At 47.2% G+C, this 70957-nt stretch overlaps 2 protein-coding genes and 2 long non-coding RNA genes across 7 annotated transcripts in view; 3 read left to right on the forward strand and 1 right to left on the reverse strand.

Moving 5' to 3' along the window:
* The first annotated feature begins 4880 nt into the window (after nucleotides 1–4880).
* On the forward strand, nucleotides 4881–6776 carry LOC140508200 (uncharacterized). Its single transcript, XR_011968332.1, has 2 exons — nucleotides 4881–5206; nucleotides 5879–6776. It is a non-coding gene; the product is annotated as an uncharacterized lncRNA (long non-coding RNA).
* Nucleotides 6777–15068: 8292 nt separating this feature from the next.
* Nucleotides 15069–32636, forward strand: LOC140508148 (uncharacterized). Of its 3 annotated transcripts, XM_072615915.1 has the most exons (7): nucleotides 15162–15209; nucleotides 15656–15725; nucleotides 19304–19398; nucleotides 21352–21458; nucleotides 23638–23770; nucleotides 26408–26506; nucleotides 27454–32636. In XM_072615915.1, the coding sequence occupies exons 4-7, from the start codon at nucleotides 21384–21386 to the stop codon at nucleotides 29262–29264; spliced, it is 2118 nt and encodes a 705-aa protein (XP_072472016.1). In that variant the 5' UTR covers nucleotides 15162–15209; nucleotides 15656–15725; nucleotides 19304–19398; nucleotides 21352–21383; the 3' UTR covers nucleotides 29265–32636. The 3 variants fall into 3 exon arrangements, with proteins under 3 accessions (XP_072472013.1, XP_072472014.1, XP_072472016.1); XM_072615912.1 differs by lacking the exon at nucleotides 21352–21458 and having other exon boundaries at nucleotides 15069–15209; XM_072615913.1 differs by lacking the exon at nucleotides 21352–21458 and having other exon boundaries at nucleotides 15069–15209; nucleotides 26411–26506.
* Nucleotides 32637–49725: 17089 nt separating this feature from the next.
* Nucleotides 49726–53632, forward strand: LOC140508192 (uncharacterized). 2 transcript variants are annotated; one of them, XR_011968324.1, is made up of 4 exons: nucleotides 49726–50081; nucleotides 50609–50677; nucleotides 52226–52332; nucleotides 53376–53632. It is a non-coding gene; the product is annotated as an uncharacterized lncRNA (long non-coding RNA). The 2 variants fall into 2 exon arrangements; XR_011968323.1 differs by lacking the exon at nucleotides 49726–50081 and having other exon boundaries at nucleotides 50099–50677.
* Nucleotides 53633–60420: 6788 nt separating this feature from the next.
* Nucleotides 60421–70957, reverse strand: part of LOC140508153 (uncharacterized) — a 17107-nt gene continuing 6570 nt past the window's right edge. The window contains 2 exon segments of the mRNA XM_072615922.1: nucleotides 60421–62658; nucleotides 62660–64185. Of these exon segments, the coding sequence (XP_072472023.1) occupies nucleotides 62578–62658; nucleotides 62660–64185 (1607 nt within the window). The 3' untranslated portion in view covers nucleotides 60421–62577.

Consider the following 70957-nt stretch of genomic DNA (forward strand, 5'->3'; position numbering starts at 1 on the left):
GGGACAGCCAGAAAAGAGATGGAGAGTCCTGTGTATGGAACAGCAAAGAGGGAGAGTTAGGACATAAAGTATGAGAAGAATGAAGAGGTAGAAGAGGATTAGGTTATGAAGGGTTTTGAAAACCAAGCAAAGGATTTTGTATTAGATCCTGGAGGCAATAGGGAGTCAATGGGGTTTATACATGGGGTGATGTGATCAGACTTGCACTTTGGAAAAATCATTTTTGTGGCTTATGGAGAATGAATTGGAATATTGTGAAGGATAGAACAGAAGTGGCTTATGGAAGAAGAAATTCAAAAAGAACGAGACAGAGCCCCTGGACACCTTCAGTGAGCTTTACCCCATTCTGGACGAACCCTTTTCTCTAAGAATCCAGGTTGATTCCTTCAGAAGAAGCCCATAGCCTAGTAGTAGGCCATGGGGAGAGGCCACAGACAATGACGATCCAATGATTTCAAGGCTATTTCTGGGCACCTCCTTGTTTTGTAGTCACGCCAACACAATCAAAGTCCCTGGAACTCTAGGTTCCCTAGCCAATAGCTGACCAAAGTGTTCATGGCAGTTTCCTGCAGACACTGCCCAGGAAGATGAAGGCCTCATCTCTGGCAATGAGGAAAGGAACCAGATGACCCTAATGCTGAAGTCTCAACTCAGTTGGTAAGGTAAGAAATCAGACTGACTTCTTCTTCTGTGACAGGGGGGAACCAGGACAGACCAGTCTATCTTTCCTTTTCTGCCTGCTGACCCTGTTGCTGAAGTCTCAGGTCAGCTGGTAAGGTAAGGAACCAGGCTGCATGGTATGCAACAGGAGGGATTCAGATCAGAGCTTCCCCTGCTCCTCTCCACAGGCTCTGGTTACCCTTTCTCCTCACTTCTGTCTCTGAGAATCCCCAGTTTCTCCTAAGCTCAGCCAGAGGACTGTCATGATCCCCCCTCCAGATGCTATTGCCTTTGACCTATCCAATTAGCTTTTATCTACCTGTGTAATTTAGGTTTCTCCAGTGTAATGTAAGCCACTTGCAAGCCAATGTAAGCAACTTGTGTGGTTGAGCCAGGATGGTTCCAGCACTTTTCTGTCCTCCTCCCTTCTCCCTAACTTCCTTGTTACTATTGAGAACACCATCATCATCTCAGTCTCCCAATCTAGGAGTCACCCTTGACGCCCTACTCTCTCACCCTCTGTGATAGGGTGTCACCTCTACAGCATCTCTGGAATGTGTCCCCTTCTCTCCTCTGACCCTGTCTCCATCCTAGTCCAGGCCCTCATCATGGCATGGCATGCCTTGATTACTTCAGTAGCCTGCTGGTGAATCTGCTGGCCTCAACTCTCTCCTCACTCCACTTCATCCGCCATTCAGCCACCAAAGTGATCTTCCTAGAGAAGGTCCAACTATGTCATCACCACCACCCCTACTCAATAAATTCCAGGGGCTCCCTGGCACCTTCAGAATCCTGTTTGGCTCCTAAAGTTCTTCATAGCATGACCCTTTCCTCTCTGTCAAGTCTTCTTACACCTTACTCCTCTCTACATCTTCTATGATCCCGTAATGCTTCTCTTCTCATTCTTCTTTCAACAAGACCCTCCATCACTTCACATCAGACCTTCTCACTACCTGGCATTCTCTCCCTCCTCATCTTCCCTCCTGGCTTCCCTGACTTTCTTCAAATTCAGCTAAAACCCCACCTTCAGCCAAAATCTTTCCATCCTCCCTTCACACCATTGCCTTCCCTCTGACTTTATCTCCAAGTCACCCTGACTATGTCTTGTGTGTGCACTGTTGATTGCAGGTTGTTTCCCTCTTTAGAGTGTAAGCTCCTTGAGGGGATGGAAAGTTTTTACTTTCCTTTGCATCCCACCACTTAGCACACAGTAAGTATTTAATCAATGATAAATGCTTATTCACTGACTGACTCTGAAGGGTCACAAAGAGCTTAAGTGCCACCAGACCGGTTCCCAGCTCCTGCTTCTGGCTGCAAGCACTGCTGTCAGTGGGAATGGCTCAGCTCCAGCCTAACTGGGTGGAAAAAACCCTGGCTCCAGCCTCTTCTGGAAGAAGAGCTCCCATCAGACCTGAGCTCTGCTCTTCAACCCCTTGGGCAGGGAAAACTTAGCTCTGCCCTGACAAGGAGGAAAGGCACCAAGATTCACTGGGTCAGAAGAGATAGAGATGAGATCTGCCACCAGTGAGACTTGCAGCCCTGCAGGCTAAGGACATTGCTCCTGAGGAAAAGGCACAGATCTGTTCTGTTGCTCAAGAAGGGAGCCAAGCTCCATCAGTTGCAGCAGGAGAGATTCAAGGCCTGACAACCCTATTTCCTCTCTTCACCCCCTAGCCCTGAGCTCTGGATGATGTCCCTGATGCTGAAGTCTCAACTCCGTTGGTAAGGTAGGAAACCAGACCGACTTCATCTTCTGCAATAGGAAGGATTCAGGACAGACCAATCTATCTTTCCTTTTCTGGCTGCTGACCCTGGTGCTGAAGTCTCAGATCAGCTGGTAAGGTAAGGAACCAGATAGATTTCATCTTCTGCAACAGGAGGGTTTCAATGCAGACCTTCCCCTTTTTCCTTCTCCACAGATAATGGGAAAGGGAAAGAAGGCTGGGAAAGGCTCCACTGTTGTCTGAAGGGACTTCCTCAGTAGGTGGCATGCAGGGATGCTAGTCCCATTTCCCCTCAGGCTGCATACACTGTTTTGGGCGGATCGATGGATGGAACTCAACTGGACTCTGAAGGGGGAAAGGAGCAGACCCAGTTGCAGTAGGAGGAGGGAAAAGCAGACTCCCCCATCTCTTCCCTCAGACCCCCAAGAACATTTGTTTGAGGAGGAGGACACATAAAGATTCTCATTCCAGGGTTAGGGATCCAGCCTCTGTTCCTCCTGACACATAACACTCTATCTCTGTTCCCCAGAATTGGAATGCTCTACCTCTTCACCTTCACCTGCTGGCTTCCTTCAAGGTTCAGAACAAACCCTAGTATCTCAGAGAAGTCAATCCCCCCCAACTCCCACCAGGTGTACTCTCCTTGAAATCTCTCAGGCTCCCAGTCTAGGAGTCATCCTGGACTTCTCACTCTCTCTCACCGCCCATATTCAATATGGTGCCAAGGATTGTTGATTTCACCTCTGCAACATCTCTCAAATATGCCCCTCAACCTCCTCAGACACTGCTCCACCTTGGTGTAGAGGCATCAGCTTGTACTTGGATTATCTCAACAGCCTGCTGGGGAAGGATGGGAGATATCTTCCTGCCTCAAGTCTCTCCTCACTCCAGCCCATCCTCCAGTCACCAAAGTGATTTTTCATATCTTCCCAACCCACCTCTACTCAATAAACTCCAATGGCTCTGTATTGCTCCAAGTGGCATTCAGATTTCTTCATAGCCTAACCCCCGCCTTCCTTTCCAAGTCTTCTTATATCTCATTCCCACACGTTTGATCCAGGGCCACCAGCTTTCTGGCTGCTTCTCAAACAAAACAATCCATCTCTTGGCTCTGGACATTTTCTCTTTCTGTTCCTCAGGCCTGCAATGCTCTCTCTGCTCTGCTCTGACTACTGACCTCCCTGACTTCCTGTAAGTCCCAACAAAAATCTCACCTTCTAAGGAAGCTTTCTCCAAGCCCTCTTAATTCTAGTGCCTTCCTGATGTTAATTCTTTCCTAATGGAAAGAATCTATATGTACAGAAATATTTATATAAGCTTTTCTGTGGTGGCAAAATTGGAAATCAAGGGGATACTAGTCGGTTATGGTATATGATTGTAATGGAGGACTGATGTACTTTAAGAAATGATGAGCTAAAGGTTTCAGGAAAACCTAGGAAGACTTACATCAACTGGTGCAGAGTGAAGCGAACAGAACCAGGAGAACGTTGTACCCAGTGACAGCAACGCTGTAGTTATTATGATCAGCTGTGAAAGACTCAGCGCTCTGGTTATGACAGTTGTTCGAGACAATTCCGAAAGACCCTTGGTGAAAACTGCTGTCTCCGGGCAGAGAGGGAAGTGATGATCTCTGAGAGCAGATTGAAGCATGCTTTTCTCTGTTAACTTTTCTTTCTTCTTCCTTCCCTTCTCCCCCTCCCACGCCCCCACCCCCGCACGGTGGCCAATGTTTGCCTTGACAATATATATATAATGGGTACGGTATTTCTCGCTTTCTCACTGGGCAAGGGAAAAGGTGGAGGGAGAAAATTTGAAACTGAATACAAGAATTAGAAAGAAAGAATTTGCCTCCCACTTATCCCATCCACAGGCTGCTTTGTTGGTTGTGTTTGCCCGCTGTGTCTCCCCTTGGATTGTAAGTTCGCTGGGGACGGTGACTGTCTCTGGTCCCTGCCTGTCTCCTCCGTGCCCAGCACCGGGCACGCAGTAGGTGCGCCATCAGTACCTATGGACAGTGCTTTCCCCTAGAGCTACCTTCCGTCTGCTCCTTGTGCATTCCGCAGAGACCTAATTAACCAGGCGTCATCCCTGCCTTAGAATTCGAGCTTTCCACAGCCCTTACTACGTGCTGACGGACTGACTGACTGACTGATAGGCAGCCCCAACTGGGCCCTGAAGGCCGGGAAAGGTCCAGGTGTCGGCCCCTGCGGCAGGTAGAGATGCCGCGGTAGGCCTGGAAGGCCACGAAAGGCAGCCCGAGCCGGGCGGGGCGCAGCCACAGCCACCCGCTTTCGCTTAGGGATTGTCCTGACAGCCGCCGCACGCACCCCGGGACTACATTTCCCATAGTGCACTGAGCTCAAACTCCAGTTCCCAGAATGCCAATGATCCTTTAAGCCCCGCTGGGGAGGCGGATCCCCATCGCTGACGTCTCTGGAAGTGGTAGTTTATAGCGTCGACAGAGTTACGCAGACGTAGTTTTCCAAGAGAACGTCGAACTCCCTCTCCTCCCCCCAGAGCAGCTTTGGGAGCCCAATGAATTCTGGGAATGGTAGTTTAGCCGCCCTCAGCAGGCAGGCGCAATGCCATGAGCAGGAAGCTGTGGAGAGCCTCAGATTTCGAAGAAAGGTGGTGCCCCGCTTTGCGGAGAGGCGTGGCTGGAGAACGTCTGGAGATGAGCCGGGCCAGCCCCCCTCCTCCCTGGTCCCTGAAGCCGCCCCGCCCCCAGGGGGGGCCTTGAAACCACCTTATGTTAATATAATTAGATGACGTAATGACGTGTCACCCGGGCTTCTGCGGACTGGAACCAGGCGGGACCAGAGGTTGGTGCGCGCGCACAGACTGACAGACAGACACACACACACAGACACACACACACACACACACACACGCAGAGAGACACACAGACAGACAGACACACAGACGCACACACACAGACACACACACACATAGACACCACACACACATACCACGTGAACACACACCACACACACACAGACACCACACACACACACCACACACACACACCACACACACAGATACACACACACCACACACACACCCCACATACACACCACACACACCACACACACAATACACACATGCACACACACCACACACCACATACACACACAGACACACACAGAGATACCACACAGACACACCACATACACACAGACACCACACACACATAGACACCACACACACATACACATACCTCATACACACACACAGACACCACACACACATCACACGCACACACACACCACACACACACGCACCACACACACACACACCCCATACACACCACACACACACCACACACACACACACATACACACACACACCACACATGCACACACGCACACACACACCCCATACACACACAGACACCACACACACACACCACATACACACACACAGACACACACACACACACACACACACACACAGAGTCCGGCCCCCAGATTCATTGGTCTATTTCCCTAGCACAGACGCTGTCCAACAAGCCTCACTTCCTGATGGTACCGAGTACGCCCAGACCCTGCTCTGCAGGCGAAGTGGAGCTTGAGACCCCCGGGAGCGCCCTCCAGACCCAGGAAGGAGCAGCCTGGCCAGGGCTGTTGAAAATCGTTGAGCAGTCAACAAAACGACCTTGGTCTCACGTCTTTCAATGAACCTGGCAGGGTTCTGACACCTGTGGAGGAGACATTTTCAGAGCTTTTAAGGCGGCTCTCTGTCCTACCAGATCTACTTTCTTTTTATTTTCTTTTTGTGGTTATTCAGCACTTAGTCACAGAGGGGTCTTGGTACTGCTGTTGGAGAAAATGGCCCTACAGAAAACAGTCAGGAAAAGGAGCTAGGTTAGACAAAATATGCCCAGAAAAGGTCCGAGCTAGGGGCAACATTTGGAGGGAGTGCAGGAAATGTTTCTCCAGGCATCTGAAAGATGGAAACACGAAAGGGATGAAAAAATTTCAGACCTTACTATTACCAAAAGTAACATTTGTTTACTTTTGCATCTTTAAAAAAGTTTGGAGAATCATCGCTCTATGCATCAAGGTCCTCTTTCTGAAAGAACGAGAAGGAAACAGGCAAGCGCTGGCAAGCATTGCTCTATGCGACGATGCAAATCAGACCTCCAAAAGACTTGCTTTCATTTGTAGTAAATGCCACCTTCACCTCTCTGTCCCAGTGCTCTCATCCCTGGCAAGATCATATTGGATCCTGACTGTTATCCAGTGCATTAGCTCTCCCTCCCAGCTCTGTGTCATCGGAACGTCTGAAGAAGCTCTGATCTATGCCTTTGGTCACCTTTTTATCTTCTGAGTCTTCTTTCCTCCTCTAATTGGTACAAAATTATTTAATTAGTAAAAAGGATTTCAGGTTTTTTGGAATGTCCCCGTTCCTTATCTAGCCTGACAGGGAGTTCCCTTTAACTGAATACTAGCTATATTCCCAGGATACATGTTTTATCTGTCTCCTGCTATACATTTTCCTTAACAAGTTTACTGTTTCTTTATTGTGGCTTATTGGTTTTAGCTAATGGAATTGATAAGAAAATGGCTTTCTCACTGGAAGCAGTCATGGGATTCATTGTGGCTTTTTGACTTTAGCTTGTTGAATTGGTAAGAAAATTCACGAGACACCAGGAAACTCATCATCCTTTCAGACTGCCTCAGCTGTGATGGCCACACTTCCTCTGTAGCCTCCTTACCCTCTGCCCCTCTGACTGGAGGCCTGGAAGGTGGAGCAAAGGACTCTGCCCAGAACCTTTAAAGAAGGCTCCAAGGCCAGCATCATCACCCACCAGCTGCACTCCCTGGACTTGGCTTTGCCATGGCCCCATCCTGGGTGCCTTCCCACTTCCCATCACCCCAATCATTCCCTGGCTTCCTTTCCTCATTGCATTGTAAGATCCCTGAGGGAAGGGCCCCAGGGCTTACTCAGCTCAGAGACTGGCACTTACCAGGTGCTTAGTAAATGTTTCCCGATTGACTCCAGTTCCCTTTTAGCTGTGCTCCTTGACTCTCCAGATTTGGCCTCAGATGCCTTCTCACCCTCAACGATCCCTCAGCACCCGAACCCTTCTCAACCTGGAACATCCCTCTGCCATGTTGGCTTCCTTTTGGGTTGGCCCAGGTCCAGTCTAGGCCCATCCAGTCTTCTCTCCTCCCTTTTCAACTCCATCATTAGAATGTATGCCCTTGAGGACAGGAGCTGCCTTTCTTTTCTCTTGCATTTGTATCCTAGCGTTTAGCCCAGAGCTTGGAGCATGGCACTAGGAGTTGTTCAGTCATTTAGTTGTGTTTGGCTTTTCCTGACCCTGGTGGACCATAGTGTCTGTGGGGTTTTCTTGGCAAGGATACTGGAGTGGTTTGCATTTCCACATGCAGTGGAATAACAAAGGACTACGTGGGGAAGGGGGCTGAAACCTGTGTCCTCCAGGCCACATGTGGACCTCTAGGTCCTCAAGGACAGCCCTTTGAATTCAAACTTCACAGAACAAATCCCTTTTATAAAAGAATTTGTTCTGCAAAATTTGAAGTCAGGCAAAGGGCCACCCTTGAGGACCTAGAGGGCCACATGTGGCCTGGAGGGCACAGGGTCCCCACCTCTGATACTAGGACCAGTATGTGGACGTCAGGAAGGTGACAACAGTGGACTGGAGAGTGGGAGTAGAACTGCCTGCTTCTTTTGTTGCTTCCATTCTGTTTGCAAAGGACACTAATCTTTGGGGGAAAAAGGGTAGAAGAAAACTAACCAATAAGGAGAAAAGAAATAGTAAGAAGGCATCAGGCAGCCCTGGCCCCAGGGGACCACAACCTTGGAGACCAAGGATTTGGTGTAGGGTAAAGTTGGCTGTTGGCCCTTGTTCTCAAAGAAGATCAAAATGACATCCCTTTGTCGGGGTCAAGGTGAAGTGTGATCCACTGTGGCTGATCAGCACTTGGAAGGTTCTACCATTGGTCGGGCACAAAGAGTCTGTGTGAACATTTGGAATGGTGACGGTCTAAATCTGTGCATCTCATGTTTCTTTTGAGCAACTTCAATTCTCTTTGTTTATAGAGCACAGCATCCTTTCTGATGAGGGCACGCCATGCTGAGTGGTCCTGTGCCAGTGTCTCCCACGTCTCACAATCAATTCCAAAGTTCTTGAGAGACCTCAACAGTACCCTTGTATCACTTCTTCTGACCACCATGTGATTGCTTGCCCTGTGTGAGTTCTCCATAAAAGTCTTTTGGGCAAGGGTACATTTGGCACTTGAACAACTTGGCCATCCGACCAGAGGGGTGCTCTCTGCAGTAGAGTTTGATTGCTTGGCAGTTTACTTTGAGAAAGGACCCCAGTGTCCAGTACCTATACAATCTTCCTTAGACAATTCAAATGGAAGCAATTCAGTTTCCTGGCATGGTGCTGGTAGACAGTCCATGTTTCACAGGCATACAACAATGAGATTAGCACAACAGCTCTGTAGACCTTCAATTTGGCAGTCAGTCTAATACTTCTTCTCCCCCATACTTTCCTTTAGAGCCTCCCAAATGCTGAGCTAGCTCTGGCAATAAGTGCATCAGTCTTGTCATCTATGCGGACATCCCTGGAAAGCATACCACCAAGATAAGTGGACTTATCCACAGTAGTAAAACTGTCTCCATTTTCTGTAACCGATGATTCCATGTGCAGATGGTGTGGTGCTGGCTGGTGGAGAACATCTAGTTTCTTGGTGTCCATTGTTAGGGCAAAATTAGCACCTGCCCAGAGAATGGATCCATATTTTGTTGCATGTCAGCTCAGAGGTTCCACTGAGTTCACAGTCATCTGCTAACAAAAAGCCATGCACCAGCACCCTCTCCACTTTGGTGTTGCTATGTAGAATTTCTAAGACAACAATCCATAAAATGAAAGGGGCAGCTAGATAGCTCAGTGGATAGAGTGCTTGGCCTAGAGTCAGGAAACCCTGAATTCAAACCTGGCCTTCCTCAGACAGTGACTAGTTCTGTGACCCTGGGCAAGTCACTTAACCTTGTTTGCCTCGTTTCCTTGTCTATAAAATGAGCTGGAAGAGGAAATGGGGCCATTGCTAAGAAAACCTCCAACAGGGGTCACAAAGAGTCAGTACTGGAGAAAGAGCAAAGGGAAAATTCCCAATTTTCCCAAAAGGGAAGATAATAGTGTAGAACTATTATTTTTAGTGATGATAATAATGATTTAATTTATACATGTTATATGTATTATATTTTATATATTGTTAATACATCATACAAATTATAATTTAATAAGAATTAACTATGCAATTGTAGGCCAGTTAGTTGGATTTCAGTTCTTGGCAAAATTAAAGAGACGATGATCACAAGTAGCCAACGTGACTTTAATAAAGGCCATGCCAGCCTAAGGGAGTTGGTCTTTGATGATGCTCAGAAAATACAGGGTAGATGCCCTACATAATGGGTCAACATTTTTCCTTCATTGAATTAGATGGGGAGCCTGGGCATTGGCAGAGCAAAAGATTGTGTGTGCCCTTGGTGGTCCTTTAAAGACAGCTGAAATGTTTAAGCATCCAGGAAAAAAAAAACCATTCAAATACCAAGCAATCCAATTAGGATCATACAAGATCTGGCATATTCTACTAAAAACATGAGATCTTCCAAAAAGCCTTACAGCCAAGAAAGAGCTCCCTTGAGTACTACAGAAGAGAAAAAAGTATCTTTAATAGAAGAACCAGAAGGTCCTTTAATGAAAGGACCAGAGCTTAGTCAGAATTTTGAACTATAAAAATGAGATTCCAGAGAAACTAATTTTTTTTTATTTGTGGAACAGTTGTTAGTTCCATTACACAAGGAGAGACATGTCATTCCTCCTCTAAAGATATCCTTTTTGGGGCAATTTTATTTCTCCCAGAGACGTGCGGCTGCTAGTACCATTCTGACTCCAGTGATGTCCACAGGAAGCTCTTCTAGAGTTCAGCTCTAGGGAAGAACACTTCCTTGAAATAAATTTTTCTTTCAGCATAGCCAGTTCTGAACTTTGAAAAGCAAGTAAACCATCTGAACTGGAAACAGAATGTGAAACTATCAGGTTTTCAAGCATTCCAAGCCAGCACAGTGGTATAACAAGAGTAAAACTGCAGCAGGATGTTGAAAACAACAGAGCCATCTGCTGGCGTCATCAGGGAGGACGCTGATGGAATCTTTGCCACACCACAGTCCTAGGTAGCATGGTATATTGCTGATCATTCATCCATGACACCGAATGTACACTCATGCCTGGCTGCTATGAGATGACAATTCTTACACACATCGTCATAGGTAACTATCTCTTCTCCATCTTCCTCTTTCATGGATTTGTTTGCAATTAGCTTAAAATCCCATTTATGGCACATTGCCACAGCCTGTGTGGTTCAGCAAAAAACACCTGCCATTCTCCAGGCAGGTGTTTCGGGTTTTCCTTCTCCACACAGTCCCCACACAACACAGTACTAGCAGCACCCCTCGGTCATGGCCCAAAGGTAAAATTTTTTAAAGCAACTTGAAGAAACCCTGTGATAATACAATGCTAGCATTCTAATAGGGACAGAAGAAACAACATTTCTTGAACACCTTAATGTCTTCAAAAACATTGAGGAAATTAAGAAAAATGAAGGCTCTGGGGATATATTCGTTCTGTTTTAAGGGAAAAGAGAGGAGAAGGTAAAAGAATACACTAATGTAGAGAGAAAAAGGAAGGGAGTAGAATTTGCTGCTTTTCATAATTGGGGTGAGTGAGATTATAAAAACAAAGAAAAGGAGTGAAGGGCAAGGACAGCCATGAACCTCACTCCTCTGAAATGGACAAAGGGACTACTGAATATACACATGATTTAGACTAGAAATACATTCAAGTGAACACGAAACAAGCAGGGACTGAGGGGGACGGATGGTAAAAGGCTCGATAATACTGAGGAGGAAATAGTTTTAACAAAACAAACTTTCTGTTCCTGAAGAAGGAAGGAAAAGGAAAACGAAATGAACTAGGACTCTAAGGAACTGGTCACCAACTATGGGAGGTCTGAATAAATTACGGTGCAGAATACAATGGAATATTGTGCCAAGGAGCTGTCTCTTGATACAAATACCTAAAAAACAGGTCTTTGAAACATTTTTCAAAATGCAGAACAGAAGAAAGTTCCGAAGGAAGCACAATGAGCTGTACCATTTTGAAAGCAATGTGAATTTTTTTTTATTTTAAAAATTGTGAAATTATTTTTTTTTAAAAAAAAGCAAGTGATATTAAATGAACATTCACAGGTTTCTACACAATCCTTTTGGCATTCCACTGTGTATATGGAAATGATCTTTATTTCCGTATTTAATTTCAAAATCTAAAAATAATGCTTTTGAAAAAAGATTACAGAGGAGTTGTAGAGCCGGACCCAGTGAAGGCCCTGTCCAAAGGGTTTGGCCAGACACTTATTTCCAGGAGAATTTCATATGTGGGTGAGCTGAACCAAGGCCCAATGAAAAGCAGACTGAAGCTCCATCCCACTGGTGAATAAGAAATGCTGTCTCATTAGGACCAATCAGCTTCCCCACTCTCCACCCTCAAGTGCTCTACCATCAAAGGAGGTTTCAAGGAGTCTTTTGCAGCACCTTCCCATCAAATATTCCAGTATCTGTGATCTCATTGATTCTAGAATTCTCCAGATTCCAATCCATCCAAGCCTCCCTCGCCTGTGGGATTTTTCTCTCTGTCCTCCCATGTGGGGGTTGGGAGCGTATTCAGTGTCCTGGGGCCTTCCTCCCTGTCTGCTGATATTGTGAGGTGCCATCTTCTGCATGAAGCCTTGCCTAGTGCCCGCAGCAACTAGGACCAGCCCCACCCCCTTAGTGCTGAGTAGGCTTGGGACATATGATGTATATACAGGTGCACTGCCTGTTTAGAATGTCATGAGGACAGGGCACCTCCCTGCTTTGATATCCTCAACCCCAAGTAGTGTGCTTGGCATACAGTCGCTGCTTATTAAGGGCTTATTGATCAGTTGATTCGATATCTGTGCTTTCTCTCTCTCTCTCTCTCTCTTTCTTCTGGCTACTTCTTCCACAGCCTGTCTAGCACCCAACTGTGACAACCTTGAGCCCTAATCACATGAGCTCTGCCACTGTGCCTGTGCGAGGCATGTCAATCTACTCAGGAGCTCCCCAATCCCCTCTCCCTGTCACCATGGCCCTAGGATTCCCCGACTAGAGCACAGGCTGCTTGAGTGTGCAGGCATTCCAAGTCACATCTGATTCTTCATGACCCCATTTGGGACTCCTTTTGCAAAGACATCTCCTTCTCCAACTCCTTTTACAGATGAAGGAACTGAGGCAAACAGGATGAAGTGGCTTGCCCAAGGTCACACAGCTAGGAAGTGTCTGAGGCTGGATTTGAACTGGATTTCCTGACTTCAGGCCTGGGTTCTGCGCACTATGGTGCCCCCAGCCGCCCTTGTTTGTATCCTTAGTGCTTGGCACAAAGTAAGCTGTTAATACAAGCTTTTTCATTCATCCACATCTGTTATTTCCTTACCAGGGCCTCACATTCATTTTTGTACCCCAGGAAGCCAGGGCCGTTTGGGGAGCATCACCCCCACACCCCTCAATCAACAGCTTCTAGGACGTCTCCCACTTGGTCCAATGACTGATTGATTTCGCGTAGGGCTGGCCCCTGATGATGGTATTTTTATGGAGGAGCCCAGGCGCCCAGGCAGGAAGCTGACCCCTCCATAGGGGGACCTTCCCGATGCTCCCAAGAAGGCATGATTTCCACTGGCTCCTCTCTGTGCTGAGCCTGAGCTCATCATCCCCTAGCTCCATATGTATTGGTGGGAGAGGGCATCACATACCTGGGTGGGGGAAGGTGCATGGACGGTCGGACGGACAGACACAGACACACACGCACCCCCTCCCCAGGAATCTGCCCTTTTCACATCTGGTCATCCTTCAGAGAGTGTCTGCAAGAACAGAGCTCTCCTAACCAAATTAAAGGGTTATTTTAGAGTCTAAACGACACCCACTTAAAGAGGGGAGCTGGCGGCTTCCTCGCGTCCGTACACGCCAAGAGTCCCCGGGAAGTAAAGAGAGAGCGGCCGCTGGCTGGAACGCGGTCTGGGGGCGGTGCGGGGAGCCCCAGGCCAGGAGGCGCCCCCGGAGGCGGGCTCTCGGGGAGCCCCAGGCCAGGAGGCGCCCCCGGAGGCGGGTCCTCGGGGAGCCCCAGGCCAGGAGGCGCCCCCGGAGGCGGGTCCTCGGGGAGCCCCAGGCCAGGAGGCGCCCCCGGAGGCGGGTTCTCGGGGAGCCCCAGGCCAGGAGGCGGGTTCTCGGGGAGCCCCAGGCCAGGAGGCGCCCCCGGAGGTGGGTTCTCGGGGAGCCCCAGGCCAGGAGGTGGGTTCTCGGGGAGCCCCAGGCCAGGAGGTGGGTTCTCGGGGAGCCCCAGGCCAGGAGGCGCCCCCGGAGGCGGGTTCTCGGGGAGCCCCAGGCCAGGAGGCGCCCCCGGAGGCGGGCTCTCGGGAGAGGGGTTCGGGGCAAGTTGTTCCGCGAAACCACTGAAAGTCCGCGGGGAAAGTGGGGAATCCCCAGGGGAGCGGGGGCATTTACGGAACTAGTCCGGGCCTCGGGCTGGGTCTGGGAACGGGACAAGGTCCGGGTGAGGAAGGAGGGAAACTGGAGTGCCCAGGATCCCACCTCCTGCCCTGGGGGAGCCGTCCAGCCTCTTCCCAGCTCAGCCTGCGCCCCTCTGGGGGTGCCAAGGAGGCAACGACCACCACGGGAGGGGGAGGGAAGACGCCTACTCCGTGCCAAGGACTGTGCTACTGAGCCCACCCCTGCCCCGGACCTCCACCACGCCGAGAGGGCAGTGCCGTGGTCATCCCCGCTTCAGGGGTGAGGAAAGGGGCCGGACCGAGGGGCAGTGACCCGTCCAAGGTCACACACCCGCGCTCGGCTCTGTCCGGCTGCCCCCTCCCATCCCCCCGATCCCACAAGCCACGAAGCCCCCCCGCCCCCCGCCCGGAGGCTCCCCGCTCTGGCAGTGCCAACCTAGCCAAGGAGGGGGCAGGTGCCAGTCAGAACCAGGGCGACCCCACCCCCACGCCGGGCACCCTTCCGCCCCAGGCTCTGCGCCCCCCCTCTCCCGCTCTCCCCCAACCCAAAGGGGGGGCCCTGCCCCGTCCGGGGGCCGGCCCGGGGCATGGGGGGGTCCCACAGCACCCACCCCCCACCAGGGCCTTCCCCCCGGGCACCGTCCGAGCACAGCATGGGGTCCTGGGCAGCCCAAGGCGGCGCGGGCAGGAGGGGGGTGGGGAGGCCTCGGGCCGCAGCAGCCGCGAACTGCACCATGGGAAGGGGCTCCGAAGCCTGCTGCCCCCACCCCCCTCATTGACTGACAGCTCAGAGCCCGCAGCTGGGCCCTCAGGGAGCACCCCTTCCTCCAAGGGTGGGGGGCGGAGGAAGGGGCTGGACTTTGCCCAGCCCTCCCCTCCCCAGCGACCCAGAGGAGGGGCCGCAGTCCCAGGGTGGGGACGCCGGCCAGCCCAGTCTCCCCCTAGCGGCAGACCACCTTACGGCCTCGCTGGAGGCCGGCCGAGCCCGGCTGCGCAGGCGCCTTGCGGTCCCTGCTGAATCGACTACATTTCCCAGAAGGCTCCTGCCCGAACCGCCCGCCGCGCCTCCGACGGCCCGGCCCCAATGCCTTCTGGGATTCGTAGTTCGGCCGTGAAACCGGGCCGGCGCCTGCGCAGCGTGTCCTGTGGGCCCGTTGGGCTTTTTCTTCTCGGTGTGGCGGCCGTGTCTCCCACTTCGTCCGCTGAGGCGGTGAGTCGGAAGGGAGGAGCGGGGAGGGGGGAGTGGGTGAGGGGTCCCTGAGGAGGGGCGAGGTCCGGGGGTCTGCAGGAGTAGAGAGTTGGGGGTGGGGCCGAAGAGTGCACGGGGACACGGGGTCAGAGGTCATCAGAGGTCATGGAGCGGGTCCGGGGCCCGCCGAGGGCGGGGGTTAGTGGGGAGCCAGGCAGGGGAAGGGTCAACAAGGGCGGTGGAGGTCAAGGGTCGGCGTGGGGAAGGGGCCCAGGAAGAGGAGGTGCTCTGACCCCGGCGCTGACCCCATGGTCCCCGTACCGTAGAAACAGCCCCAAGAAAGGGGGAGCCCCTGCTGTGCGGGGGGCGGGGGCTCCCCAGCCCTTAACCAGGGAAGAGACTAGGAGGGCGCTCCCCCCACACCGTGCTGCCCACGGGCTTCATGAGGCTTCCCTTCTTCCCCCCAGGACCCCCAGACCCCCCTGGAGGAGGAAGAAGAGACCATGGAGAGGCTGGGCCCGGCCTGGAGGGGGAGAGGTGAGGGGGAGGGGAGACAGGGGGGAGGGGAGGGGCCTAGGGGGGAGGTGGGGAGGGGGAGGGGAGGGGGGAGGAGAGGAGAAGGGGGGAGGGGGGAGGGGAGGGACCTAGAGGGGAGGTAGAGGGGGAGGGGCCTGGAGGGGAGGTGGGGAGGGGAAGGGGAGGAGGGAGGGGGGAGGGACCTAGAGGGGAGGTAGAGGGGGAGGGGAGGTGGGGAGGGGAAGGGGCCCTCCCCTTCCCCTCCCCTCCCCCCCCCCCTCCCCTCCTCCTTCCCCTCCCCTCCCCCCTCTCCCCCTCCCCTGCTGCCAGGCTCCTTCCTCTGACTTGTGCCCCCACCCTCTTTCCAGACTGACAGCCTTCCCATGCTCTCTGGCTCTGTGCCCAGCCCGGGTTCAGGGGTGGGGGGCACAGGCCCTCTTTGGGCATCCTGGAGTTTCCCCGCCTGGGACACCCCCTCCCTCCTCCGCTCCTTGGGGGTTCTCTTGGGTCCTTTCCCATTCCCAGTTACAGCTCTGACAGTCAATCCTCAGGCATCTATTAAGCACTCACTGCTCACCAGGCCCTGGAGGTGCCAAGGTTGGAGAGAGATTGGCCTGTCCTCCTGGGGCTCAGTCTGGGGAAGGGGAAGGGCAGCGTGCCAACACCTCCCCTGGGCACTGAGCCCTTGTAGAGGGATCCAGTAGGGTCAGCAGTGGGAAGGCTTTGAGGGGGCTGGGAAGGAAGCCCCCCACCACTGGGGGCGGGGTTCTCAAGGGCACTGAAAGCCTGACAACCAGGGAAGTAGAGACACCAACCTGTTTGTGGGCTGGAGCGGATAGGATGGGACCCCTTGTGCCCTGACCTCAGCACCTGAGATGGTGAAGGTAGTGAAAGAGAGGGGCTTGGGTGAAAGGCCTCCTTTTTCTGTAAAATAGGGGGCCAGGTCTCAGCTGAGAGACTGGGGGAAGGGGAGCAGGATTGCCTGGCAACCCCAAGGGATGGGGAGGTGGTGGAAGTGGCTCCCCTCAGCCCTCGGGAAAGGCCAAAGTCCAAGAAGGGGGCACTTGAGGCTTTGTCAGGGTGAGCCAGAAGAGAGGATTTCAGAGGAAAGATGTTTGTTATAGGTCTGAGGGCAGCTGGAGGGTGGCCGAGAGAGCCAGCCTTGGAGCCTCTCAAGGGTCAGGCCAAGCTTGGGGGTGTGGGGGAGTCACTGTGGCCGGGCAGGACCCAGGGCAGAGGTTCTCCGCCCCCTCCACGTTCCCCTTTTCTTACTTTACGTACTGATTGATTCTCCTCAGTCCCCCCTTTCCTTCCTCCCTTCACCTTTTGTTCTCTCCCTTGTCCCAGAATTTCTTTCCCTTGCTACTTTCCCTTATCCATCTTCCTTCTCTTCTGCAGCCTCTTTGGTCTATGTGGTCCTCAGGGAACGAGCTCTGGGGACCTGTTTGGTGGGTGTGTCCTCACCCCGCCATGCCCTGGCTCTTAACAATGCCAGTTTCTGGACATGCCAGGGCCTTGCCCCGTACTGTGCCCACGCCGCTGCCCTCAGCCTTCTCCAACATGGGGATCTCCTTCCCAGACTCCCCTTCTCCTCCAGACACCTGGCCCTGGGTCTGGTTCTTCTTCTCCCGAGCGTTCATGGGGGTGTTCCCTCTCAGACATTCTCCTTTAAATTCCTTCAGCCGCCTCCTTGCCCACTCTCTTACAGGACCTCTGCTTCCCAAGGGGTAGGAAACAGTTTCTTCTTAAAGTCAGGACTGTTTCCTTCTAGCTTTGCCCCCCACACACACTTTACAAGTCCCCTTCTGTAATTTAGCCCCCAGAAATGTCGGTTCTCTTGTCCAGTTTAGCACTCAGAAACACCCTGCCCAGGTTTGGATGCCCTTCTCCCAATGCACAGGCCCCTCTGCCTCCCCGGGCGTGCCACAGATTCCTGGGCTCTTTTACCTGGTCCTGAGGCCACAGTCCCTGCTGCTGTGGCTTGCTTTTTGTTCAAGGTCTGAGTTTCTTCCTCATGACAAGTTTGGTGATTTGGGTCTTTTTGTCCCTTATAGTCCCCTGCCTCTCACTTTCTGACTCTGCCCTGTGTGAGGGAGGTTTCCTTAGGGTCTGGACCTCCAGGCTGTCTCCCTGCCACCCCCTTCCCTCAGATCTTTGGCTGGGCTGGCCCCAGCAGCGGGGAGGGTTGTGCCAGGCTGGTTGTAGCCTTCTCCACAGCTTCCCTCCTTTGGGTTCTAGATGACGATCCTTGGCCTGGAGACAGATAGAACGTTTTCTCTTTTGTACGCAGGTCCCATTTTAGAGAGGTTCAAGAGGCCATGAGGCTCGGGGAAAACGTCTAGCTGTCCTTCCTCTGGACTATTTCCCTACTCTCCCGACCCTCCGCCTGGGGCTCCCTTCAGAAATGTCTGGGCCTGACCGATCCCTGGGTGTGGCCTTCTGCATGCTTGGCTTAGGGAGAGGCTGTGTAGACAGGCTGGGCCCTGGCAGAAGGATCCAGGCTGCTGCTCATGTCCCAGGAAGGCTCTGCAAGCATCACTAGGCAGCTCCTTGGTGACCAGACTCAGACCTGGGGGGCTGTGCTTTTGGGGGTGTGGGATTGAAGAGGGAGTGGGAAGGGAGAGAAGGGGCTTCTATTAAGCCCCTGCTGCTTACATCTCTGGCCTCAGGGAGCTTACAAGCTAATGAGGGGAAACAGCCACCAAAGGAGTCAGGGAGAGAGGTCCCTGGCACTATTTGAGGCCAGTATCTGCCCTCAGACACTCCAGAGGGGACTGGAGACTGGGGGAGGTGAGGTCTGGGATCAGAAGTGATGAGTGGATCCTGGGAGGGGAGTGGGCTCTTGGCTGTGTCTTCCACTGACAGTCCATCTCCCTTCTCCAGACCTTTGCACTGGCTCTACCCCCTTCCTGGGATGCTCTCCCTCCTCATTTCATTTGCAGGAGGCCTCTTCTGAGATCCTGTCACCTCCAAACTGCTTCTTCCTGTTGGTTGCCAGGCCTCAGTCTGGTCTGGTGCAGAGCAGCAGACAAGTCAGTTAACCTCAGGGCCTCAGTTTCCTCATGTGCAAAAATGAAACTGTTCAGTGCGGTCGTAGACTAAGACAGAAGGGCTGGTCACTGACCCTCATTTCGCCGGTGAGGAAACAGGCAGCACTTGAACCCGGGGCTTTAGAATCCAAAGTCAATACTCTTTCCACTGAGTCACAGTCTTTATATTTGTCCCCAGGGCAGGGGTCACCGCCCTCCATAGTTTACGGATGTGGAAACTGAGGCTAGAGCAGTGTGTATGAGTGCTTAATCTCAGAGACGGTCGGTGCTGGAGCAGTCACATGGGCTCAGTGACACTGGGTCTGGTTCCTTTACTACACCCTCCCTCCTGTGTGCCATTGCCCCTCATGCTCCTGCCCAAAGGACTGCTCTGAGCTCCCTCACTCAGCTCTCTCCAATCAGTGGCACCTCTTTGTCTGTTTCCAGAAGAGGTCATCTGCCACCCCCTTGAACCCTGGGCACACCCCCAGCTGTAGAGAGTGGAGTAGAGGGTGGGGCCCTAAGCCAGGGCCTCAGCATCTTCCCTCACCCTCCTTTTTCTCCCCTCAGCTCAGTCTTATGAAAATGCCACTGTCAGCCAAGAGAGGAACCTCCGTGAGGGCACCAGAGCAATGGCACTTGGGGGCCCTGCAGCCACCCACCAGGTAAGCGGGGGCTTCTTTCCTGCCTTGTTCTCAGGCTGTAGGTGCATTTTCTTCTCTTTCCTGTCAGCTGGGGACTCAGGGCTCAGCTGCCCCAGGGAAGAGGAGAGCCCTGGTTCTGGAGGGCAGGAGCAGGCCTGGGCCCTGCAGGAGACACAGTAGAGGCCCACCTCAGGGGTAACTGGCCCCGGAGATCTCTTCCCTCGCTGTGGCTCTGTGATACATGCTCGTTGCTGGTTGTCTGAAGGGCTGGCCCTGGACTCCAGAAGGGGCTACAGCCCCACCAGACTCCTTCCTCTGAGGGTGGGGCTCCAGCCAGGGAAGCCCATCCCATTGGGACCACTCTTCGTCACTAGGCCATCTCTGTTTTGCCAAAGTTTGTCTTCCTGCAGCTTCCACTGTTGAGTGGGGGCTTCCCCTTCTCCTTACCCAAGACAGAGCAGTTCCTTAAGCCTGCTGCTTACAGGGGCACAGTCCTTCCTTGTGCTGCTCGTGTAGGGTATACCTTTGTACACACATGTGCACACACTCCTGCATCCATTGGGAGAGTGAGAGCACAACCTACATTGGGAGAAAGGTGGAAGGTTTCCCCTCCCCAAAGGTTCTGGGGCTGGTGCTTGTGTTCACAGAAACCCTTCCATTCCTGAAAGTTATGTGTTGATATGACCTGCTGTCTTCTGACCTTGCTAGTACAGTGGGCTGTACCCGATGTACCAGAGCAGAGTGGAGGGCTGGCCCCCAAGTTGGGTCATCTTGGGCTCAGCTCCTTCGTCTGGCACACCCATGGGTGACATGCCCTACCTGCATGTCCTTGGAGGTCCAGACCACAGGGCACTTCCCTCCCAGGATGGGCTGCTGTGTTCTTTTGTCATTTATTGTCTGGGGCTGAGGGGCAGTGCTGGTTACTCATGATCAGTTAAGTCCAGGCTGTGTGCTCCCTCCTCTAGCCCTTGGCTTCCAGAGTCTGAGCCCTCCACCCCTGGTGCAGATCCGCACTCACAACACTGTAGTATTTGGATCACTGAACCATTCCCCATGGGTCTCTTGTCCTCTGCCCCACAGAAAGGGCCACTCGACATGTTTTGGTGTTGTCTTCAGCTCCTTGGGGACTGAGCAGCGGAATCTCTGGGGCCCTTTTTGGACGTGAGTCCAAACTCCTTACCAGAACAGTGCTTTAATGAGGGCCCCTGCCAGCACTGATCAGACCTGTCTGGGACTTACATGTGCATTGCTCTGATGATTAGTCAGGAGCTGGTGCTTGTGGTTGAAGGTTTATTAAATTCTCCCATTAACCATCCTTTAGGGTGCCAGTAGGTTTTTGCACATTGAACCTTCTAGGCAGAATCGTGCTTGGATCTTAAGGAATCATTTTTAGGCATTTCTTACCCTTGCATCAATCCTGGCTTCTGATTCTTCCCTGGACTTTGTTAGTTTGGGCAGCAGGACCTTTTGTCCTCTAGAAGGACCCTGGTCTGGTTGTAGTTGTTCCCCAGGGCACAGCTGGTCTGGGCTCCAGAGCCCCCTGCAGGTTCCCTTACCTGCTCTCGAGCCCATGGTGGTTTCTTTCTAGCCATGGTTCTTGAGTCTTCTGCCTGGCCCCCTGCCCCCAGTCTTCTTGTGGTCCGTCCGGCCCCCAGCCTTCTTACCACCTGGGCTTCAGCTCTGCCATCCCCAGTGCACAGACCGTGCCAGTATTGTGCCCATTTTGAATAGAGTTGCCTCATAGAAGGGATTGAGGAGTGTCTGAGGAGCCCATGAGTGAAGCAAGCCAACGTGCTTGTGTACAAACATGGAGAAAGGTGGCCCCTGCCCACTGTGAACTTAAGGTCAAATGAGGGAGGAAAAGCCTGGACAAGATGGCGCCAGGACGGGAGGCAGGATGGCAGCGGGGGTGGTTCTGTGGCTTTTGGTGCCTCGTGCCAAATGCTTCTCTTCTTTCTTTATTTATTTATTTAGGCGGTGACTGAGTCTCTCCCCCCAGACTAGACATGCAGGGCCTGCTCCCAGGAGCAGGGACGGCTTCTTTTCCAACGGGGGCTGGGGCCTGGCCTCCCCTCCTGAGGGTGAGTGTGGACCCCCAGTCCTCCTAGGCCCCTCAGCTTAGTGCCCCGTCAGGCCTAGCCCACGTGCTTTTCCAGAGCACCGCCATCTTGGTCAGTCCTTTGGTGGAGTGGTGGAAGATGAAAAACCATTTGGAAAACTGACCTGAGGAAAACAATGCAGGGTGTTGGTTTTGAATTTGGGTTGTGGGCCTTTCTGAGCCTCAGAACGTGTGGAGGCGGGGAGGGTCTTCCTATTTGTTGTCATCTTTGAGCAGATTTAGTTGACTTGCTATGTGTTTGTTGCTGCATTTTTTAAGCCCTTACTGCATGCCGGCCACTGTGCCAGGCTCCTGCTCTGGAGCTCCCAGAGGTTTCAGCAGCAAGTTAGATGGAGGGGGCCCCATCACTGTAGGGGTGTGAACCCTTGAGCACTAATTAAAAGTCCTTTCCAGACTGATCCAAGGCCAAGAACTCTGGAGAAGCCAGTGCCCCTCCCAGGGCTCTTGGGCTCAGGGGTGGAGCTGCTTCCATTGCTGGGGATGATGCAGGTGCGTGTGGCCTGGCCCCCCTGCCTCCCTCCCTCTCCCACAAGAGCTCCTCCTGGGGGTGGTGAGCGGGGACAGCTCTGGCATGTTTCTGGGGCTCATAGTTCAGCTCAGCTGGCCAGCCCTGCTCAGCCTGTGCCCCACTTCTGCGCTCAGGGCTGGCCCGTACCCCTCTGGGGTTGCTTTTTGTGTCCAGTTAGGGGAATGCTGGTGGTTTGCAGTCTGCTTCAACCATTCATTTATCTCTGGAGAAGGAGCAGCCCCCACTCATTGTGCTGGTCCCTGGCAGGTTTGGGCGTCAGCCTTGATTTCTCCGATGTTTTCAGTCTACGGCGATTCTTCTCCAGCTTCCCATTACAAATGGATGCCCTCTCCTGAGAGAGAACCTTCTGGAGCTCAAACTCAACTCTGGCCTTGGCGGGGTGGGGGGCTGACCCTGTCTGAGCAGACACAGAGGAGAGCAGGGCCTCCCCTCCCAGCCCCATGTGCTCCCCTTGGGCTCCAAGTCACTGAGCCTCTGTGGTTTCAGTGGTGTGGAGAACTACGAGATGAGGAAATTCACTCCACCAATGCAGATCCACTCCTCAGCAGCATAGAAGGGTGGCAGGAAGTGACTAGGGTCAGCGTGTGGACTTGGACCTAGGTCTTCTTGGGTTGGAGTCTGACGCTAACCATGGGGCACACTGCCTTCTAAGGGCTGAGGAGCCAGAAACCCAACCTGGCACTGAAATGGGGGAAGGGGGTCCCCTGATCTTGGCTGCCTCAGTTTCCTCATCAGTAAAGTGGGATAATCATAGCACCCCCTCCCAGGATTATTGTGAATCTGGAAGGAGATAATAGTTGGAGAGCATTTAGCACACTGCGTGGCACACAGTAGGCACTCTGTCGCTGTTATCATACTTATAATACAGACATCTCTGCCCCCGAATATGTCGCAGTTTATATTTAAGCAATACTAAGTCATCAGCATTTACCATTAGAGGTCAGAATGGATAAAAACGTAAAATAGTCATGATACGCCCATCACGTGTTAAGATAAAAAATATTCCCTCCCCAAAAAAATAAGGGAGAAGAGAAGCATTTTCCCTTATTTATGTAAACATCTTTGCTGTCTGGCTTAAAAGAAGACGGCTGCACCCTCTGAGCACTTCTGCTCTCAGTCTGTGGTTTGGGTGACGGATCTGCCGAAAAACTGGCTTCACAAAGAGACGGAGTTAGAAGAGGGAGGAGAAGGATTTGAAGAGTTATTTTTAAATATCTGAGCATGAAAATTGCAGCCCAGCCCCTCGGGCTCAGACACCCTGTGAGGATGGGCGCTTTCACCTCTCTGACCTTGGAAGCAGCCTGCAAGGGAGGTGCTGTGTGAAGACCAGACAGGCCCTTGGAGGCTCATGGGGCTGTCTGGCTCCAGCCAAGGGCTCCCAAATAAAGGGGAGAAGCAACTGAACAGCCTGAACTTAGAGCTCGACGCGAGACTGGCAAGGGCAGGAGACGCTGGGGGTAGGATCGACTACCTGCACCCTCCTGCCTCCCAGGCTTGTAGGGCAGATCAAGAGAGATCATCGTAAGGTGCTTAGCATAGTGTCTGGCTTGTAATGAACATGACCCAGATGTTAGCTGCTGCTGTGAATACTGTTGTGTGTTTGACATTGCAGGACCTGGTGACCTTCAAGGATGTATCTGTGGACTTCACCCGGGAGGAGTGGATGCGCCTGGACCGTCCTCAGAGGGACCTGTACAGGGACGTGATGCTGGAGAACTACCGGAACCTGGTCCTGGTCTCGCTGGGTAAGGCAGCTATCCTCCAGGACTTAGGCAGTGCCCGCTGGGTTCTCCACCTCCCCTGGACTCGGGCAGTGCCTGCTGGGGTCTCCGCTTCCCCTGGACTCGGGCAGTGCCCACGGGGGTCTCTGCTTTCACCTTTGCGAGCTGAGCAGAGGCAGCAGGAAGCCAAGCAGAGTTGCCCTGTTAGCAGGGACTCAGCTGCAATTCCCACATCCTAAGACAAGATTGCTTCTCCTTCTGTCACAGTTGCTGTCAGTAGGGGTGCCCACCTCTTTGCCCACCCAGCTTCGATTACATGCTTTCTCATGGGCCTTCATTAGGAACCTTTCATTCCTTTGTCCAGAAATCCAAATCCCATTCTAAAGACACCCAGCCCTACCAGGCTGCTCATTTCCCCCCGAGTTTCCCTTTCTCCTCTGAAACCCTCACCTTCCATTGGTAACGAAAACTGCAGGGATAGAGAGCGGTCATCAGTGTCAGCGTGTGCTATGCAGTCCTCTGGCATGCCCTGACCCTGCGCTGGGAAAACAGCGCCCCTCTACCTCCCCTTGGTGGCTGAAGCCTCAGGTGGCCTCCCTGCCCTCCATTAGCACTTCTTGCCCTCATGCAGGCTGGGTGGCCAGCCCCCTGTCCCTGGAGCACTGAGAGTGGCAGAAATGGAGACCTCCCCCATCGGGTGCAGGTCCCTGTGCTCTAACATGGTGGAAGTAATGTTCCCAGGCCTTGCTCCTGTTGCTCAGCTCTGGCCAGACTCAAATGAACAAGCGTTCTTCTCAAGCTCCAAGCCCAACCTTCCAGTGCCACCATCGGGGCAATACAGAGAATCTCAGATTAGGAAGGTCCAACTTGGACCTGGCTAACAAGAGCCTCTGCTCAGAGACCTCTAGGCATGTCCTGCTTCCCTCCTCTCCCTGTGTCAGCCAGACTCTTAGCAGCCCCTTGCTCCAGGTCTGATCTGGCCTCTGGCCACCTTGGCAGCAACATTCAATCCCAGAGCCTTTTTCTCACCTCTTTGCTTCTGTACTTTTCAGTCCTTCATGAGTCCTTGCCTGAGCCCTACCCATCATCTGCTGTGGGGTCTGCCTGCTGCTAGCATCCCCTGTCTACTCCTTTTTCCACACAGCAAGCAGCCAAAGGCCAAGGAGGTCACTAGGCACTGAGCAATCTGCCTCCAGTGCTTTCCTGTTTCCTCCGGCATTTAAACCCTTTGTTTCCACTGTCCAGGCTGGTTTCCCATCAGTTCATCTCACATGTTCTTTGCCAGCTGAACTGGTCCAGTGGATGGAAATCTGGGTCTGGAGTCAGGAAGACCAAGTTCAAGTCTGGCCTCAGATACTTCCTAACCATGAGACCCTCTCTTGACCTAATTTTCCTAAACTGAAATGGGGATCATAATTGTACCTGCTTCCACAGGGTGCTTGGCATAAAGGCCTGGGCCCTTCCCTCTCTTCCCTGTGACCTTCCATGTCCCTCCTTCATACCTGTGGAGAGACTGTTCTTTATACTTAGGATACACTCCTTCCTCCCTTCTGAATCCTCTGTTTCCTTCTACATTAGGGACACCTCGGTGACTCAGTGGAAAAGTGCTAGACTTAGGGTCAGGAAGACTGAGTTCACATCTCACTTCAGACATGTAGTGGAATGAACTTGAGCAAGTCACTTAACCTCTGTTTCCTTATCTGTAAAATGGGTATCACAAAAGGAATAACACCTCCTCAGGATTGTGGTGAAGATAAGATTGAATAAGTGTTTGGCCCTCATCCCACTCCCAAGATTCCTTTTTAGTGACTGTGCACAGGTCCTTTTCCCATAGAACAGAAGCCCTTGGTATCCCCAGGACATAGCATAGTGCTGTGCATTTATTAAATGCTTATTGAATTAATAAATTCCCTTTCTGAGAAGAGGGTTCTTAGGAACTTTTTCTTCCACGTCACTGAAATAGTCCTCCTCATTTCCTCCCTCCCCCATGTTGCAGCTCCTCACCTATTTTAAGATCCTGGAAGGATAGCCATTCAAGCCCCTCCCCTAAACTTTCTCCAAAGATTCCCCATCACTTTGTTTTGCACAATTTGCTGTCTCCCCATCGTTGCTGTTGCCATTTTCTAGAGACACTCAAGCTTGTTAACTTCTTTCCTAAAGAATATTGCTCTAAATTGAACAGTTTCCATAAGGGTTCTGCCCAGGACATGCTAAAGTTCAGATCTCCCCCATTTAGGACCCCATCTCTCCTAAAGCAACCTAAGATAGCATAGTATTTTTTGGCCCAGCACACTTCATGGCGCTCTGGTGAATTGAGTACCAGAATTGGACTCAGGAAGACCCAAATTCAAGTCCTGACTCAGATACTGCTTCACTTATTCTCAGTCAGCCTTAGTATTCACATCTGTAAAATGAGGATAGGAATAGCAGCTACTTCACAGGGTATAGCTCTAAAGTGATCCTAAAAGGACTTTGCAGAAACAGTAGATCAGTGTGAGCTCTTATTATTATGAGAAATGTGCTATAGAGTCTGCTTGGAATGGCTGAAGCCCCCCATGCTCTCTCCAAGTAACTCAAGGGCCCGGCTTAGAATCCTGAGACCGGGTGACTGTCCAGAGGCCTTTCCCATTCCCTGGTCTGTTTTGTTTTTCCTCCCACAAGCAGGACGTCCCATTTCCAAACCAGATGTGATCTCCCGGTTGGAGCAAGGGGGAGTGCCGTGGGTGTTGAAGAAAGGAGCTGCAGGATGGGCCTCCTCAGGTGAGTGCAGAGAGACAAAGACAGGAGTCATTGCAAACGAAGGTTTTCCTGGCCCAGCAGAGAGAAGCACTTTCAGAGTGGTCACTTCTGGGAGATTTTCATGAGAAAGAAGGCTGAGGTGAACCTTAATAAACTTCCTCAGATATGAGAAACTACTTTTTTTCATTAAATTTTATTTTCAGTTCCAAATTCTCCCCCTCTCATCTCCATTGTCATACATTCCACTACTCTGCATCTCATCCATGAAGATACTGGGAAAGATTTTGTCAAATGTGTTGCCAAAATCTAGAAGGCTGCCCCCTCCAGTGATCTACCAGGCTCAAACCCTGTCCATGAGGGAAATGAGAGCAGTTTATCATGGATTGATTGGGTTTTAGAAAATTTGTATTGGGTTCTTTAGAAACTATCCTTTTGTTTTAATGTGTTTGGTTTTTTAAGAAAAACTTTGGCAATGAACTTGACTATTTGTAATTTATAGAATCTACTTTTCCCTGTTTTCATAGTTCAGACATAGATCTGACCCCATGATTTCTCAAAAGCTCTCAGAAATGGTGTCTTCATCTCTGTCTGCAAGTTCTTTCAGTGCATTTGATGGAATTCCTTCAACTAGCCTTGGACTTAAGTTACTTAATGATGTTCAGGAAGTATTATTATGTCCTGGGAAGAGCCCAAGACTGGGGTTCAGAACACCTTGCTTTATAGTGCCAGCCTCTCCTTCATAGTAGCATGTCCTTGGGTTACATGTTCTGAGCTCATCACTCTTCTGTAAAATATATTATGTGTGACCCAAAGTTCAGTGTTTAAATGACAATACATGGGCAAGTCTTAGTGAACTTTAAAACATTGTACAAATGTGGAGAGCTGATGTTATTTCATCTATTGCTTAAAGCTTGACAGCTCTTGATTAGGAAGACCAGACAACATGTGCCATCTTTTCCTTCTTTCAGATAGAGAGACTAAGCCTGAAACCAAGGAGTCAGCTTCTAAGTTGTCCACATCTACAGAGGATTCCTCTCCAGGGAGACTGATAAAGGAGGATTCTCAAGGATGCAAGCTGGACCAAGCTGGCGAGTATGCTAGCAGGTCAGAGCAGCAACTGGGAAACCAGGAGGTAGAGTCCAAGCACATCCCCGGGGCCCCCAGGAGAACACCCAACAAAGGGAGAGGCCACGAGTACAAGAAGTTTGGAAGAAGCCTCAGCCTGGAGGCAAACACATTTTCTCAACAGAAACTTCCCAGAGGAAAGTTACTCCGGAAAATTGATGCACGTGGGAAGAGCTTCAAGCAGTATTCAGAGCTGGTGAAAGGCAGAATCTCCTCAGGGAAGAAGCTTTCTAAGTACAATGAGTATAGTAAGACCTATGGTCACAGCATTGACCTTCTTCAATACCGAATACATAGTGGAGAGAAACCTTATGAATGCCGTGAATGTGGAAAAGCCTTCAGCCGAAGAACAAATCTCACTGTCCATCAGAGAATTCACACTGGAGAGAAACCTCACAAATGTAGTGATTGTGGCAAGGCCTTTATCCAGAGTGCACAACTTACCGTCCATCAGAGGATTCATACTGGGGAAAAACCCCACAAATGTAGTGAATGTGGCAAGGCCTTCATCCAGAGAGCCCAACTTGCTGTCCATCAGAGGATTCATACTGGAGAAAAACCTCATAAATGTAATGAATGTGGGAAGGCCTTCATCTCTAGAACACACCTTACAGTACATCAGAGAATCCACACTGGAGAGAGGCCTTACAAGTGTAATGAATGTGGGAAAGCTTTTATCCAGAGGGCACAACTTGCTATACATCAAGGAACTCATATTGGGGAAAATCCCCACATATGTAACGAATGTGGGAAAGCTTTTAACCATATGGCGGCCCTTAATTCCCATCAGAGAATTCACACTGGAGAGAAGCCTTATAAATGTAGTGAATGTGATAAAGCTTTCAATCACTATTCTTCCCTTGCTCACCATCAGAAGATTCATATCAGAGGGAATCCCTATGAATGTAATGAATGTGGGAAAGCCTTCAACCGAAGGTCATTTCTAACTTATCACCAGAGAATTCACACTGGAGAGAAGCCTCATAAATGTAATGAATGTGGGAAAGCCTTCAGTTACAAGTCTTCCCTCACTCAACATCAGAAAATTCATACAGGAGGGAAACTCATATGCAACGAGTGTGGCAAAGCCTTCAATGGCAAAGCTCTCCTTATGTACCATCAGAGAATCCATACTGGAGAGAAGCCGTATAAATGTAATGAATGTGGAAAGGCCTTCAATTGCAATTCATCCCTCACTCACCATCAGAAAACACATACTGGATGGAGACCTTATGAATGTAATGAATGTGGGAAAGCTTTCAGTAGGAGCACACATCTAACAGAACATCTGAGAATTCACACTGGAGAGAAGCCACATAAGTGTAATGACTGTGGGAAGGCCTTCATCCAGTTTACTCATCTCACTGTGCATCAGAGAATTCATACTGGAGAGAAACCCCATAAATGTAATGAATGTGGAAAGGCCTTCAAATATAGATCTTCCTTTACTTCCCACAGAAGAATTCATACTGGAGAGAAACCTCATAAATGTAATGTGTGTGGGAAGGCCTTCACCCAGATCACCCATCTTACTGTACATCAGAGAACTCATACTGGAGAGAAACCATATGAATGTAATGTATGTAGGAAAGCCTTCAAACACAGCTCATCCCTTACTTCCCATTACAGAACTCATGTCAATGAGAAACGATAAATTTAGTGAATGTGTGAAGTCCTTTCACTTAGGAAAGACCTTCATTTGCATCAGAGAATACAAACAATTTATAAGTAAAAATGTGGCAAAGCTTTCAACCACTACTCATCCCTTACCATCAGAGAAGTCATAATGCAGAAAAGCCTTATAAAAAACAACCCTGTGAATGTAATGAGTGTGGTGAGGTATATGTGGAAACACCATCTTACTGAAAGTTAAGACAATTCATAATATATAGAATTCCTTCCATGTGTAAGAACTATCTCAGTTCCCATATTGCCCTAAGTCTTTCCCTCTTTCCTTGGGGCTCTTTCAACCCCTTCACCTCCCAGAGAGTTACAGCTGGTAACAGCTGTTCACATTGAGGAGATCCAATGTACAATCTCTCAACCCCAAGCCCCCACCCCTACCTCCAGTACTATCACCTTATCTTCAGGTCCCAGGAGAAGCCTGTACTTATTTTAATTAAAGATAAACCCTGTGCTTGTGCCCTTGTTCTCTTCCTTTCCTGCCTCTTCCAAAACTTGCTCTAGGAATGATCTCTTGTGCATCCTCAATCTCCTTTTCACATAAGCCTTCCTATTTGTCTGCAAACATCCTTGGCTCCCCAGTGCTTTCAAACAAAATGCCTCCTTCTCTAGCATCCCATTGATTTTCCTGACTTCTGCACACTTGTTGCAGTTTTTTTTTTACATTCCTTCCAATCTCTTCAAGGTCATAATTGACTAAGTCATCCCCAAATCCAATTATTTTCTGTTAAGTCCTCATCCCTCTCAGCCTCTTGAAAGCATTTGACATGGTTTGCAATTCTCCTTCTCCCTTGGCTCCAGGAAAGCTTCTGTGCCCTTACTTTTCTCACTTCTTTCTTGTAGTTCATTCCCTTCCAGATCCCTTAAGGTAAGTGTGCCCCAAGAATCTATTTTGGGCCTTCATTTCAACATTCTTTGCAACTGAATCTTCTTTCCTGACTTGAGCCGTAACTTCTATGCAGCTAACAAATCTCCAGTTCACATTCCTCTTCTGTGCATTTCAACTTGTTTCAGAGATAGGACTTGAGTTTGAATCCCAGCTCTTGTTTTACTGTGTGAGAGATTGGCAAGTCTCTTCTTTAGACTTAAGTTCCTCAAAGGGAAGATAAAGGAGTTGGACTGCATTGACCTCTAAGATTTCTTTGAGCTGTAATCTTTGATTTTGTGATCCTGAGTCTCATACAAGATTTGTCCCAATGTTCTGGCCTAGTGATCTTTTTGAATTCTCCCTATGATATACGGTGCTCCTTATCCTTCCCAACTTGGTCTGCAGTGTGGATAAGGGTGTCATTCTCTGCCTTTATCTAAACTGCACAGGGCCAAACCTAGGCCATTGACTCCCTCTGCTAGAGAACCCCTTCCAAGTTGACCTGGAATCATAAGTGATCATGCTTTGGGTTCACATTCTCAGCCAGTTCTGAATCTTCCAAACAGCTGTCATTTAGCTTTTACCAACCTGTGTATTTGCTCAAATCTAGGTAAATGATATCACTCACATTTCTTTGTTCTTCCAGTTATGGAACCACTGAAGACAGTCTATTGATGAGCAATTTCCTTTCTAGATATTCTGTACACATCCCTTCAATTGTGCAGTCTAGAAGTTTGCTTGAGTCCAGTCCATTGATGTATAGAACTGTTCTCCTTGAAGATGGTTCTGTTTGTCCTTCTGCAAGTCTGCAGTACCTCTTGCCCCCCATGATCTTCCAAAGATCATTGACAATAGCTTGTTCAGTCGTTTCAATCATGTCCAGTTCTTCCTGACCCCATTTGGGGTTTTCTTGACAAAGGTACTGGAGTGGTTTGCCATTTCCTTCTCCAGCTCATTTGACAGATGAGGAAACTGAGAGAAACAGGGTGAAGTGACTCGCCCAAGGTCACACAGCTAGATGTCTGGGGACAGATTTGAACTCATGAAGATGAGTCTTGACTCCTGACTTCCAGTACTCTATCCAGTACACTGTGCTACCTAGCTGCCTAATTACAGTAATCATGTCTGTCTGCTATTTCAGTACCAGTGTCTTTGTCATTCGTCTCCTTGGCAGGAAACAAAAAACACTGGCGACCTGACGAGCAGCAGTTTGTGCCTGCCCCGCGCAGTTGTCTTGTCCTTGTATGAGCCTCCTCTTTGACTCCATGTGGTTCATTATCAGACACACAGGCCCCAAACTACCCCAAGTCTTACCACTCCTGATGCTCTCGTACAAGACTTGGCTATTTTTGTATTCATCTTCTGTTGTGCTTTCTTAACATTTTGCTCATACTCTTTGGTATGCTTGGAATTTACTCTTTTTACCATGTGAATGTCTTCCTGTCCTTTAAAGCCCAAATCAAATGTCTCCTTACCCCCACCTCGAACCCTTCTCCTTCCCTTTGTTAAGGATCCCTTCACCTGACAACACACAACACCTGGAACCTCAAAATAGTTCATGCCTTTCTAAGGCAAATGTCCTATATTCCAAATTATTTTCCTTTCTCAAAAGGGAGCCACTTAGGCAAGGGACCCAGTCGAGTAAAAAGTGCACAGAATCCAACAGGCATCTGTGTAAGCCCAAGCAGGATTCCCTAGAGAGGGTGAGGTGGGGGAGATGTAGCCCTTTATGGATGGCACACTGATTACATCAGCACTGCAGAGCCTCTTGTGTAATGAGATAGAACCATACCTAAGAGGCCACCCAGGAAGAAGTGAACGAAAGTGTTTCTGTCCAGACTGCCCTACAGTTGGATGATCCGCCCCTGGAGTTGGTGCAGCAACCTGTTTGTTTGGGATAGGCCTTGCAAAAGGATGCTCAGTGGAACCGAAATTGAGTGGAAGGAAGAGAGCAGGGACAGTTAACGTGGAAAATTGGCAGTGCTTTTAAAGATCCCAAGCTGTGCAAAAATGATATGAAAACCCCTCTTTTCAATACAAATGATTCCCTGATATTCAGAAAATGACAAGGGATGGGCTAAAAGTCAGCTGCAGTGTGTTTCCAGGGAAGAAGGGGCATACAGAGTTACTGGGTTTGCCATGTGGCAGGATTGGGGTGAACAGACAGCCGAAGCACTCTAGTGGTGTCTGAAATGTCCCCAGGGAAGGGAGAGGGGAAATGATCTTTGGAATAGTGTAGACCAACTTGAATTATACAGAATGTGAAAATGTGGATCAACTGTGGAGGGAAGAGCCAGAAGAAATCACAGGTCCATTTTCTTTGTAGATACCATATCCTCTCTTTAGACTGTTAATTCCATGTGGGCAGGGACCAGGTTTTTATCTAAGTTTTATATGTTTCCCTTGGATTTAGCACAGTTTTCTGTGCCTATAGGATACTTAATAAATTAAACTCAGTTTATGGTGTGGAAAGTCTCTTGAGTATATACTTGACTGAAATCAGTGAATTCAAGTGTAAGAAATTATAAATGGTTCTCTCACACTTCCTAAAGCTTTCCATAGATGGTGCTTCTACTGAACCCTGGATTTGTGTGTATTGAAGCTTAGTAGCCCCAAATCCCCATTCTCAGGCCCCACGCCCCCTGCCTATGGCACAGGAATAGCTCTGGACATCAGTGTAAATGGTCAACAAATTGCAAACATTGGCAGATAAAGGAATGCCTGCTGTACATCTTACCCCAGGAATTTTTGTGTTAGATAAATCTTTAATGTGGTTCTTGTAAGGTTGGGGTGGAATCTTGAGTTCTGTCTTCAAGTCACACCATTTAACCTAATCCATTTATGTGTGTGTCTTTGGATAGCAGAAAAGGAAGAAAAAAAAATGTCTGGCTTCTGGTACCCGTACAGTATGTCACTGTCCCCCATACTCCTTGAAATATCAGAAGATGGAAGTGGGGAGAGGTGGCATTAGAGTGAAGTACAGCATGGATGAGGATTCATTGGCAGAGATTTGGGAGCAACGCCCTACTCTAGGTCCTTTCCCCTAATGGAGAGAAATTATCAATGCACTTGGCTACTACTTGGATCCTGTGTTTTCAAGAACTCACTCTAGGGTCTACCCACTGTTAGTATTTTTCTGGACCCTTGATTTCATCAACTGAGGGACTTATCTGGCAGTGCACTCTATTTGGGGACCTGCTCAGCCATTTAGGACAAATCAAGATCAAACACAATCTTGATGAAATCCCCCGATACACCTGGGTCGTCTTTGCAGGCGTAAAAGCAATAGTGCTTAACCCTTTCAGTTGGGCAGTGAACTCTGGTGAGCCCTTCATTGCTCAAAGAGAAATACATCTGATTGTGAGGGAAACCAACCATATAGAAAGCAGTTCATAGCCAGCAGGTTCAGAAGGGGTAGATGGAACTGATCTGCTAAAATTGAGAGTTGGGTTAGTCTGCCTTTCCTCTGCCCTTCCCTCTTCAGCAGCCCTATCAGCCACTAATTTGGCCCTACTAAGACTTGGCAACCTCCCCAAGTGTCCTAGGACAGCTACGCCAGGGACATGAGGATGGACAGGCACTGCTCTTGCTGTTTCTGCAAGCATTTGATGGCTTCCAATGTTGCTAACTCCAGTCTGGCAGCAGAGTGCCACAGTTGGAGTTAGATCTGGCTAGCATGCATACACTTGAGGGTTGTTCTGATCTGTGGTCCTCACAGCAGCACTGCTTGTGCCATCCACAGTCAGGATTTCTGAAGTTGATGCTTTGAGCTCTAGTACAAGGATACTGTAGGTGGTGCTGCAGTGGATAGAGTGTCAGGCCTAGAGACTGGAAGACCCCAAGCACTTATTGACTGTGTGACCCTGGGCAAGTCACTTTACCATGTTTTCCTCAGTTTCCTCATCTATACAATGAGCTGGAAAAGGAAATGCTAAATCACTGGTGTCTTTGCCAAGAAAACCAAATAGGGTCATGAAGAGTTAGCCACAAGTGAACAATGAGGATGCTGAGTTAGCTCTTCATTCCTATTCTGTCACTTGAAAATCAGAAGCAGTCCATCTGGACCTTTATTGAGGACACTGATAGAAAGAAATTATTGGAGAGCACTGAGACTCTGCCCTGGACACCTTGCCAAGTGTGACAGAAAACAACTCTTGAGTCGGCCCATTCTGAACCCATCTTTCCCCCAAGAATAGTACAGTTTATTTTATGAAATACTTCACTAAAAGGTAGGTAAACTTTACAACAGATAAGTAATAGGATCTACTGTACATAGTTATATGCCAATAAAATATAGAATTCAAAAGAGATGGAAGATTATCTATAAAAATATAAAATAGTTAAAAACACTACCATGTAGACATGATAAGTAATCCAATTGTAGGGGAGAGTTCAGAGGAGAGGCAGAGTACTCAAGGCCTGGGAGGCAGTCCGTTCCAAGGCAGAGAAGGGAGATAGAGAGTTCTGAAAGGCCAAAGAAAAGTGTGTTATTTCTGATCTACCTTAAGGCAAAGCACCTGGGCTCTGATAATTGGGCCTTGACCTTATCCTGCACAGAACCTAGGCCACCCCTGGCTTCCTGGTCATGTCTGGACTGCTGCTGCTTTCTCTCTGGCCCTCCTCCTCCCACTCTTACTTTAAAACCCTAGGCTCTGCTAGGTGAGTTATTTCCTTCCCTTTCCTAGAAATCAAATCTGCTTGTTATTTCCAAACCAATCCCATGTGTCTGCTCTGCCCCACTCCTTTCTAGCTGACCTTTATTGGTTATTTACACAGCATTCACAATCCAAATAATCATAATCCAAATGCCCAACATGTGGTAGAGCATTCCAAATTCATATTTGTCTCATCAGCCATAGTCATACACACTGAAATTTCACTTTATCATGGTGTCATTTTGGTTCTCTTGGAGAACGAAGGACAAACCAACACAGCATTCAGTTCCAACCCTGGGGGCATCATCTCCTGCAATGCTGGGTTCCCTCTGGGACCAATCATGTGAGAGTGGGGTGGGGATTCCTCCACCTCCATTTTACTACCTTCTTTAATAAAAAATATTCACTTGAACTCACTTAAAAGATGCACCCAGTCATCAAGCCCTTCATCAGCCAGTTAGGAGGCTGGCTGTTCGTCACCTCCAATTCAAAGCCCTTCAGCACCCTGTCAAGTGAAAACCAAACAGGTTGGAGCTGCCTATGCTCCAAGGGATGGTCTGGTAGACTCCTTTCTCACTACAATAGGATCTAGTCTGAGGCTGCTAACAACCAAGCCATCTCCCGAGAGCAGGCATTGTTATCCTGCCATTATACAGATGAGGGTACATGAGGCTAAGGAATTTGTCCAGAGTTACATGGGAAGGAACTGTGCTAGACCTGGAGCCTGACTTTTGACATCAGGCAATGAGGCCAATTCTGAAAAGAGTTCTTGCCCCACATCAATCTTCCAGCCACTTTCTGTATCACAGCACCTGGCACCCAGGTGCTTAGTGACTCTTGGTTGATTGGCAAGTCATTTCTCTGACCCTCAGTCTCTTCTTCTGTAAACTGGGGGTGATAATCCCACCTACTTTGCAGGGTTGTTGTGGGGATTAAGTGACAACATGTGAAAAGTCAGAATTATTCAGTAGCTGTATTTGTTTAGGCGAACTACTGAACCTGCACCACGGAGAAAGTGCTACCCAACCTTCCTGTCTGCCATCTGTGCTGCGACTCCCATGCCCTCTCTGTCTGCTGACAAGGAGATGACACTGTGTAGGTACACCCTGGAAGGGGCAGGGACCATCCACCCTGGGCAGATGACTTCCATCAATGCCCTTTCACCTTTGAGCGACCATCATGAAGACAGCCTGGTTTCTCTGAGTCTCGAGACCAGAGACTGAAGGTAGACCACAGAACAATATGCTTTTGTCTGTCCTACATCCATCACAGTGTGAGAAATAATCATCTTACCAAGAATCGCACCTGACCATTAGTGAATTTAGAAAAAATATATGGGGGCAGAGCCAAAATGGCAGAGTAGAAAGACACACATACACATAGCTCCGAACCCACAACCCGCAGAACATCTGTAAAAAGGAACTCATGGCGAATTCTGGAGCAGTAGAGGCCACAGAACAGTGGAGCAAAGGAGATTTCTGTTCCAGAGGGACCTGCAAACCTCTCACAAAAGGTCCGTCGGGCTGTGGAGGCAGAGCCCAGCCCAGCCCTGCCGTGGCCCCGGCACAAAGAGGAGCAGATCTGAGCAGGCTTCAGGGACGGGATCTCCAGCGGCTGCGCGGGTCCCTCCACCCACAGGTGACAAGGGTCGGTGAGAGGGTCTTTTTGGCGGGTCGAGAGGGGAGTGGGGTGCCCCCATAACTCAGGGCCCCTCGGGAGGCAGCAGCTGAGGCAGCAGCACACCAGGGCTCCCCAAGCAGGCAGGAGCCTGGATCCATTGTTGAAGGTCTCTGCATAAACCCCCTGAGGGAACTGAGCCCGTGAGGCGGCCCTGCCCCCACCTGAGCACCTGAACTTAATCTCACACTGAATAGCAGCCCTGCCCCCGCCAAAAGCCCTGAGGCTGGGAAGCAGCATTTGAATCTCAGACCCCAAGTGCTGGCTGGGAGGATCTGGAGGCGAAGTGGGTGTGAAGAGAATATTCAGAGGTCAAGTCACTGGCTGGGAAAATGCCCAGAAAAGGGAAAAGAAATAAGACCATAGAAGGTTATTTTCTTGGTGAACAGGCATTTCCTCCCTTCCTTTCTGATGAGGAAGAACAATGCTTACCATCAGGCAAAGACACAGAAGTCAAGGCCTCTGTATCCCAGCCCACCCAATGGGCTCAGGCCATGGAAGAGCTCAAAAAGAATTTTGAAAATCAAGTTAGAGAGATGGAGGAAAAGCTGGGAAGAGAAATGAGAGACATGCAGTCAAAGCATGAACAGCAGGTCAGCACCCTGCTAAAGGAGACCCAAAAAAATGCTGAAGAAAATAACACCTTGAAAAATAGGCTAACTCAATTGGCAAAAGAGGTTCAAAAAGCCAATGAGGAGAAGAAGGCTTTCAAAAGCAGAATTAGCCAAATGGAAAAGGAAATTCAAAAGCTCACTGAAGAAAATAGTTCTTTCAAAATTAGAATGGAACAGATGGAGGCTAATGACTTTATGAGAAACCAAGAAATCACAAAACAAAACCAAAAGAATGAAAAAATGGAAGATAATGTGAAATATCTCATTGGAAAAACAACTGACCTGGAGAATAGATCCAGGAGAGACAATTTAAAAATTATGGGCCTACCTCAAAGCCATGATCAAAAAAAGAGCCTAGACATCATCTTTCATGAAATTATCAAGGAAAACTGCCCTGAGATTCTAGAACCAGAGGGCAAAATAAGTATTCAAGGAATCCACAGAACACCGCCTGAAAGAGATCCAAAAAGAGAAACTCCTAGGAACATTGTGGCCAAATTCCAGAGTTCCCAGGTCAAGGAGAAAATATTGCAAGCAGCTAGAAAGAAACAATTCAAGTATTGTGGAAATACAATCAGGATAACACAAGATCTAGCAGGTTCTACATTAAGGGATCGAAGGGCATGGAATAGGATATTCCAGAAGTCAAAGGAACTAGGACTAAAACCAAGAATCACCTACCCAGCAAAACTGAGTATAGTACTTCAGGGGAAAAATTGGTCTTTCAATGAAATTGAGGACTTTCAAGCATTCTTGATGAAAAGACCAGAGCTGAAAAGAAAATTTGACTTTCAAACACAAGAATGAAGAGAAGCATGAAAAGGTGAACTGCAAAGAGAAGTCATAAGGGACTTACTAAAGTTGAACTGTTTACATTCCTACATGGAAAGACAATATTTGTAACTCTTGAAACTTTTCAGTATCTGGGTACTGGGTGGGATTACACACACACACATGAACACACGCACACACACATAGAGACAGAGTGCACAGAGTGAGTTGAAGAGGATGGGATCATATCTTAAAAAAATGAAATCAAGCAGTGAGAGAGAAATATATTGGGAGGAGAAAGGGAGAAAAGGAATGGGGCAAATTATCTCTCATAAAAGAGGCAAGCAAAAGACTTATTAGTGGAGGGATAAAGAGGGGAGGTGAGAGAAAAACATGAAGTTTACTCTCATCACATTCCACTAAAGGAAGGAATAAAATGCACACTCATTTTGGTATGAAAACCTATCTTACAATACAGGAAAGTGGGGGATAAGGGGATAAGCAGGGTGGAGGTGATGATGGAAGGGAGGGCATGGGGAGGAGGGAGCAATTTGAGGTCGACACTCATGGGGAGGGACAGGATCACAAGAGAATAGAAGTAATGGGGGACAGGATAGGATGGAGGGAAATATAGTTAGTCTTATACAACACAACTATTATGGAAATCATTTGCAAAACTACACAGATTTTGCCTATATTGAATTGCTTGCCTTCCAAAGGGAAGGGGTGGGGAGGGAGGGAGGTAAAGAAGTTGGAACTCAAAGTGTTAGGAACAACTGTCAAGTAATGTTCTTGCCACTAGGAAATAAGAAATACAGGTAAAGGGGTATAGAAAGTTATCTGGCCCTACAGGACGAAAGAGAAGATGGAGACAAGGGCAGAGAGGGATGAAAGAAGAGAGAGCAGATTAGTCACAGGGGCAATTAGAATGCTTGGTGTTTGGGGGGGGAGGGGAGAAAAGGGGAGAAAATTTGGAACCCAAAATTTTGTTAAAATGAATGTCAAATAAAGAAAGAAAGGAAGGAAGAAAGGAAGAAAGGAAGAAAGAAAGAAAGAAAGAAAGAAAGAAAGAAAGAAAGAAAGAAAGAAAGAAAGAAAGAAAGAAAGAAAGAAAGAAAGAAAGAAAGAAAGAAAGAAAGAAAGAAAGAAAGGAAGAAAGAAAGAAAGAATATATATATTTTTATTTCATGTCATTTTGAACGGGTGACCTGGTCTTTAACCCCTTGTGGAAAAGGGTACCTTAGAAGGTGCAGTCTCACTTTTCGACAATTACAAAGTCATTTTATAGCCCATCCTGATTCCAGTTTCCCCTTGCATCTCATTGATCAGGCATTCCAGGGTTCACAGCCTATCCAAAAATACCTAAACTGCACTCCCAAGTGGGTCTTCACCCCTGCTTACAGCTCTCATTTCCGCTTTTCAATTCCTCCCCTTTTCATCTTCATCTTCTTTATACTTTATTTAATAAATGTTTTTAGCCTCTTTCCAGTTTGTCTGCATCATCCATAGCATGAGAAAGGACTTTTCTCAATTGCTAAGAGAATGGGCAAAAGCTGTGAGCTGAAGATTCCGCCCAGGATATCCATAAGAAGAAGTCCCATTATCTAAGACTGTGTCTACGTTAATTACCCTCTTTCTTGGTGAACCAAGTTCAACAGTATTTGATACACAGAAAAAAGACCTCAGAGCAAAAGAAGTCTGCTTTTAGATATGCTGATTATCAGGCCTCCAGTATCCCCCACACTGCCCTCCTCTACAAGCAATTTTATCTTACATTAGCCATCAGTATGACTTCAAATTATGTTTCATATAATTTCTGTGGAGACAAAATTCAGTCATCCCTTGCAACGGAACTCTCAGACCCCTGTCTTCCACCCCATCTTCTGCTAATGCCCAGACAACTTTCTCTACCTTTTCTCTTTCCCCACTTAGTCTATCTGCCCTTATAGGATATGAGAGCTGAGGCCCTGGATTCAGAAAAAAACTGGGGGTGGGGGTGGGGAGGGGAGCAACTCAGGTGCTGCGTTGATTGTGTCCTAGGTGCAGAGATTTCTAATCACCCAGGTAAATAAGGGGCAACAGATGCCTCCCTTGCCAAGTTGGTGAAGGAAGGCTTCCCAAACCAGGGAGCTCATTAGCAACATTCAGTCCCATCAACGTTTCTTCTGAGTTGTGCTGGCATTTCCGAGCAATGTGCAAGGTGCTTGGGTTACAAAGCCATCAATGAACAGATCCTGCCTCAAGGAAGAAACAAATAGAACCCGGGAAGTGAATGTCTTCAGGGAAATTGGGACAGGTCAGGTGGAGGAAAAAGTTGGTATGTGAGCTTGACCCTCAGGAGGCTGAGATGGCAGTGACTAGGGACAGCATCCCAGGTACTGAGGACAGCTGTGGGAAAAGGCTAAAGCCACGTTGAATCCTGAGAAGGCCCGGGAAGTTAGTTTGACTAGAACATCGAGTGCACAGAGGAGAATCATAGGACATTAGCTTGGAAAAAGGTGAAGCCCAACTGGTGGACTTGAAAGGCCAAGCAGAGGAATTTGCCTTTATCCAAGCTCTAATAAGGTGCCACCAAAGCTTTATAAATAGGGGATGACACAGCCAAACCTGTGCTTTAAGAAGGTTCATTTGGCAGTTATGTGGATAGTCCACTGAAGCGAGGAAAGACATGAAGTAGGGAAACCAATTAGGAAGCAGCTAGGAGTCTCAGGGGACAGAACATGTCCTAGAGTCAGGAGGGTCTGGGTTCAAATCCAGCCTCAGACATTTAACAACTGTGAGACTCTGGACAAGTCACTTAACTTCTGTCTCAGTTTTCTCAAATATAAAATCAGGATAAGTAGAGCACTTATTTTTCCAGGCTATTATAAGAATAAAGTGAGATAATATTTATGAAGAGAAAGGGACAGACATGAGAGATGCTGAGGCCCCATGTTCAGAAAGAGAGGTTATTTCTAATCAAGACAGGAAAGCATTTGCAAGGAATACTCTCTCTTTACCCATACACACACTGAAGATGAATAGACTGGCCTGGAATATAGAGTAAGGATAGATATGATACCTACCCCAAGGAGATCCCAAGGAAATAGCTAGAGCCAGGAATGTTGGTACAACTTGGGAAGGCCCCTGGGATTGGTGTAGAAGTGGTTTTCTTGGCCCATGCCAAGGAAGGCATCTGAAGTGGAATAGGGAATCTTTGGTTGTTGTCATGTTTGACCCTTCATAACCCTATTTGACAAAGATATTGGAATGGTTTGCTATTTCCTTTAGCTCGTTTTGCAGATGAAGAAACTGAGGCCAACAGGGTTAAGTGATTTGCCCAAGGTCACACAGCTGGCATTTTAAACCAGATTTGAACTCATGCATTCCCGACTCCAGGCCTGGTGCGCTACATACTGCCAACCTAGCTGCTCCAGGTAATCTATCATGTGTCAACGAGTGGCTCATATCTGCAAGCTATGGAAGTGTTTACAAAGCTTTCCCCACATAATGGCGGAGCCCACTTCTGGCTCAGCACACGTGCAAGCTTACAGGGTTATGCCCTCATGGGACAGTCCCCCATTACACCCACAACTTTAGGCAGTCAACTGTACAAATTTTACTAGTCCTGTTTTATAGATAGAAAATTTGAGCTTCTCAGGAAGATGAAGTTGCTTGCCCAGGGACACACAGCTAATAAATGTTATGAACCATTTTCAGTCCCCCAGTCAGCAGACAAAGGTCTAAAACCTGGATTGGTCAATCAGGAGAGGCAATGTGGCCCACTCTGGGCCACATAATGGCTTGCATAATCTGGCCTAAAAGACATGCTTTGCTCTACTCTCAGGGAACCCCAAATGCCCCTCCTGTGTCAGCAGCTACAAGGTCAGATGGCACTGACCAGCACCTTCTGGACACTGTCTTGAGTAATGAGACTTTTCTTCTTTTGGTATTTTATGGCCACATTATGCTACGTTATGCTCCCTACCGATATCCACATGTTGTCATGTTGATGACAAAAGAAACACAGACATCCTGGATCTCTCCTTTCAATGGGCACTTTGACATTTTATTATTTTCTTTTCTTTACAATCTATCCTATTAAATTCCTTTCTCACATTATGGCGGACACAGAGGACCATCATTTTGGTTCCCACAGGCATGCTGAGTTGGGATTGCTCCAAGTGATCTCCTTCAGCTTGTTTACTCTGAGTTAAACATTATTTATAACTCTCATGCAATGCATCGTTGTCTGGCTTAAAGAGAATGACTGATCCCATTATAGTTCATGCAGAGCCTGATTCTGTTTGTTCTTTTGGTAAGGGTTAAGGGGGATCCCATTCTGTTTGTTCTTTGGATAAATTGTTCCTCAGTTAAGGGGGAAACTGATTCTGTCTGTTTCTTTGGCAAATGGTTGTCTATATCAAAACTTGGATCTGAATCTGGGTGTCTTGACCACATGTCCAGGTCTTTAAAGGCCATGAGACTCAACAGCATTCTCCCCTATTTCCTGACCCATTCACTGTCTGAAGCCTAAAATTCTCTTTAAAAGAGTAGGAGGGGGGAAGGTCCCTACCAGGTAGAAACTCAGAGTCCAAGTTGGGAGTTGGTGTGTAGAGAATGGGGGTGGGTATGAGATGTATTGAGGCAAGAGTTGGAGTCAGCAGAAATGATGAGTTTGTGAGGAAGAGGGATTTTGGGGGAGTGAGGCCAGGGTGTATATTTGGCTAAGGGTTAAAAAGAGTAAGCCACAGAATCTGAACAATTGTGATGGTGATTGTGAACTGGACTTATGGACTCTGCATGGGATGATACTACTATTGTGGAACCAGGTTTTAGAAGTCTTCCCATCTTTCCATACCTGATAGCAGTGTGGGGTATATAGGGTGTTCAGGGAGGACTAGCACCTCTGGAGTAAGGGCTGCTGAGCCCCTCACACCCCACCTTTGGTCTCCACCTTTCACCCAACTCTCACCTGTGGCTCCAAGAAGTTAGAGCCTGGGTAGTGACCATACCCCCATGAACTGTCTCAGCAGATGAGCTAAATCAGGTTGAGGGCAACCAATGGGCCTCATAGCCTTCTGTGAGTTTGGGGGTGTCTGCCCCAAGAAGGAGACTTCCCTTGGTGGAGTGAGTGCATGAAAGTGGCTACAGCAGGCTCTGTGGAGCACTTGGGTCTGCTCAGACACAGATGGTAAAGTCATCCACTGCCTCCTGGGCATCACCAGTCATCTTGTCTTCTGTCTTGCCACTGGACTTGGTTGACTGGAGGAGCTCTGCCTCACTTAAATCCAGTTCATTCACAAGTCAAGGCATCTCCCCAAGATGTCATTGATCGTCTTTGAAAATGAAGGACAGACAACACCTGTTAACTATGTTTCCACTTCACACTGTCACTAAAGAGAGTTCTACTGCACTGTTACCCTTTGGTTCACACAGCAAGATGGGCATGTGGCAAAATGTTCAAGGTTTGGGAGTCCCAGTTGATACTTCTCTGATGATGCTGCAAGAGGCAGCTGAGGTCAGATAAGCTGTCCTTGTAGGCCTAGGGTCAGTCATTGTGAGGAAAGACACAAAGGAAAGCCAGCATCACCCTGCCTTGTACCGGCTGCCCCAAAATAACATCTGCAATTGCCTCTCAGGCTCTGATGGAGTGTGATGCTACTATGAGCTCTGCTTCCAAAGCCAGGTTCCCTTTTACTCCTACATAGAGTCACCAATGCCATTTCCTCATCTGCCACACACTTCTCAACCCTGGGAAGTACGAACTGAACATTGTCCCCTCCTGGCAATGTGAGGGATGGGGTCCATTTTGTCACTAGGTGCTTTGGAAGTAAGATGAAGCCAAGTGGCATAATCCTACCAAGCCACCCAATGAGATGTGATTTAGACTGAAAGAGTGGGGTGTGGCTCCCAAACCTCTAGTGCCCTAGGGAGCCCTGGTGCAGTCTGGGGGAGAGGAGGGCACACTGACCAAGCAGCAAAGAACAACTTGAAGCTGGACAAGGAGGCTTGTGGGCACAGTGTTGGGGTGTTGGGGACAGGTCAGTAGCCACAGGGAGTTACTGTACAGGAGGCCAATAGAGGAAATAGAACTATGTACTAAGCTGGGACCCAGGCTGGCAGAGATCCCATAGATAGATGGTCCCTTAGGAAAAGGATCCGCTGCCACTGCAAACACTGTCCCAACCTAGCCTCCAGTACTCTGCTGGTACAACCCATCCATGTACTTCAAACTACTCTGCATGAGTAATAGCTCCTAGTAGGCTCTGATATGACTTCTCTTTGTATTCCTTAATGTCTAGATAAAGCCATATTTTGAGACATCTGAGCTTATGGACTTGTGCGTTTTAGCCAAAGTATGTTACTTGATCTTCCCCAAATTTGATGTTAAATAACACCACTCCATACTCACAGAAACTGTCCCATATGCCTAGAGACATACACATCCCTATGACTGGAATTGAGCCTTTTCCCCATGACTACAGAGAGTGTAATGTACAGAGAATCAAAGTGAAGAAGGCCCAAAATGGTGGCAGTGGTGGCTGACTCCATGCCCTTTAGCCAACTGGCTGTGCTTTACACTTGCCTTTCATGACCTGCCTCTTTCCTCTCCACACCCCCCCCCCCCACTCTCCTTCCACATCTCTCCAGCCCAGGGACACTGGCCTCCTTGCTTATCTTCAAACAAGAAACTCCATTTCCCCATTTTCCATTTCCTTCCAACCTGGAATACTCTCTTTTCTCATCTCTACTCCTGGTTTCTTAGGCTTCATTAAAGAACCCAGATAAAATCCCACTTTCTCCAAGAAGTTTTCCCTATTGGTCTTAATTCTAGCACCTCCCATTTACTGATTATGTCCCATTTATCCTGTATATAGCTTGTTATAGACAGTTGAGGGTAAAGTGGGTAAGGGCAACAGGCCTGGAAGACAGGAGTTCAAATCCAGCCTCAGACACTAGCTATGTGACTCTAAGCAAGTCACTAAACTTTTCTCAGCCTCAGTTTCCTCATCTGTAAAATGGGAATAATGAACGTGTGATCATGAGGATTAAATGAGTTAACATGTGCCCAGTGCTTTGCAAACCTTACAGCTCTACAGAAAGGCTGCTGTCATCATCAACATTTTAGGTCTTAGGTGAGAAACAGCAGATTTTAGGCAGCTAGGGGGACAGTGGACAGAGCACGGGCCCAGAGTCAAGAAGGCCTGAGTTCAAATCAGACCTCAGATGCACTTACTAGTGGTGACTCTGGGCAAGTCACTTAACTTCACTTGCCTGGAGGAGTTCCTTCGGAGCAGGTGCTGTCTTTTACCTTTGTTTCTCTAGTGCTCAGCACAGAGTCTGGCACATAGTAGGCACTTAATGCCCTCTGGAAACCCAGGCCTTCCCCTCCACCCTCCTGCTCCAGTCTCCTTCTCGGTGTATTCTCCCTGCCCCCTCCCTCTTAGGATGGCAGTTCCTTAAGGATGAGGTCTCCCTTGTTCTTGTTTCTGCAGCTTGGCACATAGTCCTTAATAAATATCTTTTCATTCATTCACAGTGAGGCAGTAATTTGGTAACCTAGTAACAATAGAGATAGCTCCTGAATCCTGGAGACATTTACCCAAGACATAAGGGAGAGATGCTCCCAAGATTTTAAACCTGGAGACTGTTCCCCACTTCTGGTGATTCCCAGGGACATAAAGAAGGTATTAGACAGAAGCCAGAAAGCACCAGGAGGGTGAAGAGGTCTTAGGCAAAGGGCCCAGGTGGTGATTTTATCACTGCTATCCAGTAAAGGCAAGTGATTTACAAGAGAAAGGCATTTTTGGAAAATGAGCAGCTGATTAAAAAGCCAGCGTATGAGCACGGAATATAAATTTCTCAATGACAGCTTTAAACATAGCAGTGATAAGCTTCTGCTCAGGGACAGACTGCATCTAACAATGGTGGGAAGACATATTTGCCAGCCTGAAGATTTGAAAATCTAATTTAAAAGGCTTTAATCCAAAACAGAAGGGAAACAGAGGAAGCTACCTCTGTCTATCCACTAAGCTAGACACATAAAGGTAGGAACATTAGAAGCTGAGATACCCCAAAGTTCAGGCAATCAGTCAACAAGCATTTATTCTGGGCTTCCTATGTGCCAGGAACTGAGCCAAGTGCTGGGAATACAAGTGAAAAGGAAAGATGATCCCTGTGGACAAGTGTTTCCATTTTAATGAGGGAAGACCATGTAACAAGAAGACAGAAAGCAAAGAGGAAAGGGGAAGAGGCATCCACATAGGGGCACATAGATATACATATGATGGAGAAATCCAGAGGAATGGGTACAGCTGGTTGGGCCATGAACAGAAAGGTGGCCTGGCTGCCCTGCTTAAATATATGGTCTGGGAAAAGCTATCCAACCAGAGGGAAGGGTCCTGGGCCCAAATCCAAGGAAAGAACAAGGAATAAAATCCATGGCCTTACCTGCCTATATACAAGTGTAGCAAGTGGGGTGTTGGGCAGCATGAAGAAGGAAAAAATTGACTTGCAAAATGTAAGAGATTTTGGGAGATGAGCCTCCGTCCCTGGAACTCCAGAAAAGGAAACAGGGTGAGCAAAACAGGGGATCCAGGGGGAGGGATTCAGGAGCATTGTATATTAAGAATTTATGCTAGACAGATGGGAGCCTAGAGAGTGAGTAAGTAATGCCTCATGGGGCTGACCAGGCTCTTCCAGAGAGATCTGTTGTTGGGAGTATGTTCACACTCTGACCCTATTCCAAGGAAAGGATCCGGGGAAGGCTTTGATCCTTTGGACAAGTATCTGCTGGGAAGCTGTTCAGTCTTTTTCAACCATGTCCAACTTGTGACCCATTTGGGTTTTCTTGGCAGATACTGGAGTAGTTTTTCATTTCCTTCTCCAGCTCATTTTACAGATAAGGAACTGAGGCAAACAGGGTAAAGTGAGTTGCTCAGGGTCACACAGCCAGAAAGTGTATGAGGCCAGGTTTGAATTCAGGAAGATGAGTTTTCTTGACTCCAGGCTCCACACTCTATCCACTACACCATCTAGTAGTCCCTCAAGAACTACCTGCTGCTGAGTACAGCTGTTGAAAAAAATCAGCACCATGGTGAGCTCCAAAGAAGCAAATCAGTTACACACCTAGTCTAACCTAATGAACAGGAAGATGGAAGGCCTAAAGGAAAGAGAAGAATAATTCCGCACAGCGAAGGAGCACTGGGTCTCATCATCCAAGTCATTCCTCCCCTCCTTTTTACATTATCTGAACTATAAAAGGGATGTGGCTGGGAGGCTGGCTTCCAGGACAGTGGGAGTGGTATTTGAGTGGCAGATCATCACTAATACCTGTTCCAATTGATGGCAGGGGGACAGCTGTGATTAAATGAGAAGAAAACTCTGCTCAGAAATAATTTCTAAGGGCAGACTTAGGGGACGGGAAACAGGGGCTTTCGGAGGGACTTCTTTCCCTTTTTTTCCTTGGTGACTTTGAGTGAAGCTAGACTAGGTTCTGTGGCTTCCCTGAGGGCAGGGGGCGTGGGAGTGGGGAGGGGAGGGGAGATGCCCCATCTCCCACCTAGGCTGGGCAGCAGTGAGGACCTGGCTACCTGCCAATAGTGTTTCTTCTGGTGTTAGTATTCTGGAATTCAAGAATCCAGGCCACCTGGGGAGGTCACAAGACCTAGAGGTCTCATCCCCAGGCAGAAATGACTAACGGGTGGTGTCTGCACCCACTGGGGAGGCTGGAAGACAGTCACCCAGGGACAGGCAGCTTCAGGCACCGTGAGCCCTCCGCTCAGGCACAGCAGCTGGGACCCACCCAAGAGCGCACCCCGGGACCGGTGGGGAAGGCTGCTAGAGCCCTGACTGCGGAGGGGCTCCTCTGCTCCACGCACCAGCCACCCTCCGGTCCCACCATGTCTGTGGGTGTTTGTGGGAGAGGTGTAGACCAGGGGAACGTTGGTTCCGTCGTGTCCACTAGTGACCCCGTGGGGTGGTCGTGGCAAAGATGCTGGAAGGGTTGGCCGTTTCCTTCCCCAGCCCCTCTGACAGATGAGGGAACTGAGACAAACCGGTTAGTGACTTGTCCAGGGTCGCCCAGCTAGATTTGAGCTCTGGTCTCCAGCCAACCGTTATCCCTGTATCTTATTCAATGCCCTTTCAGGAAATAAATTTAAATCCGGAGGGATGTAGTAAATTGGGAAAGAATTTTTACAGCTAAGCTCGGGGATAAAGGCCTCATTTCTAGAATATATAGAGAACTGACTCAAATGTATAATCATACAAGTCATTCCCCAATTGATAAATGGTCAAAGGATATGAACACGCAATTTTCGGAAGAAGAAATTAAAGATATCTATAATCATATGAAAAAATGCTCTAAATCACTGTTGATTAGAGAGATGCAAATCAAAACAACTCTGAGGTACCACATCACACCTATAAGATTGGCAAACATGACAGAACAAGAAAAAGATAAATGCTGGAGAGGATGTGGGAGAGTTGGAACACTAATTCATTGTTGGTGGAGCTGCGAGCGCATCCAACCATTCTGGAGAGCAATTTGGAACTATGCCCAAAGGGCTACAAAAATGTGCATACCCTTTGACCCAGCAATATCGCTACTAGGACTATATCCCCAAGAGATCATAAAAATGGGAAAGGGTCCCACATGTACAAAAATATTTATAGCAGCACTCTATGTAGTTGCCAAAAACTGGAAGTCAAGGGGATGTCCATCAATTGGGGAATGGCTGAATAAATTATGGTATATGAATGTAATGGAGTACTATTGTGCCATAAGAAATGATGAACAAGAAGACTTCAGAGAGGCCTGGAAGGACTTCTATGACCTGATGCTGAGTGAAAGGAGCAGAACCAGGAGAACTTTGTGCACAGCAACGACCACAGTGTGCGAGAGTTTTTTCTGGTAGACTTGGAATTTTGTAATAACGCAAGAACTTCTTATAAAAAAAAAAATCCCAAAGGTGGTTCTCAAGGCAAAATGCCTTCCACACTCAGAGAAAGAAATATGGAAGTCATTCACAAAATGTAGCAGATCATGCTTGTGTGTGTGTGTGTGTTTGTGTATCATGTTCTGATTTGTTATATGATTTCTTTCATTTATTTTAGTCTGACTACATAGCATGACTATAGTGAAAATGTACTCAATAGGAAAGTATCTGTAGAACCTATACAGAACTGTATGCAGTCGTGGGGAGGGAGGGGGGGGAGTGGGGGGGATAAAATCGCAATCGTATGGCAGTGATTGTTAAACATTAAAAAACAATTAAAAAATAAATTTAAAAAAAAAGACATGACCTGGAAGGGGAAAAAAAAAAAGAAAGAAATTTAAAAAGCTAATGGTTCATGTGGTTGGGGTGGCCCCGCTCCCCAAGTCACGCGCAGACTGGGGGGCCGGGGGTCCCGCCCAGAGCTCTCCAAGCCATCACCCCGCTCCGACGTTCCGGGGGGCGCCGCGCCCGGGGGAACCACGAGGGGGCGCCCCGAAGAAATGGCCTGAGAGGAGGAGCGCTCTCCCCGGGAACCTTCGACCTAAGTGTTCGCGTCTGCCAAAGGGCCGGAGGCCGGACTGCAACGTCTCCTCAGGTCCTGGCGGGCTCCAGAGCCACAAGCCCAGGCGGGTCCACTTTCCCACCTTCCACCTTCCACGTAGGGGCAGCTGCCGCCCGGACTACAGCTCCCAGAAGGCATCGGGGGGCGGCCAGTGAAGGCGGGAGGGACACCCTCCCCGCCCCGCGGCGATGTACGCCTGCGCGCTAGAAGATGCGCCTCGCACTACAGCACCCACAAGAAGTTGGGCCATAGCAGTCCGAGGACTACAGCTCCCAGAAGACCCGCAAATCCGCGCAGCAACGCGTCCCTAACATCATCTGCGCCTGCGCACCCGAGGCTACATCTCGCCCTACAGCTCCCACACAGCAGCCCGAAGACTACAACTCCCAGAAGAAATCGGTTGAGGACTACACTGAGAGCCCGAGGGCTCCCCCTTCTCCCCTCCCGCAGGGAGCTACGCCTGTACAAAGAAGTAGACTCCCTCGTACTACAGCTCCCAGAATGCATCGGGCTCGGGCTCGGAAACGCGATGGAAGGTGTCGTCCCTACACCTACGCACGTACGCACACGCCTCGAACTGTGACGTTATTGGCAGGGGCGGGCTCCAGGCCTTCGCTCTTGTCCGCCCCTTCCGAGGGGTGGCGCTTTCCCGGGGGAAGGTAGGAGCCGGGGCGGAGCCTGAGGGAAAGGAGGAGGGCGTGACCCGAGGGACCCGGGCCGCCGGATCTGGAGGGGGAGGAGTGCTCGGAGCTGTCCTCCCCAGGACACGGGTCAGACTCTCCCTGTGGGACGTCGGAGCCTCCCCCACAACTCTGGATCGAGGACCTCGGGGCCGGGCCGTGGGGCCCGGATGGACGCGCACGCAGCCTGCGGGAGGGGGAGGGGAGTAGTGTCCCGCCCTGCGTCCGCTGCGAGTTGGCCCCGCCCCCGCCCCGCCCCCGCCCCTCCCCGCGAGTAGGGGGCGGGCGTTTACGAATCGTCCCTGCGTTCTCTGAGCGTTAGGAGCGCTGACGTAGTCTGCGGGGACCAGTGCTGCCCCCTGGAGGGAGGGAAGGGAGCGCCCCCCGCCCTCTGTCCTGGACCGGTGCCGGGGTCACACGGGGTCACGTGGGCTTCAAGTATTTTATTGTCCCCAGTTACACGTAAAACTAATTCCCGACCTTCCCTCCCCACCGCCTTCGTGGAGAAAGCGGCAAAAGGTGCTGGGCGTCAGTCCTGCTGTGAGGGACGGAAGCAACCAAGGGAAAACCCGAAGGTCAGTCCTTCTGTGGGCAGCCGGAGCCGTCGGGGGTGCTCGTGCCGCGCTGGTGGTGCCGCGTTAGTGACCGCGGTGCCCCGTTACAGATCGTGCGGTGCCCTGTTAGTGATCGTGCGGTGCCCTGTTACTGGTCATGCGATGCCCTGTTAGTGACCGCGGTGCCCTGTTACTGGTCATGCGGTGCCCCGTTGGTGACCGTGGTGCCCCGTTACTGGTCATGCGGTGCCCCGTTACCGATCGTGCGGTGCCCTGTTAGTGACGGTGGTGCCCCGTTAGTGACCGTGGTGCCCTGTTACTGGTCATGCGGTGCCCCGTTAGTGACCGTGGTGCCCCGTTACTGGTCATGCGGTGCCCCGTTGGTGACCGTGGTGCCCCGTTACTGGTCATGCGGTGCCCCGTTAGTGACCGCGGTGCCCCGTTACCGATCGTGCGGTGCCCTGTTAGTGATCGTGCGGTGCCCTGTTACTGGTCATGCGGTGCCCCGTTAGTGACCGTGGTGCCCCGTTACTGGTCATGCGGTGCCCCGTTGGTGACCGTGGTGCCCCGTTACCGGTCATGCGGTGCCCCGTTAGTGACCGCGGTGCCCCGTTACCGATCGTGCGGTGCCCTGTTAGTGATCGTGCGGTGCCCTGTTACTGGTCATGCGGTGCCCTGTTAGTGACCGCGGTGCCCTGTTACTGGTCATGCGGTGCCCCGTTGGTGACCGCGGTGCCCCGTTACTGGTCATGCGGTGCCCTGTTAGTGACCGCGGTGCCCCGTTAGTGACCGCGGTGCCCTGTTACTGGTCATGCGGTGCCCCGTTAGTGACCGCGGTGCCCTGTTACTGGTCATGCGGTGCCCCGTTGGTGACCGCGGTGCCCCGTTAGTGACCGTGGTGCCCTGTTACTGGTCATGCGGTGCCCTGTTACTGATCGTGCGGTGCCCTGTTAGTGACTGCGGTGCCCCGTTACTGGTCATGCGGTGCCCCGTTACCGATCGTGCGGTGCCCCGTTACCGATCGTGCGGTGCCCTGTTAGTGACTGCGGTGCCCCGTTACTGGTCATGCAGTGCCCCGTTACCGATCGTGCGGTGCCCTGTTAGTGACTGCGGTGCCCCGTTACTGGTCATGCGGTGCCCCGTTACCGATCGTGCGGTGCCCTGTTAGTGACCGTGGTGCCCCGTTAGTGACCGTGGTGCCCTGTTACTGGTCATGCGGTGCCCCATTAGTGACCGCGGTGCCCCGTTAGTGACCGTGGTGCCCTGTTACTGGTCATGCGGTGCCCCGTTACTGATCATGCGGTGCCCCGTTAGTGACCGCGGTGCCCCATTAGTGACCGCGGTGCCCCGTTAGTGACCGCGGTGCCCCGCTACCGACTGTGGTGCCCCGTTAGTAACCGGGGTGCCCCATTACTGGTCATGCGGTGCCCCGTTACTGACCTCGCCACGTTCTCCGGCTCCGCAGATCTTTCAGCATTTCTCCCATCGCAATAATATCCCACCCATCCCTCGATGGGTGGGCATCCCTTCAATTTCCAATTATGAATGACTTTTTAAAAAAAAAAATAGGAAAGCGAGGGCTCCTGGGAAGAGGAGGGTGTGTTGGAAATGAATGAGATGCCAAGGAGAGCGGCGACAATACAACTTCTGTTACGGCGAGGAGGAGCTTGTGGAGGGTGAGTGATTAGGGAGTTGTTCAAATGGTCAAAGATGGGATGAATTAAAGGTGGAGAAGGGCAAAAAGGCAAGAAAATGGCCTGGAGGTCATTGTCTGGGTGTGGAGAGGAGGAAGGGTTGAGGGTGATGGCCTTGGAGTCATGAATTGAGGGAAAGAGGGATGGTGGCAACTCCACCAAAGGGGGAAGTTTGGGAGGAAGGATGGGGCTCTTGTTGAGGGGAAGCTGTCCAGCAGGCAGGCAGGCAGTCATGTGGGGCCAGTGCATGGAGACCTGGGATGAGAGCCCAACCCTTGGGAACTGAGGGGAAAAAGAAGGGAGAGAAAAACAGACCACTGCAGAGAGAGAGAACAAATCAAGCCCTGGGGACAAGCATAGGTGTGAGCTTTGATGGTGATTTCCTGCTCACTCTCATACATCCTCCACTGCCCAAGGATATTGGGCTTCCGAGAGCCCAGGGCGTCATAGACCTAGGCTGGTCCTCACACTCATTGGGTGTATTTTTTGATGGCCCAGAACTGAGGCTTCATGGATTCATCTTAGTACAGACTTCAGCCTAAAGGGGCCAAGGTCTCCCAGGGCATCTTGGGTCATCTCCAGTCATCCTGAGGAACATCAGGTCACTGGATGCAGATGACTCTGGAGGAGAAGTGAGGCTGGTGATCTTGCACAGCCCTCCCTCACTCAAAACAAAGTCAAGTGTAAGTCATGTCTTTATTTCTCTGATGGCATGGTCTTCTTCAGCAACGAAGGACAAACACAACCTATGAGTCTAATCTTACTCACAGGAGCTCAGGTTTCCTCCCACATCTCTTGACTAAGCCTAATAGCTACACTCCCATGCTGGCACTGGTCAGTGTTAATTTGTAGCAGTTAGTTGTGCTTCCAGCTTCTGCAGATGTCAAACCACTTTCTACAAAAGAACGAAGAGGCTGTTACATCAACAACTCCTATGTCCTTTGATGTATCCTTTCCCCTCATTTCAACAGCTCATTTTACCAGATTCTCTATATGCCCTCATCAAACTTGTCTTCCTCTTCTAGGTAGACTTTCTCCAGCTTGCCTGTGGTTATTCTTAAATGTGGTGTTCACAATTGAGCACAGCCCTTCAGATGTGGCCTCCTTACTGTATCCAAACCATGGTGCTCCCTGAAATTATATGAGCCATATGACTACTAGGTCTCACTGTGGGTTCATGGAGTTGGATTTCAGTCCATGCAACTTTCTCCATGGTCTCCTTCATACCCTCCCATCTTTGGATCCTGCATCAATCCCTATTAAAATTTGTTATTTAAATTGGCCCAGTGTTGAAGCTTCTCAAGAATGTTTTGAATCCTGACTTTGCATTCCCATGTATTAGCTGTGCCTTCCAGCTTTGTGTCCTCTGCAAATGTAATGAGCTTACCATCTGCGCATTCATCGAAGTCATTAATAAAATGGTTTAATCATGCTGGGCCAAGCAGAAGTTTCTGATGCACTCCAGTAGAGGCCTTGAAGATGTCTACTGACTCACTACTGCCTGGTGTTGGGGTCTGGACTTTCAACCATTTTTAAATCCACATACTCGTACTATTGTCTCCTCAGGCCTCACCATCTTTTCCACAAGAAAATTTTCAGAGCTTTGTCAAATATTTAGCAGAAAACTTCATAAATCTTATAGTTCTATCTACTTACCTACCCATTTATCTATTTGTCTACTTGTCTACCTATCTACCTATCTATCTCTCTCTCTATCTGTCTGTCTGTCTGTCTGTCTATCTATCTATCTATCTATCTATCTATCTATCTATCTATCTATCTATCTATCTATCTGTCTGTCTGTCTGTCTGTCTGTCTGTCTGTCTGTCTATCTATCTATCTATCTATCTATCTACCTAGCTAGCTAGTGTTGCAAATAGGAACTGCCCATAGCTAATACGTGACATCATTTAGCAGGATGCAGTGAATAGTACTTCAAACTTCTTCCTCCTCTTTTCTCTGAACATCAGTTTTTAGAAGTTTAACAAGGAGTCTCTGGATGCTCAGGCTTTTAGTCAGTCCTCACTCTCAGCATCCTTCTTTCTGACATGAGGCTTGCTTTCCCAACTAGTCTTCCAAATTGCTCAGTGGTATCCTTGATGGAGCAGACAGAGCCCCGCTCAGGCATCAGCATTCCCCAGAAAACAATAACAAATAATGACCCCTTTTTTTCCTGGTTAGCTACTCTTAGTGAAGACAACAGGTCTTGCCTTCAAACCAGGGAGATGAGACAAGATCATTATGGAAGTAGAAGCTTTCAAATGCCAAGACAGAACAAGGCTGAGAAGGGGTCAGGTTAGAGGGTCAGAAGAACAACTGGGAGCAATAGTGTCATCGCCTATAGTAGAATACCTGTCAAGGGCTTGGAACAAGTTTTGAGACAATGAACCATGATATAATTTCCTCATAAATGAAGCATTGTAGGTGCAGTAAATGCAGGGATCTACCTGTTCAGTTCCCCCTCATACTATCTGCAGTTTCGTACAGAACATCGTAGAGACAATCCATGTGAATGTGTAAAATATTAGCCTTCAGCAAGATGACGCTCTAATCAACATCAGAGGAGTCATACTAGAAAGCAAGCCTGTAAATGTAATGAATACAGGAACCATGGGGGATACTGAATGGCAATTTAAATGGGAAGATCTTTCCCATTCATTAATATACCGAAGTGACCTGCCTGGGTCACATGGAGCCTGTGGTGGGAAAAGCTTGCTGAACCAGTGGAACAGGAAGAGGTGGAGCTAGAACAGAGCTGAGAGAAAATTTGGTCAGAGCAGTCAGAACTGAAGGATGCAGGCAAGCAGGCAGCTGGTTGTGAGTGAGAGAAGGGCATTTGGTTTAAAGAAGCCTGTGATTTAAGGGAGGTGATTTGTGGGAAGTCTGACAGAAGGAAGGCTTGGGGCTGGTGTTGCCCTCTGCATTATTATTGTATATAGATTATGATGGATTTGGTTTTCTGGTGTCTGAACAAATGTTTTGGTTTGGTCTTCCATGTGGAGAGTCTGCTGTATTTCGTGATCCAGAATTGTGCCTACATATTTATGGCTGCTGTAGGCACTGTGAATATTACATTGATGGTACACATAGCTCTTTTATACTGGAATGGATTTCATACTAGAGTGAAACCCTCTGAATGCAATGGACATGGGAAAGCCTTCAGGAAGAAGGGAAACCTTACTGAGTATCAGAATTCACACTAGAGAGAAACTCTTTAAATGGAATGAATATGGCCAACTCTTCAGCCATAGGAAACATTATAATAGAGGATTCATAGAAGAGAGAAGTCTTTCAAATGTAGTTTGTAGCCTTTAGCAACCAGAGAAGCTTCATTTACTATTTACTATCAGAGATATCATGCACAGAAACCTTTTGAATGTAATGAATGTAGTAAAGTCTTCAGAAATACCTCACACCTTGCTCAAAACCTGAGAATTTATACTTAAGAGAAATTCTTTGAGTATGATGAATGGGGAAGATCCTTTTGCTGCAAGAGCTGCCTTACTGGACATCAGAAAATTTCTACCTAAGAATGTAATGTAATAAATTTAGAAAGGACTTCAGAAACACCTCATTCCTGACTTAATATCAAATAAGTCATTCTTGAGGATAACTATTTGACTGTATTATAGGTGAGAAGCCTTCAAGCATGGGGAAATCCTAAATGAAAATCAGAATTCATTCTGCAGAAAAACTCTTGAAATGTAACTTTATTCAGCTACAAGAAAGCTAAGGTTAGACAGTGTATAGTTATTATTGTTCAGCCTTGTCTGGCCCTTTGTGACCCCATTTGGACTTTTCTTGGCAAAGACACTGAACTGGGTTGCCATTCCTTCTTCAGTTCCTTTAACAAATGAGGAAACTGAGGCAAACAGGTTGAAGTAACTTGCCCAGGGTCACACAGCTTATTAAGTGTCTGAGGCCAAATTTGAACTCAGGAAGATGACTCTTCCTGACTCCAGGCCTAGCACTCTATGCACTATAGTGCCACCTAGCTGGCCCCTTTCATTGTTTAGAGGCCTCTATAGTGAGACCAGCAGGGTGTTCCATATTTTAGGTAGAACAGATTGTTACCCATATTTTATTTCATCTAAATTTCATAACTGTTACTAAGCCTATGAGTGGAATAGGTTTAGTGAAGACTTCTCAGATTGTAATTCTTCTCCCAGGGGTGAGGTAAGACTTACAGGCTCAAGGTTACAATATTTTTAGAATAGAATAGTTCCATATAAGGATATAAAACTGTGTAGTGTATTAGGGTCTCAATGATTGGATAAAACTTACATAATTCCTCGATGTCTTCATTTCAAAAGGGATTGGTTAGATTTCGTGTCTAGAATGTAAGATCATATTCTCAGCTAATGAGGATAATGGGCAGTGGGGGAGGAGGGACTTGCGTTAGGGTCTATATAAATCACTGCCTTTTCTCTGTCTTCGGCTTTCCTACTCCAGGTGAACTGGTATAGGATTGTCCCGCTTCTCGAGAATCGAATAAATAAACTTTCTGTCATCACTTTGAGAGGCCTCTGAGTAATTAATTTAAGTAGGGACCTGAGCCATCCCACACACCTAAAACTCAGGTAGGCAGATCATCAGTTGTACAGGATCTTAAATGAAGCTCCATAAACAGTGTGTGCGTTAATAAGAGAAAGTCATGTTAAGAGTAACAAGAGTAAGAGTAAGAGAGGGAGGATAAGATCAAATAGTGAAATCCCCAGTTAGCTGAGAGGGCAGGAAGGAGGAGGAAAGTGGAGCTTGAGCTGAGTCTGGACTAAAACAGGAACCTGGGAGGTGAAGGCAAGGAGTGGATGCGTTCCAGGCATGGAGTACAACCAGTGTAAAAGCTTGGGATGTAAAATTGACTGTCAAGTGAGGAAGAAGAAAAAAGTCAACTTCATTGGCTTGTGGCGTACAGGACAAGGACAATGAGGCCAGAAAAATAGGTAAGGGGCTGCTTGGAAAGGGTTTTAAAGCTAAGCAAGGTAGTACACACACGCACACACACACACACACACTCCATATATATCTGCTAGTTTGGTAATGTTGTTGAAAAGGGAACTGACTTGTTCTAGCAGAAGCTAGGCTGGGCCTTTGTATTTTCCGTTTTTAAAGATACTAAACAAACCATGTCTTTAATGATTTATCCCTTCTAGAATGTTTTCAGGAATCAAAGTCAACCTCACTGATCTTTCATTTGCAGCCTCCATCCTCTTCTTTCTTGAAAAGGAAAACATTTGTTCATATCTAATCTTATAGCATCCTTTCTGTTTCCTTTATAACCTTGGAAATGTCACTGAGAGTGGCTCAGCTCTTGATTAAATGAATGAATAAAAAATGCCATTAAGCGCTTGCCATGTGCCAGGTATAGGTAAGTGCGGGGATACAAATGTGAGCAAGATGGTCCTGGCCCTGATGGGGGAGGCAACACATAAAAGGGAGCTAGAGCATGGTGCTAACTGCTGGGCACACAAACAGAGAAAGCAAGACAGGCCCTGCCCTCAGGGAGCTCCCAGGTTAATCTGAATAGGCAACACATGGGAGGAGTCAACTAAAGGCAGATGTAAATGCCCCATGATGCTTAGAGTGCAGTAACAAAACCACATCCATTTCTGACATTGAACTATCTCACACTGACCTCCCTGTCAACCTTCCCAATCCAACCACCACCTACTTAGCAAATATTCTCCAAACAAAGGACTCCCTTCTGCCGTGTCTGAGCATCTTCCCTGGGTCCTTACTTCCACCTCTCCTCCTTCATGCACTTTAACAGGCAGACAGAATGCCCTACTCCATGTTCTGGGGCTTGGTGCTTCACTGCTTGTATCAGCCGCTGCAAATGCTTCCACTTCCTGGCCGGAATGCCTCTACTCTGAATCTTAGCTTCCTTCACCCTTCTGTTTAGGTGAAGGTCTTGGGGAAACCTTTCTGAAACCCCTTCCTCGAAACTATCACATATTTACTTACCTGAATAAATCAATCCATGTGGAAATATTTAAATATATATGCATATATGTACATATATATATATGTGTACGAATATAGTAGGGAGGAGAGAGACAGAACTTTTTCCTAAACAATATTCAGCAAAAATAGAATCCAGAAAAATACATGAAAAAAATTCACCACAGTAAACAGAAGCAAACATGACTTTTTTTTTTTTTAATATTATGGTTAACATGTTTTTTGTTGAGCAAAATGTACATACCAATTTAAGTTGCATTTAAGCTCCTCAAAAGTTTTATCTGGGCAACTGAATTTTTTTTTTAACTAAGTAAAGATTTTCAAGAAGGAAGCTAACCATTAAAAGTTACAAGTAAATATTTTTAAAATCTTGTAGTTCAGGCACTATTTGAGAAGACAACAAGCATTTCTTAAGCACCTACTGTGTGCTAGGGACTGTACTCAGCACTTTATAGATATTATCTCAGAAGAGCCTCACAACACACCGAGGCAGGTGCTATTATTATCTCCATCTTAGAGTTCAGGAGACTGAAACAGAGGTGAAGTGACTTGCCCAGAGTCACACAACTAGAACAGAATGTGTCTGAGTCTGGATCTGAACTCTAGCTTTCCTGACTCTAGGCCCAGTGCTCTAACCACTGAGCCCTACAGCTTCCTGAGATCAGGTACCAGTACTCTTAGTGCACTGTCTTATGTAACTCAACTGAAACCTGTTGACATCTACTGTGTATTGTAGTAAGATTCAAGAACCAAGATACAGTCTTTAATCTCTCAAAATACCAAACAATAAGGTAGCTGGTGACCACTTCCACCTTCCCAACTCACTAGTATTTAACAAGGAAAACTTTAAATTTTTTTTAATGTTTTGCAGTTTTTTTATTACCTCAGTGTCCTTTCCTAATGCCCCCTCCCTCCCACCAAAGAGCCCTCCATTATAAAGTACATCTAAGCAAAAACAAATGCCCAAGTAGTCTGTGTCTAACAAGGAATGCCTCATTCAAAGCTACATCCCACCATCTCTTAGCCAAGAAAAGGGAGACGTTTTTCACTGTGAGTCTTCTGAAGTGGAGGCTGTTGGCTGCATTGAAGATGTGTTCTGATGGCTTTATGACTGTGGTCAATGTGTAGATGCTTCTTCTGGTTCTGACTTCCCCCTACATCATTTCAGACATCTCACCATGCTTCTCTGCAGTAATCATACTCATTATTTCTTATGGAATTCCATTCAGATGCCACAATCTGTTCAGTCAGTGCTCCAAGTGACAAGCACCCACCTTGCTTCCCATTCTTTGTTACAATAAAAAGTGCTGATCTCAATATTTTTGTACATGTTTTTGCTTTTTCTTCTTTTTGACTTTCTCAGAGCATACATCCAGAACCGCTATCATTGTATCCAATAGTAGGTACAGAACACACTTTTCTAAATTCCATTTTGTTTTCTAGAATGGAATGGCCAATTCACAATGTGACCCAACCATGAAAGTGGCTTTCTGTATTTATGTCTTTATTTCTGTAAAAAAAAAATTACAGCTGTATCTGTCTAAGACCTGAGTATGTCTTAGTGGGTTGTCTCCCAGAAATTTTTGACATTTTATACTTATCATGAATGGATTTTCTTTTACTATCTCCTCCTGGGATTTGCTAAGAATATACCAATTTTTTAAGGTTGATTTTATATACTGCTAACTTACTGAATTATTGTTGCAATTAATTTTTCAGTGAGGATCCAGGATTCTCTTAGAAAAACCATTACAACCACCATGAATGGAGATAATTTTGCTCACTTTGGCTATGCCAATTCTGATACCACATCTAGCACTTTGAGAATGATATAAAATAACATTGGTGACACTGAATGTCCTTGTCTTGCTCCTGATCTTACTGGAAAGGCTTCTATTATTTCTCCACTATCAACAATGCTAGCTCTTGGTTTTAAATAGATGCTGTTTATCACATTAAGTAAAGGTTTACTTATGCTAATGCTTTTTATTTTAGTGTTTTTTAAACAGAAATGAGGGCTAGTTTCCCATCAAAGACATTTTTTGTATCTATCAATCTTGTAATTTGATTTTTAATGTTTTTGGCATTAATGGAATATGTTACAGTAGCTTCTTTGGTTATATTTTATTTAACATTTCTGTATCAATATTCATGAGTGAAACAAGTCACCTATAAAACTGATGAGGTTGGCAAAAAGAACAAGAAAGGAAAATACAACAATCTGTAGTTTACAAGGAACACCTAAAATACAAAGATTCATATAGAATTAAAAATGAGTAGGTATATATATCATGTCTCCACAGAATTAAAAAATAAAACAGAAGTAACAATCATGATCAAAGATAAAAGCAACAATAAAAACAGATGCAGTTAAGAGATAACTGGAGAAACATGCACAGCAGTACCATGGAGCGTGATCAACGTTAATTATATATGTGCTTAATAGCATAGCATTTAAAGTCTTAGGGAAAAATGCCAGCTAAAATACAAAGAGCTAGGCAGAAAGGAACTAATCATTGAGGACTTAACGACAGCGGGAAAGTTAAAAACAAAGTTACGGATCTGAAGAGAATATTAAAAAATTAGGTACGACAGGTCTTTAAGGATTACTGAATGAATATCAAAAAGAGTACACATTTTTTTTTCAATCTCACAAAACTCCACCACACACAGTCACATAAAGAGCTCATAAACAAAACTTAAAAGGTGGACGTAAAAAAATTTGTTATAGACTACAATCCAATAAAATTGTAATTAATTAAGGGAAATGAAAAGGAAGTATTCTGACTTCAGTAACACAGTACTAACAAATTAGTAGGTCAAAACTAGATGGTAGGAACAGTAATTACCAAAGAAAATGATGAAAAAATACAACATACTAAAACTTATGGGATGAAGCCAAGGTAGTCCTTGGGGGGAACAGATATAAATATATGTATAGATAAAGACATACCTGCATCAGCAAGAAAGAAAGAAAAGAAGAATAAATGAATTGAGCATGCAACTACACTAGAAACACATTCATCAATCAACAGTCTGTAGTGATTGCCTACCAACTGCCAGACACTATGCTAGGCACTGGGGACACAAAGACAAGAATGAAACCATCCCTGTCCTCAAGGAACCTATATTCTATTGGGGAGATGCCAATTATGTAATAAGTATATACAAAATAGCTAGAGAGTACATGGCAGATGGAGAGAGCCTCAGTGACTGAGGGGAGCAGGAAAGGCTCCAAGTAGAGACATGTCTGGAGCGGGCTGGAAGGAAGTAAAGTCTCCTACAAGGCAGAGGCGATGGCAAAGCAGGAGCACCTTTGGGAAGGGGGAAAAGGCACAAATAAGGGAGGGGACGAGATGTGAGTAAGGAACAAGGAGGTGACCAGGAGGGAAGGGGAGTGACAGGAAAGGTGGCAAGGTAGGTCAGAGGTGTTTAGATGTTATCCCAGAGGCAACAGAAAGGCCCTGGGGCTCATTGATTAGGGGAGTGACTCAATTAGAACTGTATTTTAGGAAAACTACGAAGTAAAAATCCTTATATGAACACAAAAACAGAAATTCTGAAAACAGAAGAATAAAACTGCCAATAAAAACAGCTATTGAGAGAATAAATACAGCAAATTTTAAAAAGATGAATAAAACAGAGGAAACCATTAGCTAATTGATAACAAAAAGAGAAAAACCCCATCACAAAATTTTTTAAATGATCAGGAGGAATTCACAATAAAATACATTTTTAGGAGCTATTATATCCAATTATATGACAAAAACATAATAAATATTTACAAAAAATATAAAATACCCAGGTTAACAGAACAAGATGGAGAGAGTCTAAAAACATTTGAAGCAGAACTTGAATAAACCATAAACCAGTTCCCAAGATGGGGGCAAGATGGGATGGGAACAACACCAGGTATACATACAAGTGAATTCTACCAAATATTTAAAGAACAATTAAACTTTGTATTACCTAAATTACTTACAAAAATGAAAATAGAGGCATCTTACCAAATACCTGCTGAGATAGAAATGGTCCTGAGACCCAAATCATAAGAGAGAAAGCAGAGAGAGCAACAACTCTTTATCAAGTAGAAGCCATATTATTACACCCCCCACCGTTGGTTCACATTATGGAGTCTCTGATATTTGATGAGGGATAGAGTGTCGTAGAGCTTTTCCAAAGATCATTACATTCATAAAGCTTTTTATTCATATGAATTATTTGACGCTTTCTAAGGCTTCAAACATGAAGCCTTTCCCCAATTCTTTACTTTGACATCTTCTCCATGATGAACGGTGTGATGTTTGTACACATGAAAGCTTTTCCACATTCATTGCACTCAAAAGAGTTTCTCTCTGGTGTGAATTATCTGGTGTTGATTACGGCTTCCCCTTTGGCTGAAAGCTTTCCCACATTCATTACATTCAAAGGGCTTTTCTCCAGTATGAATCCTCTGGTGTACATTAAGGTTTCCCCTGTGGTTGAAGGTTTTTCCACAGTCATTACATGCAAAGGGTTTCACTCCAGTATGAATTCTCTGATGTGCATTGAGGTCTCCTCTCTGGCTAAAAGCTTTCCCACATTCATTGCATTCAAAAGTTTTCTCGCCAGTATGAATGCTCTGATGTCTATTAAGGTTCCTCCTATGATTGAAGGCTTTCCCACATTCATTGCAAGCAAAAGGTTTCTCTCCAGTATGACTTCTGTGATGCTGAGTAAGGCATAAGGCATTTCGGAAGGCTTTCCCACAAAGATTACATTCAAAGGGTTTCTCTCCTGTATGGATTCTCTTGTGTTCACTAAGGTTTCCCCTCTGTCTGAAGGCTTTCCCACATTCATTGCATTTAAATGGTTTCTCTCCAGTATGAATTCTCTTATGATAAATAAGATATCCCCTCTGTCTGAAGGCTTTCCCACATTCACTACATTCAAAGGGTTTCTCTCCTGTATGGATTCTCTGGTGCTGATTAAGGCTCCCCCGGAGATTGAAGGCTTTCCCACACTCAGTGCATTCAAAGGGTTTCTCTCCAGTGTGAATTCTTTGATGTGCATTCAGGTCTCTTCTCTGGGTGAAGGCTTTCCCACAGTCACTACATTCAAAAGGTTTTTCTCCAGTGTGAATGCTCTGATGTCTATTAAGATTTCCCTTGTGGTTGAAGGCTTTCCCACATTCATTGCATTTATAGGGTTTTTTTCCATTATGCTTTCTCTGATGCTGAGTAAGATGTGATCTTTGGGTGAAGGCTTTCCCACATTCATTACATTCATGTGGTTTCTCTCCAGTATGAATTCTTTGATGTGCATTCAGGTTTCTCCTCTGGCTAAAGGTATCTCCACATTCAATACACTCAAAAGGTTTCTCTCCAGTATGAACTCTCTGGTGTTTGTTAAGGTTTCCCCTGTGGCTGAAGGTTTTCCCACATTCTTTACATACATATGGTTGATCTCCAGGGTGTACTGTATAGAATTCAATAAGATCTGGATGGTAACTGAAGGGCTTCCTGCATCCTAAAGATGTTACATTATGATTCCTTAGGTCTGAAAACTGTGTGAAGAGCTTACCTTGATTAATTTCTGTTGGAAGTACTTCTTGTGGTACAAAGAATGAACCCAGACCAAAACTTTCCCCAAATATTTTACATTCATGGGCATTCACCTTAGAAGATTCTCTGTCAGAAACTGCTACTTGTCTGGATTGTTTCTCCCCCATGTCCTTCTGTTTCTCTAACCTGACACCAAATTCCCAAGCTTCTTCTATCTTGAAATCCCAAGGACCATCCTTTGTGAACTTCTTCTGAGAGGATACCCCTGTACAATCACCCTGATTTGCTGCTGAGTCCTTGGTTTCACACCTAATCTCCAAACTAAGTGAATCTGAAAGAAACAAACAAGTGTCAATATTCATGGTCCTCTGAACTGGGAAAAAGAACATTGCTCCAAAATGTCTTAGATTTTTGTCTCCTCCATCAAGGATGAGGAGGAGGAGGAACCTAGAAAACTAGTAGGGCAAGCTTATCTCATCTCACTTTAGGAAATGGGAAGCTAATATAAGGCAGACCAATTATTGGCAGAGCATTTGGGAAAAGATTGCTTTTTAAATTCTAAAACATGATTATTAAGAGTATGTACATTTGCACGACTATATCCTCTGCACTGGGTTTTGTTTTTCTCATCTTCTCAATGACTGGAGGTCAAAAGAAGGGAGTGAGAATTTAGAACTGAAAATAAAATAAATTTGGTTTTTAAAAAGATGAATATATTCAAGGAAAATGAGATGTGAAATATCTGTTCATTGCATTCTGGTAAATTTCCTCTTATGTACATTAGCTATGCCCAACTTGAACCTCTGGAAGGAATGTTCTAGCTCCTAACCAAGGGCATTTGAGCAGGAAGAATGAAAGCAATTCAGCTTAAAGTCTGAGCAATGTGAGGCATGTGAAGGTTACAGTTTGAAAAGATCTTGGAGATCATCTTCTTTCATTCTACGGATATAGAAAGTGACATAAGAGTACATAAGTGACTTGCTCAAGGTCACACAGTGGTGGAAAATTGCTCAGCACAAGCCACACAATCTGGAAAAGCACTGAGTCTCTGTAATTACTTGTCTTCCTTTAATTTGATTAAAAATGTTGTGTAGTTACATTTGATTGTCTTTCTTTTCCCTTGGTAAGTGAAGTCTTAGTATGGAATTCCTCCAGTCTCTTCCACCTGGTTTTCTTAAATACTGTACAGAAATGCTGATGGTTTCCCTGGACTTACTTTGTATCTCACTACTTTACTGAAGCTGTTAATCACCCTAATCTATTTCTTCACAGGTTCCCTGGAATTTTCCAAGTTAACCAATAGGGAAACTTGTTCATTACCTTTGGCAATAACTATGTCTTTCATTTTGCTTTCTCATCTTACTGATATAGGTAGCATTTATAGAAGCATATTGCATAACAGTAAGGGATGGAGAGGGGGAGGAAGGAAGAGAGAGAGAGAAAGAGAGAAAGAGAAGAGAGAGAGAGAGAGAATGAGAGAATTCTTGCTTTATGAGGTGGTGCAGTGGATAGAGTGCTAGGCCTGGAGTCAGGAGGTTAAGTGATTTACACACCTTTGCATAGTTCAAATCTGGCCTCACACACCAGCTGTGTGATTAACCCTGTTTGTCTCAGTTTCCCCATCTATAAAATGAGCTGGAGAAGAAAATGGCAAACCACTCCAGTATCTTTGCCAAGAAAACCCCAAATGAAGTCACAGAGTTGAACATGACTGAAATGAATGAACAGTAACAAAAGATACCTTAAAGTCCTATTACTTAAAATATTTCATATAAATGAGTGTTATATTTTAGCATAAGTTTCTTTCTACATCTCCTGATATTACAATGTGATTTTACTATGTATGGCCATCCTGGCATCCCTGCTATAAACTCAACTCAATTAAAGTGAATTATTACTTAAATGAAGTAAGAAATGAAATAACTATGGGATACTTTCTGGAACTAAACAAAGAATAACAAAATTTACTTGGCAAACCAAAGGTCTAACATCTCATGAGAAATATGAAAGCAGTTCAAATGAATGGACCTCAAATTTACCTCCACACTTCAGACTATACTACAAAATGGTAGGCATTCAGACCATTTGGAGCTGACTATAAACCAGAAAAACGGATCAGTAAAACCAAGAATGAACCAGAAATAGGAGCCCAATCTATAAGTCTAAGAACAAAATATTTGACTGGAAGACCCTTTATTTCTTATGAACTGGTGGGGAAACTGGGAAGCAGCTTGGCAGAAATTATTTTTAGATCACCATCTTATACTAAATACCAAATAAGATGAAAGTGGCAATGGGGAGTCAATCTATGCTTTAGCTCACAAACCATTCCATGAGGTAACCTCATGATCTCATTGCCAGTGCAGAGCTTTTCCTCCCTCCATGGATCAACATCTCCACAAAGGATCTGAGACCTAGACCTCCACAGCGAGGTATTCCAACAATTCATTAATCCCCCCAACTCTCAAACAGGGGCCTAACAGTTAACTGGCTGTATACAAACTAGCCAACTTAACCTTTGATATCTACTGGCTGGCCTTGTACACCTGAGCATATGTCAGCTTCCTATCCCATCCTACTATCTACTCAGACCATTTTAATATCTGCCTGACCACATGCTCTTCAGTCTTCCTCACCCCCAACACAAGGCATATATCTTGTTACACTCCCTGAAAACAAAACTCCGTTCATTGGCCTCTATATACGTACTAACTCTCCCTATTAGAATTTTAAGTTCCTTGTGGGCAGGGACTCTTTATTTTTTATTATCTGAATCCCCATTACATAACCCAATGTTTGGTACACAGCAGACTCTTAAGAAATGCTTTTTTCATTCATTCATTCATATAAAAAGTCATAAGAAAAAAGTACAGGATAATAGAAGGAAGTCCCTTTCCTAATCTTAGTTTAGTCTTGACCAAACAAGGGACACAGGTGAACACAGAAGACAAAGTAGACAAATCTTAATGACATGAAGTTAGAATGTCAACGGAAATGCCATGTACACTGAACACAATATAATCACTTCAAGTTAAGCCAATGTAAATTCATTGCTCTAAGGAGCCCAAAGGAACTCAGAAAGCACCACAGTCAGCAAATATCTGCCTTATTTGCTAAACAGGACTGGCTGCAGAAGGAAAGAAGAGAACAGACTAGAAAGTCATCCATAAAATCTTGCCAAGAAGGATGAATGATGAGCAGCAGTATTGCTAAGAACATATTCATAAAGCAAAGGGATAAAACAAGCCTAAATAAATCTTGCTGCTAGGTCCAGGTAAACAAAGTAATCAAAGATGAGAACACAGAGTTCTACAAACAGAAGACAAATGAACAATATTTACCAAGAATTATGACAACATCAAAGATACAGGAACCACCATACTTGGACCCTCACAATAAGAGTCTCTGAGGAATTTACAGGGGAAACAGAAATGGCACCAAGAAGAAGAAAACCTTTTTAAGAGAAAAAAGCCAGACCGGATCCAATCTACCTCACAAATAATGTGGATATACATCATATTTATGCATGTGTGTGTAGTTGTCCTTCGTTCTCAAAGAGGACCACAATGCTAGAGTCGTTTCAATGTGTCTGACTGTGGCTGATCAGACCAATATGAGCTAGGAATGCTCTACCACAGGTCGGGCACAAATAATCCATGTGAACATTTGGGGTCGATCCTCCAAATTTGCACATCCTAGGTTTTCTTTGAGCTCTGATTCTGCTTTGCTCATAGAGCACAGCACCTTCTCTGATGTGGCCACACAATACCGGACAGTCCTGTGCCAGTGTCTCCTATGTTACACAATCAATTCCAATTGTTTCTGAAAGAGACCTTGAGAGTGCCCTTGTATCGCTTCTTCTGAGCACCATGTGAGCACTTGCCCTGAGTTCTCTTTGGCAAACATATATTTTGCATTCAAACAATGCAGCCAATCCATTGGAGTTGTACTCTTTGAAATAGAGTGTGAATGCTTGGCAGTTCAGCTCTAGAAAGAACCTCAGTGTCTGCTACCTTATCCTGCCAGGTGATCTTCGGAATCTTCCTAGGAGAGTTCAAATGGAAGCCATTCAGTTTCCTGGTCTGGCGCTGGTAGACTGCCCAGGTATGTCCAGTCACCAGTGGACTGAAACAGGGCTGTGTACTTGCTCCCATGCTTTTTCATGATGTTTTCAGCCATGCTATCAAACACCTTCAATGAGGGTGAACACGGCATCAAGGTCACCTACCATACTAATAGAAAATTATTCAGTGTGAAAAGGCCACAAGCCAAGACCAAAGTGGAGGGAGTGCTGGTGCATGATTTTCTGTTTGCAGATGATTGTGCACTCAATGCAGCCTCTGAAGCTGAGATGCAACAAAGTATGGATCAATTCTCTGCTGCCTGTGCTCATTTTGGCCTAACAATTAACGCCAAGAAAACACGGGTGCTGCATCAGCCACCACCACACCATCCATACATGGAGCCATTGGTTACAGCAAATGGAGAAGTTTTGAATGCTGTGGATACATTCACTTACCTTGGTATGTACTTTCCAGGGATGTACACATTGACAATGAGGTTAACGCAGGCATTGTCAGAGCTACCTCAGTGTTTGAGAGACCAAGGGGAAGTATGGGAGAGAAGAGATATTAGACTGACTGCCAAACTGAAGGTTTACAGAGCTGTTGCGCTGACTTCATTGTTGTACGTGTATACATACCTATGATGTGCAGAGTGATTTGCATGAGTGAACCACATCTTTACCATCTCACAACTGACTGAAATATGTGGATAATATAAGATACATGTGTTCACTGGATGCTGATTACAAAAAGCAGTGGCCTTGGTAGCACACGGTACTGCCTTAGGGACTTTTCCGACAAGGTGCCTTCCATCCATATGTGAAGATCATTCTGGATTCCTTTGAAGATGTAGCAAGAAACCTGAGTGACGGTCCTCTGATAATCAACAGCAGATAAAGCCTAACACACGAACACACACACTTGTCACAAGGATCTGCCATTGTGATAGGAGATCCAGCCCCCAGGCCAGGCCAAGAGGAGCCTTCTGCCTGTGAAGGGTGAGGTCCTCTAGGGACCTCCTCCCCAAACATTAGCAAGCCTCCTGGAAGAGGTCTGTGATCTTTTGCACAGATGGATGGTATACTAGGGACAGAGCTGAAAAGGAGAGGAAAGCAGGCATTGTAACTGCTCCCTATGACAGCAGAGGTCTGTCTCTTCGATAAAAAGATTTTCCCAGCGTCAACATGCAGCAATGAGACCTGAAACTCCACTGCCTTCAAAGCCCCATGCCTGCTCTCTCTTGCTTCTCCCTCTGCCTGCCCAGCCTGTCCATCTCTGGCTCACGGACCATTTCATCTTCCATGTTTTACTTCTGCATGGGGGTGCATGCCTGGCCTCAGCCCTGGGTCCTCTGCTTTTTCTCCACACTCACCTGCTGTCCTCATAGGCTCCCATTGGTACAATGATCACCCCTACATAGCCGCCTTCCGGATCTAGAGCTCTACTCCTCAGCTCTGCCCTGAGCCCTGGTTCTATGGCACCAACTGTCTAGTGGTGTAATGCCATTGCAATACCCACAGGAGCTGCTATGGATATGCATGTTTATTTCCAGGGTGAATTCACGAAATGGAAACTCCAAAATCACCTTGGACTTATTGTGTGTATACTTATATTTGTCCATGTTGTCTCCAAGAAAATGTAAGAGCCTTGAAGGGAGGGGCTGTTCCATGTCTACCGTGGGGTCACCAGTATGCGGAACACAGAATATGAATGAAATATGCTTGTTGACTGACTGGAGCAGAAGCTCTGTGACCATCTATCCAACAGCTTACATGGTGATTCAGTTCCTTTTTGGGTACAGGGTGGCCCAGACGGCCACAGTTCTGGGACCTGTTACAGAAACAGAAGCTTTCCTCCAGGCTCTGGGTTGTCCGCTCCCACTATGACAAGAGCTGGAATTTTTGAAATACAAAGTAGAGCAAAAATGGGTAAGCAGCAAAATGGAGGAAATCAGCGAGGTCAAAAATGATGCTCCAGTTCCCCAACTTGCATCTATGATGGCAGGTTTATAAAACCTGGGAGACACAATAGACAAAAATTCATTAAAGAAGCCCAGAGATTTAGCAGCTCTAAGAGCTGCCCAGTAGGTCAGCACTGGGAGGGCTACTGTCTTGTAATGGTACTTTAAATGAGAAGATCTTTCCCATTCATTAATAGGCCCATGTGACCTCCTTAGGTCACACTGAAGCCTAAGTCACATGAGTCTAAGTCTATTGTATTTCACGATTCAGAACTGTGCCAGATACTCATGGCTGCCATAGACGCTGTGAATATTGCACCGAGACTACATGTCCTCACCAGGAATCCCCAATCGTGTAGGAAATCACCAGTCTGCGGGACCCAGAAATAGCTTTGCTGACAGGAGAATGTAAGAGAAATGAGAAAAACTCGAACACTTCTCTAACTCAGGCTAACCAAGTCCTGAAGAATTGCTACTCTTGGCTCTTCCTGGGAACTGTCTGACCCCTAAGCATTAATCTACAATTTTCACAGAACTAAATGGATAATAAGTAAATAATATACTCATATTAATATATTATAATTATAATATTCATATCATTATATTACATATTATTTTATTATATATGACATAATATTAATATATTATAAAACAATAATATATTTATAATAAATAAAACTAAATAATAAGAAATAATGTCACTAGTGGGAAGGGAGATATGGGACAATAGGCAGTAGAGATGGATGGATCAATGAGGGGTTTCTGAGGATGGGGTCGGGGGTTGAGGGGGGAAGAGATAAAAGTATGTACTGCCTATAGGCAGTAGGGAAGGAGTCAGGAAGAAAAAGATTGAAGACAAGTGAGAGGGTGAAGAGCACGAAGGTGACTATGTACTAAAGAAAAGGATGAGCTGGAAGGGGGTCACTTGTGCATGTGGAGGGGTTTCGTTGGCAAGAAGAAGAGCTGCCTCATTACATGAGACAGGTGAAGGAGCAGAAAATGGCAGAAGGCATCTGAACAAGATGACAAGAGGAGGAACAAAATGCTCCCTCAGAAAGGCTGCCTTCCAGGAAGAAATC

This window comes from Notamacropus eugenii, chromosome 5 (assembly GCF_028372415.1).
Source record: "Notamacropus eugenii isolate mMacEug1 chromosome 5, mMacEug1.pri_v2, whole genome shotgun sequence".
Taxonomy (NCBI): Eukaryota; Metazoa; Chordata; class Mammalia; order Diprotodontia; family Macropodidae; genus Notamacropus; species Notamacropus eugenii.

Coding starts and splice junctions, on each gene's coding strand:
- LOC140508148 (XM_072615912.1), top strand. CDS start 15,084: ATGCCTTCTGGGATTCGTAGTTCGGCCGTGAAACCGGGCCGGCGCCTG. Junction 15,210..15,655: donor CCACTTCGTCCGCTGAGGCG/GTGAGTCGGAAG, acceptor TCTTCCCCCCAG/GACCCCCAGACCCCCCTGGA. Junction 26,507..27,453: donor TGCAGGATGGGCCTCCTCAG/GTGAGTGCAGAG, acceptor TCCTTCTTTCAG/ATAGAGAGACTAAGCCTGAA.